The following is a 72,089-nucleotide window of genomic DNA, read 5'->3' as shown; positions in this document are numbered from 1 at the left end:
CGGTCGTGCTTTTGCAGCGCGGCCGAGAGTGAGTCCCATCGACTTCGGGATTCTTCAATGAAAGGGTCGATCTTCCCATCCAGCTTGGAGATGATTCCCATAAGGCTTGCCACTGTAGGTCAGTCCCCTGGGGCGGCTGTGGACGCCTCTGCTGCAGCTGGAGAGGGTGGGGGAGGGGTTCCTGCTTGTTGAGAGGTGTGGGCTCCCTTCCCTTTAGTCATTTTTACTAAAGATTAGATTGTTTAAATTTAATACTAAACAACTAATTACATTAAATAAAAGCTATTATAAATGAGTTGGTGAGTGTGGTGGGGGTGGGTGACCCACTTTGCCCAGGTCTTGGGAGGAGCACTGTAGACTCAGACTTGCTGGGTCACCGCCATCTTGGATCCCCGATTGAGTTTTTTGAAGAAGTAACAAAGCGGTTCCCCATGGGAGACTGATTAGCAAGGTTAGATCTCATGGAATACAGGGAGAACTAGCCATTTGGATACAGAACTGGCTCAAAGGTAGAAGGCAGAGGCTTCCGTTATAAATTTAAAGGGGTGTGCCGGAGGGCAGTACAAATTTAAAATCCCATATTGCTCTGGGATTTTAAGAGGGTGGTGGTGGAGGGTTGTTTTTCAGACTGGAGACCTGCCACAAGGATCAGTGCTGGGTCCTCTATTTTTTTGTCATTTACATAAACAATTTGGATGCGAGCATAAGAGGTACAGTTAGTAAGTTTGCAGATGACGCCAAAATTGGAGGTGTAGTGGACAGCGAAGAGGGTTACCTCAGATTACAGCAGGACCTTGACCAGATGGGCCAATGGACTGAGAAGTGGCAGATGGAGTTTAATTCAGATAAATGCGAAGTGCTGTATTTTGGGAAAGCAAATCTTAGCAGGACTTATACACTTAATGGTAAAGTTCTAGGGAGTGTTGCTGAACAAAGAGATCTTGGAGTGCAGATTCATAGCTCCTTGAAAGTAGAGTTGCAGGTAGATGGGATAGTGAAGAAGGCGTTTGGTATGCTTTCCTTTATTGGTCAGTGTATTGAGTACAGGAGTTGGGAGGTCATGTTGCGGCTGTACAGGACATAGGTTAGGCCACTGTTGGAATATTACATGCAATTCTGGTCTCCTTCCTATGGGAAAAATGTTGTGAAACTTGAAAGGGTTCAGAAAAGATTTACAAGGATGTTGCCAGGGTTGGAGGATCTGAGCTATAGAGAGAGGCTGAACAGGCTGGGGCTGTTTTCCCTGGAGCGTCTGAGGCTATGAGGTGACCTTATAGAGGTTTACAAAATTATGAGAGGCATGGATAGGGTAAATAGACAAAGTCTTTTCCCTGGGGTTGGGGAGTCCAGAACTAGAGGGCATAGGTTTAGAGTGAGAAGGGAAATATATAAAAGAGACCTAAGGGGCAACTTTTTCACACAGAGGGTGGTACGTGTGTGGAATGAGCTGCCAGAGGAAATGGTGGAGGCTGGTACAATTGCAACATTTAAGAGGCATCTGGATGGGTATATGAATAGGAAGGATTTGGAGGGATATGGGCCGGGTGCTGGCAGGTGGAACTAGATTGGGTTGGGATATCTGGTCGGCATGGATGGGTTGGACCGAAGGGTCTGTTTCCATGCTGTACATCTCGATGACTATATTCCCTTGAAATATACAACAGCATTCCACTACTTCACATGTACCAGGAAACCCAAATCCCCTGTATTGCAGAATTCTGCAGTCTGTCTCTATCTAAATATAAATGTTGTTTTTCTGTTCTTCCAATTAAAATGGATGACCCCTGGAACATCAGAGGCTGAGGTGTGACTTTACAGAGGTTTATAAAATCATAAGGGACATGGATAGGATAAATAGGCAAGGTCTTTTCCCTGGGATGGGGGGAGTCTAAAACTAGACGGCAGATGGGGTTGAGTAAGATGGGAAAGAGCATAGATTTAAAATGAGAGTGGAAAGATATAAAAGGGACCTAAGGAGCAACTTTTTCATGCAGAGGGTAGTGTGTGTATGGAATGAAGTGCCAGAGGAAGGGGTGGAGACAAAAAAACTGCAAATGCTGCAATCCAAAACAGACAGGCAGGAGGCTGGAAAAACACAGCTAACCAGGCAACATGAAGAGGTGGAGAAGTCAACATTTCGGATGTAACCGTTCTTCAGGAAGTGATGGAGGTTGGTACAATTCCAATAGTTAAAAGGCATTTGAATGGGTACATGAATAGGAAGGGTTTAAAGGGATATGGGCCAAATGCTGGCAATTGGGACTAGATTAATTTAGTATATCTGGTCAGCATGGACAAGTTGGACTGAAGGGTCTGTTTCTGTGCTGCATATCCCTATGACTATGACATTTTTCTAAATCATTCTGCAATTGTCAATATTTTGCCCTCTTATATATCCTACCTAACTCTGTTTGTAACCACCTTATGTCTCCGCCACACGTATGTTCTTACCTATTTTGTGTTATCAATAAATTTAATAATTATATATTTGGTACCTTCATCCAAATAATACATTGTAAGTAGCGAGATCCCAGAGCTGAGATTTTTCTTGATAAAGGAGGTTGCAAATAGCCTTTACTGGTTCAGCCAAATCCTCTGCCTCCATTTGGAGACTTACTTTTGGTCACTACTCAGCCTCACTCTGGTGACAAAGCAGAATTAACATTTCAGATTCAGTCACCCATCTTCAGAACGGATTGTAATTAAGAAAACATTGGTATATTGTAAATGCTAAAGCTGGGGTGGGAGAAGGGGAGAGAAGTAAATGATAGATGGAGAAGGAGCCCAGAGAGAGAGAAAAGCAGTTGGGCAGACAAAGGAAGGTAAGTCTGTTAATGGGGACCATTCGTGGGTGACTGTGGTTTGGTTTGTGGTGGTAGACCATGTGATGACAGGGCCTGGTGTGTGGGTGTTGAGCAAAAAACATGGGAGAGATGCTGAAGCCCTAAAATTCTTCAACTCAATATTGAGTCTCACTTTTACCGTGCCTTTATTTGTTTTTTGCAGACTGAAGCAATCTGGATTCCCTTTTATGTTTTCTGCCGTTTTCTTCACACATGTCCTTTTGCGTCTCTTGTTTCTCATTTCCCCTCCAAGTTTTGTATTTTCAGCCTGGATCAGAATTGTGTTCTCCACTTGATATCTGTTATGTGAGTGCCTTTATTTTTGGTTTCCATTTACTCACTCTACCTTTTCTTAGACCTCTTGATTCTTCTCCTGAACTTCACCCTTCTGAAAGTCGAGGTAACCTATTGTCCTGGAACAGTTTTACTGGAACAGCTAATCTATGATAAAAGCAAATTACTGCGGATGCTGGAATCTGACACCAAAAGAGAAAATGCTGGAAAATCTCAGCAGATCTGGCAGCATCTGTAAGGAGAGAAATGAGCTGACGTTTCAAGTCAAAGCTTTGACAAAGGGTCAGTTAGACTCAAAATGTCAGCTAATCTGTGATTTGGGTTAGACCACTCTCACCTCATTGAAGTTGGCTAACCAGTAAGTAATTATCATTCTTTTGGAATGTTCCTTGTTCTTTTCTATAGTATTACGACAATTTAATGATGGGTTGGCACAGGTAGGTTCAATTCAGGCATTCAAGAGGGTGTTCATCCCGTTCTCTCAGGGATCTGGGGTGGAAGGTGCTGCACGCAGCAGTCCCCTGCAACCGCAGATTGCAGTGGTTCATGGACTCCCAGCCCAACTGCTTGTTCTGTGGCGCTGTGGAGTCCGTGGACCATGTGTATATTGGGTGTGGGTGTTTGCACTTGCTCTTTGATTTTCTAAAAAACCTCCTCCTCTGCTTTTGGTTGCACTTCAGGCCCACGCTCCTGATCTTCGGGCACCCGGTACGGAGGAGGGAGGGCAGGTCTGAAGACCTCCTCGTGGGTCTGCTCCTGGGCCTGGCCAAACTGGCCATAAACAGGTCCAGGCAGTGGGCCGTGGAGGGGGTCGTGAGGGCCGACTGCCTGCCCCTCTTCCACGTTAGAGCCCGGGTGTCTCTGGAGAAGGAGCACATGGTGTCCACCAACACCCTGGGGTTGTTCAGGGAGAGGTGGGCGCCGCAGGGAGTGGAGTGCATCATTTCCCCCTCCAACTCTATTTTGATTTAGTCTCTGCCCTCCCCTTCACTGTTTGATCACACAGCATTGCCCTTTGATGTGACGGGCACTGCTCGTCACTGGACCACTCGCGTGTTTCCCTTCTTCCTGGTGGTGGAAATTAAATAAAGATTCGTGCATTTTGTGTCTCTCACTGCGTCTCACACCCGCACACACACACCGTGTCTCACACCCGCACACACACACCGTGTCTCACACCCGCACACACACCCCGTGTCACACACACACACCGTGTCTCACACACACACACGTGTCTCACACCCGCACACACACCCCGTGTCACACACACACACCGTGTCTCACACCCGCACACACACACCGTGTCACACACCCGCACATACACACGTGTCTCTCACACACACACACCGTGTCACACACACACGTGTCTCACACACACAACCGTGTCACACACAGTGTCTCACACCCGCACATACACACGTGTCTCACACACACACACCGTGTCACACACACACACGTGTCTCACACACACACGTGTCTCTCACACACACACCGTGTCTCACACACACACGTGTCTCACACACACACCGTGTCACACACACACACGTGTCTCACACACACACGTGTCTCACACACACACGTGTCTCACACACACACCGTGGGGGCTGGGGGAAGAGCTAGCACTACCGCAGTTAGGCGGTAGGTAATGTGTGTGGGAAAAAAGTATGAAAACAAAAGAAAGAGGAATAAAAATAATAAACAGAAGTTTGACATTCGGGCCCGTGTCCTTGGAATAAATAAAAGAGGGAGTTTGTTTATGATTTAAATAGGAGCAGGGTGTGTGTGGGGTAACAGGGAGGGCCTGACAATGGCGCCATGTGCACACACTGATCTCACACTCCCCGCTCCACCTCCACAGGGGGCGGGGCATGTGTTGCCATGGCCAACGGAGGGGCGGGGCATGTGTTGCCATGGCCTCTCGGGGGCGGGGCCTGTGTTGCCATGGCCTCTCGGGGGCGGGGCCAGTGTTGCCATGGTCAATGGGGGGCGGGGCCAGTGTTACCATGGCCTCTCGGGGGCGGGGCCAGTGTTGCCGTGGCCTCTCGGGGGCGGGGCCAGTGTTGCCATGGTCAATGGGGGGCGGGGCCAGTGTTACCATGGCCTCTCGGGGGCGGGGCCAGTGTTGCCATGGTCTCTCGGGGGCGGGGACAGTGTTGCCATGGTCTCTCGGGGGGCGGGGCCCGTGTTGCCATGGCCTCTCGGGGGCGGGGCCAGTGTTGCCATGGTCTCTCGGGGGGCGGCCTGAGGAATGAGCGGGGCCGGGGCCGGGGCCGGGGCCTCCCGCGGGCGGACTGTGCTGGCCGAGAAGGCCGTGTCTGAAGGCTACGCCCGGCTCCGGTACCGAGACACCGCGCTCCTGATCTGGAGGCAGCAGCAGCTGGAGCTGGAGCGGCGGACGCTGGGCTCAGGCCCGGGCCCCGGACCCGACAGTTTCCTGGGCCGCAGCCACAGCGTGTGGTACCGACAATTCGGTAATCAGCCCATCCTGGTCCGGGACAGGAGCAAACTGAGCCCGGGGACCTTCACCGGCACAGGCCTGACTCCAGACTCACGCCGCTCCCGCATTTGCTCATTGATGTAAACCGGGTCAGAGAGCGGCGACCCCGGGACAGGGACCCGGGACCGACCCCGGGACACGGACACACGGACCCAGAACAACCCCGGGACAGGGACCCGGGACCGACCCCGGGACAGGGACCCGGGACCGACCCCGGGACACGGACACACGGACCCAGAACAACCCCGGGACAGGGACCCGGGACCGACCCCGGGACAGGGACCCGGGACCGACCCCGGGACACGGACACACGGACCCAGAACAACCCCGGGACCGACCCCGGGACAGGGACCCGGGACTGACCCCGGGACAGGGACCCGGGACCGACCCCGGGACACGGACACACGGACCCAGAACAACCCCGGGACAGGGACCCGGGACCGACCCCGGGACAGGGACCCGGGACCGACCCCGGGACACGGACACACGGACCCAGAACAACCCCGGGACACGGACCCGGGAACAACCCCGGGACCGACCCCGGGACAGGGACACGGACCCGGGACCGACCCCGGGACACGGACACACGGACCCGGTAACAACACCGGGACACGGACCCGGTAACGACCCCGGGACAGGGACCCGGGACAGGGACACACGGACCCAGAACAACCCCGGGACACGGACCCGGTAACGACCCCGGGACAGGGACCCGGTAACAACACCGGGACACGGACACACGGACCCAGAACAACCCCGGGACAGGGACCCGGTAACGACCCCGGGACAGGGACCCGGTAACAACACCGGGACAGGGACCCGGTAACAACACCGGGACAGGGACCCGGGACACGGACCCGGGACAGGGACCCGGTAACGACCCCGGGACAGGGACCCGGTAACGACCCTGGGACACGGACCCGGTAACAACACCGGGACACGGACCCGGGACAGGGACCCGGTAACGATCCCGGGACACGGACCCGGTAACAACCCCGGGACAGGGACCCGGTAACGATCCCGGGACACGGACCCGGTAACAACCCCGGGACACGGACCCGGTAACAACCCCGGGACACGGACCCAGGACATGGACCCGGTAACGACCCCGGGACACGGACACACGGACCCAGTAACAACCGGAGGGACACGGACACACGGTCACAGGAACAACCGGAGGGACACGGACACACGGTCACAGGAACAACCGGAGGGACACGGACACACGGTCCCGGTAACAACCGGAGGGACACGGACACACGGTCCCGGGAACAACCGGAGGGACACGGACACACGGTCCCGGGAACAACCGGAGGGACACGGACACACGGTCCCGGGAACAACCGGAGGGACACGGACACACGGTCCGGGAACAACCGGAGGGACACGGACACACGGTCCCAGGAACAACCGGAGGGACACGGACACACGGTCCCGGTAACAACCGGAGGGACTCATGGTCCCAGTAACAACCGGAGGGACACACGGACACGGTCCCGGTAACAACCGGAGGGTGGTGGGAGAGGAAGATCGTCATCCAAATACATTTCCAGGGAAAGTGCTTAGTGGTGCCACTCTCTATGCTTTTTTCATAAAAGTAAAAATCCTCTGTTAGCGAAAACTAATGTAGGTCTATCGTTAAAGCAAATTGGCCTAAAGCAAATGTTCGAAAAATGAGGGCAATCTATAACAACCTGAGCAACTCCCAGAGTAACACATGGATAGACAGTTCCAGTGACAACCGGAGCTATACCAGATCAAATGCAAACAGCAAATGCTGGAGATCACTGGATCAGGCAGCATCTGTGGAGAGACAGCAAGTTAACGTTTCAAGTCTAAATGACTTTTCACACCAGGAGTAATACCAACATTCATTATAGTTGGAGTATTTATGACTTAGTGCAGCTCTGCAACCAGATGAGCACCAAAAAGACACATCTGGATCAATATTGCAAATCACAAGGCACATCCACAGTATTTACAAAGTGACTCTCCTGGATTAATAGCTGGCATAAATCTGCTTGGAGACCAGGCCTATGCAGAGATCATCACTCTCTCTGTACTCATCCTGCCTGGAATAGTCATTGGTCGATGCATTTATTTAATTTATTTATTTATTAACTGATTTTATTTATTGATCAATGCCTGAGCTGGAATGCATGAGTGTTTTGGACTGAGCAGAAGAACAAATCTGTAATAGAACCCTTCTGGGAGAATCAGGCCAGGATTATGAGATTGTCTCCTATCTTTCAGGAGTCTGCTGGCCACACAGGCAATGAGACTGTATTGAGCCATACAGGACAAACTCTCTTCTGTGTAAAAAGTGACAGAAGTTATGTGTTAGAGTAGAATTACCATATTTAAAGCATTGAATTGTGCTAGCATTACTCCTTACTGAGCAAGGCTTGCTTTTAATTGACAATTTTACTCATACAGCAATTTTCACATTGACAAAACTGCCACAGATAATCCACAGCGAATGATTTCCAGCTTCTTCAGCATTTGTGATTTTTAATAATTCCACCAAATACCTTCAGTTGCTTGTGCTGTTTGATTCCCTCATGAAGCTCTCTCCCTCCTTTAAGGATTGTATAACCTAATAACTTAGTGTTTAATATTAAATTTATTTGATTAATTATTGTCATATGTACCTAAGTACAGTGAAATGTTTTGTTTTCCATGCCTATTATAAAAAAGACAAATTTGAAAGGATTCGGACAAGATTGACAAGGATGTTGCCAAGGCTGGAGGGTTTGAGCTATAGCAAGAGGCTGAATGGGATGGGGCTATTTTCTCCAGAGAATTGGAGGTTGAGGAGTGACCTTATGGAAGTTTATAAAATCAAGAAGTGCATGGATAGGGTAAATAGATAAGGTCTTTTCTCCAACCTAGGGGAATCCAAAACTAGAGGACATAGGTCCCAGGTGAGGGGAAAGATTTAAAAGGGACCTAAGGGGCAACTTTACCACACACAGATTGGTGTGTGTATGTAATGAACTGCCAGACGAAGTGGTGGAGGATTATACAATTACGACATTTAAAGGCATCTGGAGTATATGAATAGGAAGCTTTTAAAGGGATATGGGCCAAATGCTAGCAAATGGAACTAGATGAATAGAGGATATCTGGTTAGTATGGATAAGTTGGACCAAAGGATCTGTTTCCATGCTCTGCAGCTCTATGAGTACAAGCAGAAAATACATAGGAAGTTCATAAGGTGATAGAACAGAATAAGGAATACAATGTTGCGGCTGCAGAGAAGGAGCACAAAAAGTGAGATCAACATAAATTTGAAAGTTGCGAGGCCCATTTAGAAGTCTGATAACAGTGGGGAAGAAGCTCTTCTTGAACGGGGTGGTACCTATTTTTAAGCTTTTGTATCTTCTGCCTGACCGAAGAGATTATAACCAGGGTGGAGCGGTCTTTGATGATGGCTGCCTTTCTGAAGCAGCAAGAAGTGTAAGTAGTGAAGATAATGCTCCTATTGAAGCACTTGATTTTTTTTTAACTATGAAAAGGTACTGTACAAATGCATATTGGAGTTGTTGGAATGCAGTTCCTATTGTGACAGCCTTTTTCTTCCAGCAATATCATAAACCCAGGATTGTGTCAGATAATATTTAGCTGATACTGGGAGCCTAACGTCAGCAGATAGTATTCAATAAGCTTTTAATCTTAACGTGAGGCCATTGTTTATTTATAGCATAGATTTAAGTCGTCTGGTTCACACCAATGTTTCTGCTCCACATATGCTTCCTTGAATCCCTCTTCATCTCACGATATTAGATTATCCTTTTATTTACCTTCCCTTGTTTACATCTTATTAATCACAACCATTCCCTGTAATAGTGAACCACATTTTTTCTGGGTAGAGGGATTTCTCCTAAATTCCAAATTGGAATTATTAATGATAATCATATGGATGTAGTTTGCTCGCTGAGCTGGAAGTTCCGTTTTCAGATGTTTTGTCACCGTCATGGGTAACATTTTCAGTGAGTCTCTGAATAATTCTTGTGTGTGTGTCTCTGTTTGGCTTGTCTGAGGATGGGTGTGTTGTCCCAGTCGAAGTGGTGTTCTTCTCATCCGTATGCAAGGATACTAGTGAGAGTGGGTCATGTCATTTTGTGGCTAGTTTTCTGCCTGTCCAATGTAGTGTTTGTTACAGTCCTTTGTAAATGACATTAGTTTTGCTTGTTGTCTGTATAGGGTCCTTCAAGTTCATTAGCTGCTGTTTTAGTGTGTTGGTGGGTTTGTGGGCTACCATGATGCCAAAAGGTCTGAGTAGTCTGGCAGTCATTTCCAAGATGTCTTTGATGTAAGGGAGGGTGGTTAGGATTTCTGGACGTGTTTTGTCTGCGCGTTTGGATTTTTGCTGAGAAATTGGCAGACTGTGTTCATTGGGTACCCATTCTTTTTGAATACATGGTATAATAGGTGATTTTCCTTTGCTCTCTGTAGTTCCTTGGCGCTGCAGTGTGTGTTGGCTCATTGAAATAATGTTCTGATGCAGCTTCATTTGTGGAAGTTGGGACGATTGCTTCTGTAGTTCAATATTTGGTCAGTATGTGTTGTTTTCCTGCAGACACTGGTTTGAAGTTCCCCATTGGCTGTTCATTCCACTGTGACATCTAGGAATGGCAGGTTGTTGTTGTTTTCCTCCTCTTTAGACAATTTTATGCCAGTAAGGGTATTATTGATGGTGGATTGATAATGTAATTTACAAAATACCTTGCAAGAACTTGGAGTTTGCACATTCTCAGCGTCTGCGTGGGTTTCCTCCCACAGTCCAAAGATGTGCAGGTTAGGTGAATTTGCCATGCTAAATTGTCTGTGGTGTTAGGGGCATTAGTCAGGGATAAACGTAGGGGATGGGGTCTGGGTGGCTTGCTCTTCGGAGGGTCAGTGTGGACTTGTTGAGCTGAAGGGCCTGTTTCCACACTGTAGGTATTCTAATCTTAAAAACTATAATAAACACTACATTGGACAAGCAGGCAGAACACTAGCCCCGTAAAAGCGTTAGACTTTACTCCCAATTCCTCTGCCACATCTGCTCCTAAGAGAAGCAATTCCACTCTAGGCAAACCCAAATGGCCTCCTACTTCAAGGACCACAATTTCCCCTCCTCTATAGTCAATGATGCTCTCCAATGCAACTCCTCCACTTCCCACACCTTCGTCCTTGACCCACACCCCTCCAACTGCAAACAAGGACAGAATCCCCCTTGTCCTCATCTTCCACGCCACCAATCTCCGGCTACACTGCATCATCCTCCACAATTTCGACCACCAACAAACCACACTACTAGAGATATATTTCCCTGTCAGCATTCTGCAGAGTCCATTCCCTCCACAACACTCTTGTTAGGTCCACACCTCCCATCCTCTCCTCCCTGCACCTTCCCTTGCCACTGCAAGAGGTGTAAAACCTGCACCGACACCTCCGTCCAAGGCCCCATAGGATCCTTCACATCTGGCAGAGATTTTCCTGCACATCCAATACCTCATCTACTGTGTCCGTTGCTCTTGATGCGATCTCCTCTACATCAAGGAGACGGGATACCAACTTGAAGAACGTTTCAGAGAACATCTCTGGGACATGACCAAACAACCATCTCCCTGTGGCCGACCGTTTTAGCTCCCCTCCCATTCCACCAAGGACATGCAAGCCCTGGCCACCTCTACCACCTAATCCTAGCCACCCGATGCCTGAAGGAACACCACCTTATGTCCCACCTTGGGACCCTCCAACCACATGGCATCGACATCGATTTCACCAGTTTTCTCAACTTCCACCCCACCCCCCTACCCCCAAAACATCTTCCAAACCTCTGTAAGTGTGCCATTTTCAGAAACTTTAGAGTGCTCAGGAATTGATCTAAGAGGGTACATTGTGCAGGAGGGGCTCCGCCTCCTATTGTTCCTCAGGTGCCCCACACCCAATCTGTGCTGGAGAGATTGCCAATTGGAGGGGCTCTCCCACCATACTCCTATGGAGGGGGTCTCTCACCTCCTCTTCCCACCCTGTCCTATAAGAGGGCTCTCACCTCCTCCCACAAAATGGATCTGAAAACTTCAAACAATTTTTCTTTCTATCTTTATGTATTTTGATTTGGACATTTTCTGCAAATATCTAAGAGACAAAAGTGAAAATTTAAAGGAAGAAAAGTAAATTTGATATTTAGCCATCTGTAATGTAACAAGATCAAGTGTTTGACCAAAACATTACCTAAAAGATTCAACTCAGAGCAACCCACAGTATCAGACGCCAATTCTACTTATGACTCCTGACAATAAAGAGAGTCAGGGTGCTGACTGTGCAGAGAAGGGGTTAGGCTGAAGGATAAGATAAAGGTGCTGGGGAAGGGGGGGGGGGGGGAGGGCTGAGGGATCAAAGTGAGCGAGAGGCAACTGAGGGAGCAAAGGAAGGGCTGAGGGAAGAGAGAGAGGCAGAAAGATGGGGGCTGAGGGAGGACAGAGAAGTAGAGATCTGTGCCGAGGAACTGGAGAGAGAAGGTTTGCTGAAGCAGCTGAGAGATAGACAGAGGAGGTGAGGGAGACAGTGGGCTGGGTGAGAGTCCAGAAGTTGAGAGTAAAGTGGGAGGGAATGAAGGAGAAGGAAATGGGAGGAGCAAAATGTAAAGGTGAGGAGGGGGAAGCAGCCAGAAAATTACATTTGTAAATAACATTTTGAATTTTATTACGAAACCTGCAATTCCCACAATGCTAACCTCAGATTCTTCGCTTTGCAATATCAATCGAAAAAAAGATTAATAAACATTCACTTGATATTAAGTAAATTTCTTGTTTCAGGCATCCAGTGCCAACACAAAGCTTTGTACAGTAAACATCACGCATATCAACTTATACTTAATGTATCCAACAAACAGAATTTAAAATTATAAAGAGCAGTCAAATTTATTCAGAATTACTGTAAAGCTCCAAGTGGAATTTGTTGAAGATAAGTTTCAGAGAAGGACAAGGTTCAGAACTCAGGAAAACCTGCAATGATCCATCAGTTTGGGTCCAAATCCAAGAATATCTGAACCGCTGCAACTCAAAATTCAGCAACGCTGGCCATTGTTGTGGGTATGTTTGCTAAGCTGGGAAGTTGGTTAGCAATGCTTCTTTCAATCCACCTATATTCAACCTTTTTTTTTCAAAAATCATTAATTCAAGGGATGTTGGTATTGTGCCTGGCCCAACATTTATTGCCAATCCCTCTGAACTACTGCAATTGTTGTGTCCAGAGACACCCACAATTCTGTTAGGGAAAGAATTCTAAGCTTTCGATTTGGTGACACTGAAGGAATGGCAATATAGTTACAAGTCAGAATAGTGGTTTGGAAGGAAACTTGCAGGGGGTAGTGTTCCCATCTACTGCCCTTGTTGTTCAAGGTGGACATGGTCATGGGTTTGGTAGGGACTGTCCAAGGATTTTTGGTGAATTTCTGCAGTGCATTTGGTAGATAGTACACACTGCTGCTACTGAGCCGTGGTGGTGGATGAAGTGCCAATCAAGTGGGAATCCTGTCCTGGGTGATGTTAAGATGCTTGAGTGTTGTTGGAGATGCACCATTCAGGCAAATCAGGAATATTCCATAACCCTCCTGATTTGTGCCTTGCAAATGGTGGATGAACTTTGGGAGGTCAAGAGGTGAGTTATTTGCTGCAGTCCAACCTTTGACCTGCTCTTGTAGCCACAGTATTTATATGGCTGGTCCAATTCAGCTTTTGGAGAATAGTAACTACACACCTCGATGTTGATAGTGTGAGATTCAGTGATGATAATATCATTAAATATCAAATGGTGATGGTTAGATTCTCTCTTGTTGGAGATGGCTATTGTGTGGTATTTGTGTGGCACAAATGTTACTTGTCATTAGCAGCCCAACCCTGGATAATGTCCAGGTCATGCTGCATTTGAATATAGACTGCATCAGTATCTGAGTCATCACAAATGGTCCCCAATGTTGTTGAAGGGGATTGCACATCCTCACTTCTGATTTATGATGTAGTGCAAGTCATGATAAAGCTGTTTGAGTATCAAGAAACAGCTAAAGAAAGAAACCAGAAATAGATTCATGAATTGAGTAACTATTGAACAAGGAAGGTTGCAGCAATTATTAAATGAACAACAGGCCATGGTCAATGAGCGTGGAAGATCAGAAACACTGGGGGAAAAGACAGTGAGAGACTGAGTGTTTGCCACATATGAGAGAGAGAGAGAGAGAGAGAGAATGAGTGAGTTTGCAATGACAGAGAGATGAGTTAGCTTACCCTCAGGGAAGGAAAGAATGAGTTTACAGTGAGTGACAGAAGGAGTGTGAGTGACAGAATAATTACTTTGATTAGATTACTTACTTACAGTGTAGAACAGGCCCTTCGGCCCAACAAGTCCACACCCACTCGCCAAAGCGCAACCCACCCATTCCCCTACATTTACCCCTTCACCTAACACTACGGGCAATTTAGCATGGCCAATTCACCTGACCCGCACATCTTTGGACTGTGGGAGGAAACCGGAGCACCCAGAGATGGGAAGTGTGTGCAAACTCCTCACAGTCGCCTGAGGCAGGAATTGAACCCGGGTCTCTGGCGCTGTGAGGCAGCAGTGCTAACCACTGCCACCATGCCGCCAGTGTGTGAGAGAGAGAAACATGCTTACAGCAAGAGAATGGACTGACAGTGAGAGAGGGGGACAGTCCGCTGAGTGTTTTTGCAGCGAGGGGGCTGAGCAGCCGATAGCCACCAGTATGTCGCTGTCTCAAAGATGTCTGAACTTCACTCCTCATCTCTGATTAGAATACAAACATCAGAAGGCTAACAATGGAAAAGCTCAAGATGTTCTATCTAACTTAGAGTACTAAGTCTTCCACAAATGATCCGACAATAAACAACCAGAATTCCAAGTCTCTTTTAGTACTAAGGCCAAGTGGGACTCCCCAAATCCCATCGTTTATTTCAGAGCGGCCTTTGTAGAAATCGGAAACTGACTTATTCAAATCCTATAATCTAAAGTTTCAACACTTTTGTCTGTACAATTGACTCCTACTCATCCCATTCCTCCCTTCACCCTATATAGAATGTTAAAAATGTTTAAGAAACACAACAAATTGAATCTGTAAATCTCAGCACCCACAGTAACATGAGCAGTACAAACACCAAGAATCTAGCATAAGCCAGGCTACACACATGATCGGAATCCTGCCTGGCAGCTTCCTCATTGGTCCCGAGTTGATTTATTTGTCCAGGTTGTTAATAAATTAGGTATATACACATGGGTTAACATGCTCTTTCACTTGCACTCAGCCAGTCCCTGTGTGCTCGACACTGGCTATTTCCTTCAGCTTTTAGCTGAGTGAATGATCAGCAATGGAATGTGCTTGTCAGGGTCTCTCCCATTGGGTTCATTCCTCAAATCAAATCACAGCACAACTTTCAAATCTGGTGAGGTAAGGAAATTTGAACATGTGGGCCAGCAGCCGGAAGAACTCTGTGCCAAAACTATACTCTTTAAGAGCCCAGATTCAAAGGTCTATTCAGATTCACTGGTGTCTGAGGAACTGGAGACACTGGAGCTGGTGCTGCCCGAGTCAGAAGACGAACTGCTGCTGCCACTGAGACGGGAGGGACCCCTTCCCTGCCTGAGGTTTGTCTTCTCCCCTGTAAGTTTTAGAGAAGAAAAAACAACAGTTAGAGTAAAAATCATGAACAGGATTTGACTTTAACTTAAGGATTTCTGTGTCACTGTCAATGTCAGCCCATCCCCGGATGCTCTTAGTCACCTTGTCCTTCAACCCATATGGTGAAGGGGCTGTGCTGATGCAGTAATATTAAAAGTTCCTGGATTTTTACCTAATGACGTACAACACAAAACAAGTTAATTCAGTCACCGTGCCACAGCAGGCTCTGTGAAACAGTTAGAAACTCATTTGAGATTGTCCTCTAACCTGCCAATGATCAAAATTCCTTTTGAATGTCCCATTTCACTGCCCTTTCAGGTAGTGCATTCCAAATTATAGAAAAAATTCTTGTCATCTCCACTCTTTAGTTCTTTTGTCAATTGCTTAAATCTGTTTTTTCAGATTATCAACCTTCTAACACAACTTCTGAAATTAAGGTCTTAAATCTAAACTTGGGAAAGTGTGAAAGTGTGAAGGGCAGGTTGGCTATGGTCGAATGGGAAAATACACAAAACAATTCAATGGTATACGGACAGTGACTACGATCTGAATGGTCTACACTAGACATATACCTCTTGAATGCACAAATACTCATCGAGAAAGGTGCGTCAACCTTAGCTAACAAAAGTTCAAACTTGCACAAGATCAAAAGTGGCTCATAGGAATCAGAGTCATAAGCTCAGAGGATAAAAATATGCCCTTTAGCCCACCTCATCAATGCCAAGAACAAACCATAAACCACACACATCCCATTTGCCTACATCCCTCACCTTAAACCTATGCTCTCTGCTCTTAAACACGTCTGCCATGCAGAAGACAATGTACATAACCTAACCCTCATAATTTGTTTCCCTCAATTAGGTCCCTCTTCTACTTCAAGGAAAACAAATTCAGCAAATCCAGTCTCTCCTCATAACTGAGACTTTGCATCCCAGGTTAAATCCTGGTGAATTTCCTCTGTATCCTCAGCAATGTAATCTCATCCTTCCAATAGTGCAGCTATCAGCACTGCATACAATATTCCATCTGTGGCCTAATCAATGTTTTATAAAGTTGTGATTGACTTCCTTGCACCTATATTCCAAGCCATGGCTAATGAAGGCAATCAACCTGTATGCCTTCTTCATCATCCTATCTACCTGTACTGAAGACCTTTAGGGATCCCTGGACTTGGACACTCCGATCCCTTTGTTCCTCAGTGCTCCTTACACACTAACCATTCAGTGTGTGTATATGCTTTCTTTCGTATGATGTGGAAATGCCAATGTGGGACTGGGCTAGATAAAATTAAAAATCACAACACCAGGTTATAGTCCAACAGGTTTATTTGGAAGTACAAGTTTCTGGAGTGCTGCTCCTTTGTCAGGTAGCTAGTCCCTCATAATGAAGGAGCAGCACTCTGAACGTTTGGACTTACCTGCAAGTAGCTGCTCCCAGTCTATGTTTGCCAGATCCTGTCTAATGATATTGAAATCCACTTTCCCCAAATTCAGACACTTAACTTCTGCATTATCCTTTTCCCTTTCCATAAGGACTTTGAAACTTAGAGAGTTACGGTCAGTATCCCCAAAAATGCTTACCCACTGATACTTCAACCACAGGACGAGCTTCACTCCCTCGGATTAAAGACTAGCACTGCCCATCTCTAGGACTATCTACATAATGACACAGAAAGCTCGCCTGGGTGTACTTTAAAAATTCCAACCTGCCTTAATCCTTTCACACTAAGACAATTGCTGTTGACATTGGCAAAGTTGAAATCCCCTACAACTGTAATCCTGTTCCTCTGATATCTCTCTGTGATTTGCATTTCAGTTCCTCTAACTGCTGGGAGACCTGGAATACAATCCCAGCAAAATAGTCGCCCTTTATAATTCAAAAGTTCTACCCAGATAGCTTGATTCGAAGACCCTTTTAGGACACTCTCTATCATGATTGTACTGATCATTTCCTTTCTCTACAGTGCAATGTGCCCCCGCTCTTAATGACGTTCACCTCCATCCCTGCCTCCCCCATCCTGCCTGAAACTTCAAAAATGTGGAATGCTGAGCTGCTTTTTCTTCACCCATGTCTCAGTGATTGCAACAATATCATATTCCCACATGCTGATCGATGCTCGAACTTCATCTGCCTTACCATTCAGGCTTCTTGCATTCAAATAGATACAATTTGGCTTTCTAGTCCTCCCATGTGCCTTACCCCACCCACGTCTTCTCCATCTACTGGAATGTCCCAATACTCCTTCTATGTCTGACTGAATTTTGCTCCTGATTTTCCATCTACTGGGCCTCTCCCTCTGCCAGATCAATTTAAAACCTCCCAGCAAGTATATTGGACCTATCCTCATTCAGGTGCAATCCATTCAGCCTGCACAGGTCCCACATACACTGGAAGCTGTCCCAAGGATCCAAACATCTAAAGCCACTATCCCTTAGCTCCATGTTCTTTCTAACCCTATACTCATTAATACACGGCAGTGAAGTAATCCAGAGATTATAACCTTCCTCTTTAATTTACTACCTAACTCTCGAAATTCTTATTTCTCTTTTTACCCAAAAAAAAGAAATGTGCTCGGCCCAATAACGGAAGCAAATTGGGAAGGCAATGGCCTTGGGGCGAGACTATTAATCCAGAAACTCAGTTTATGTTCTGGGGATTCAGGTTCGAATCTTGCCACGGTAAGTGGTAGAATTTGAATTCAATTTAAATAAAATCTGGAATTAAGAATCTACTAATGACCTCAAAACCATTGTTGAGTATTGGAAAATCCCATCTGCTTCATTTATGTCCATCAGGGAAGGAAATTTGCCATCCTGGCCTAGATGTGACTCCAGATCCATAGCAAGACGATTGACTCTCAACTGCCCTCTGAAATGACCAAGCTAGTCAGTCAGTTGTATAAACTGCAATGAAATCTCAACAAAGAAATTAAACTAGATAGATCATCTGGCATGACTTTGAAGGGTTGATAGGGCTTCCAGTGCCAAAGTCCTCTTCATTAACAACCGGGGCTAGTGGCAAAACTGGGCGAGGTACGTCTCACAGCTTAGTCAAGAATAGCCGGACATAGTCATATTCACAGAACCATACCTGATGTGTCTGAAACACAACCTTCACTATCCCTGGATAGTCCTGTACCATCAGCAGGCCAGACCCAACAGAGGTGGTGACACAGTCAAAAGGCAGATGTCTGTGAGACCCCAACACTGAATTCAGACCCCATAAAGTCCCATGGCTCCAGCTGAAGCATGGGTGAGGAAATCTCCTGCTCAAAGGCATTACTGTCCATCCTCAGCTGTGAATCAGTACTCCTCAACATTGAACACATGGAGGAAACACTGAAGGTGATAAGGGCGCAAAATGTACTCTGGGTGGGAGATTTCAATCCCCATCACAAAGGGTGGCTCAGCAACAGCACAACTGATTGAGCTGGTCAGGTCCTAGAGGACACAGCTGATCGACTAAACCTGTAACAGGTGGGGAGGGAACCAAGAGGGAAATACATACTTCTATCGTCACCAATCCACTGACTGGAAATGTATCTGTCCATGACAGTATAAGTAAAAGTGATGACCACAAAGTCCTTGTAGAGAAAGTCCTGCCTTCACATTGTGCATAACTTCCAACGATGTTATTCGTTGAAATAATATCAACAAAAGGCACTTTTTATGGCGTTACAGCTAAACAGGACAGAATTCCAAAAGATTTAGCAACTCAAGACTGGACATTTATTGAGACACTGTGGGCCAACAACAGCAGCAGAACTGTACTCCAGCTTAATCTGTACCCTCCTGCACGCCAGGAGCAGCACCAGGCATACCTGAAGGCGAGGTGTCAACCTGGTGAAACCACCAAACAGGACTACTACAGGCCGAACAGTGTAAGCAGCAAGTGATAGACAGAGCAAAGCGATGGATCAGATCTAAGCTTGCAGTCCTGCCATATCCAGTTGTAAATAGTGATGGACAGTTAAACAATTCATTGGAGGCAGCTCCCAATATCCCCATCCTCAATAAAGGAAGAAACCAGCACATCAAACAATAAGGCTTAAGAATTCACAGGAATCTTCAGCCAGACATGTCGAGTGGATGATCCATCTTGGCCTCCTCTAGCGGTCTCCACCATCACTGATACCAGTCTTCAGCCCAATTCAATTCGCTCCACGTGATATCAAGAAACAGTTGGAGACACCAGATATTCCAAAAGCTGTAGGGCCCTGACAACATTCTGGCAATAGTACTGAAGACTTGTGCTCCAGAATTTGTCACTCCCCTAGTCAGGCTCTTCCAATCCAGTTAGAACACTGGTATCTATGACAAAGTGGAAAATTGCCCAGGTATGTCCTCTATATTAAAAATCCATTCCGACCAATTACCATCCCATAGTCTACTTTCAATCATCAGTAAAGTGATGGAAGGGGTCACCAACAGTGCTAACAAATAGCATCTGCTCAGTGACACCCAGTTTGGGTTCTCCCAGGGCCACTCAGCTCCTGACCTTATTACAGCCTTGGTTCAAACATGACCAGAGCTGAATTCCAGAGGGATGGGGAGACTGAATCTTTGACATCAAGGCTAGATTTGACAGAGTGTAATATCAGAGAGCCCTAGCCAAACTGGAATCAATGAATATCAAGAGAAAACTCTCTGCTGGTTGGAGTCATACCTGGCACATAGGAAGATAGTTTTGGTTGTTGGATGTCAGTTATCTCAGCTCCAGGACATTGCTGCAGGAGTTTCTCAGGGTAGTGTCCTCGGCCCAACCATCTTTAGCTACTTCACCAATGACCTTTCCTCCATCATAAGGTCAGAAATGGAGATTCACAGAATCACAGAAGCCCTACAGTGTGGAAGCAGGCCATATGGCCCATCGAGTCCACGCCGACCCTCCGAAGAGCATCCCATGCAGACCCAGACCCAATCCCCTACACAATCCCTTGAGCCCTGCATTTTCCAAGGCTAATCCAACGAGTATGTCCATCTCTGAACATTATGGGCAATTTAGCATGGCCAGCTCACCTAACCTGCACATCTCTGTACTGTGGGAGGAAACTGGAGCACCCGGAGAAAACCCAAACTGACACGGAAAGAATGTGCAAACTCCACACAGACAGTCGCCCAAGGGTGGAATCAAACTCAGGTCCCTGACACTGGGGAGCATCAGTGCTAACCACTGAGCCACCGTGCAACCCTAAATTTTCGCTAATGACCACACAATGTTCAGCAACATTCATAACTTCTCTCATACTAAAACAGTCCATGTTCAGGTGGAACAAGATCTGGGCAATACCCAGGTTTCGACTGACAAGTGGCAAATAATATTTGCAGCATACAAATGTTAGGCAATGGCCAGCCCCAATAAAGACACAATCTAACCACCGTACCTTGACATTCAATCATGGTAAGTTACCCTCCAAGCCACTCAACTCCCGAAATTCCCTCCCGAGAGGCACTGGGGGTCAACGCACAGCAAGTGGATTGTAGTGTTTCAAGAAGGCAGCTCATTACCAGCGTCTCAAGGGCAACAAATTCATGCTGGCTAGCCAGTGACACCTAAGTCCCCCTCGTGAATAAAAAATAATTGTATTCTAGCAACAGAGAACAAAAAAACTGATAAAGAAAGAGAAGAGAGAATAAGCAAGCAAGCTATAAAGGAAAAAAAGTACAAAAACAGAAATTACTGAATTTGTTCAGGACTGTGAAGAGAAAGCGGAGTTAACATTTCGGGCCGAGTGACCAGCAGAGGCTGTATAGGTGATCAGATGACACAGGTGGGGAGAATGCAAATGGCAAACAGGAGCATGTTCTGCTTTAAATTTCTCCCCCAGCTTCTGCTCCATTTTTCTCCTGAGCTTCAGTAAGCTGCTCCCAACCCAGCGCTCGAGTCCGGCCACTAGAGGGTGTGCATGAGTTGTCTGGCAAGACACATTCTGACCCAATTGCCCCTCAGCCTCACCCCACAGCCTCTGCCCAAGAAACAGCAATTGGAGAACCCAATCCTCATGTCTCAAACTCAAAAATGTGAACACTCTTTGCCATGCTACTAGAATGATAACAAACAGAAGGTCATTCAGTCATTTAAGTTAGCTGAAAGGATTCATCCCATTCAACCACAGAATCATGGAGATGTACGACATTGAAATAAACCCTTCAGTCCAACTCGACCATGCCAACCAGACATCTTAAATTAATCCAATCCTGTTTGCCAGCACTTAGCCCATTACCATCGCCATCGTGTAGCATTTAAACATGATTGGATTTACTCCATCTTCACAGCTTTGTTCAATATCATGGCATTGCTTTTATGCCACAGATCCTAACCAAGGTTATGGGCGCAAGAGTCCGTCCACAACTGGAGGGGAGCATTTACCTTTCTTGTTGGGTTTCTTTCTATGATTAAGATGTCCACTCATGTCCTGTAAACGTTTCTCCAGCTCGGTCTTCTTCTCCAGAGTAAGATCGTCCTTCGCTTTCCCAGTCGGTTTCTTTGAAGGTGTAGCTAAGTCACACAGATAAATCACAAACCAATAACAATCCAAAATCAGATCAGTGCCACAAAATTGAACAATAGACAATAGGTGCAGGAGTAGGCCATTCTGCCCTTTTGAGCCTGCACCACCATTCAATATGATCATGGCTGATCATCCTTAATCAGTATCCTGTTCCTGCCTTATCTCCATAACCTTTGATTCCATTATCCTTGAGAATTCTATCCAACTCTTCCTTAAATGAATCCAGAGACTGGGCCTCCACTGCCCTCTGGGGCAGAGCATTCCACACAGCCACCACTCTCTGGGTGAAGAAGTTTCTCCTCATCTCTGTCCTAAATGGTCTATCCCGTATTTTTAAGCTGTGTCCTCTGGTTCGGCATTCACCCATCGGCGGAAACATGTTTCCTGCCTCCAGAGTGTCCAATCCTTTAATAATCTTGTACGTCTCAATCAGATCCCCTCTCAGTCTTCTAAACTCAAGGGTATACAAGCCCAGTCGCTCCAGTCTTTCAGTGTAAGGTAATCCCGCCATTCCAGGAATTGACGCCGTAAACCTACGCTGCACTCCGTCAATAGCCAGAACGTCTTTCCTCAAATTTGGAGACCAGAACTGCACACAGTACTCCAGGTCTGGTCTCACCAGGGCTCTGTACAGCTGCAGAAGAACCTCTTTGCTGCTATACTCAATCCCTCTTGTTATGAAGGCCAGCATGCTATTAGCCTTCTTCACTACCTGCTGTACCTGCATGCTTACCTTCAGCGATGGCAGAAGCTCATGTGCGAGAGTGCAGCACACAATCCACACTAACACACAGCTGCACTGCACTGTCGGAGAGAGAAACCTCTTCACCCAGAGAGTGGTGGGTGTTGGAATGCTGCACTGCCAGAAGTTCAGCGCTGAGGGAGCACCGTACTGCCTGAGGGTCAGCGTCGAGGGAGCGCCGCACTGCCGGAGGTGAGCGTCGAGGGAGTGCCGCACTGCCGGAGGTGAGCGTCGAGGGACCGCCGCACTGCCGGAGGTGAGCGTCGAGGGACCGCCGCACTGCCGGAGGTGAGCGTCGAGGGACCGCCGCACTGCCGGAGGTGAGCGTCGAGGGACCGCCGCACTGCCGGAGGTGAGCGTCGAGGGACCGCCGCACTGCCGGAGGTGAGCGTCGAGGGACCGCCGCATTGCCGGAGGTGAGCGTCGAGGGACCGCCGCACTGCCGGAGGTGAGCGTCGAGGGAGGGCCGTGGGAGCGCCGCATTGCCGGAGGGTCAGCGCTGAAGGTGCACCGCACTGTCTGATACAGAGGGCATAAGGATTGTGGTCATGGCTTGCAGCTTTTGAGATCGAATCACAGCATGGTAAATTTTTGAAAAGCAATTCTATTTTCAAGAGCCAAGAAAAAGTACAATCAAGTCACTCCACAATGCACATTCAGATGTGAAAATCACTGTCAAAGTACCTCATGGGATAACTGGGACCACAAGGCAACAACAAACATCCACATTTTATAATAAACAGAATCAGAAAGTGTATGAGTTATACACATAGAGGCCAATACTATGGAATAAGTGTTGCAACAAATGGACTGAAACGGAGGGGACAAATGAGAACAAGGTCTGGCCCAAATTGAAAACTAGTTATTCTCACTCCCACTTAGAACTTGCTCAGTGTATGTCAGACCCTGTACCTCAAATTACAGTCAGTGTGTGGGGGAGCCAAACCCCAGTGAGACTCTGTGTGCATAACCTATATCCTAGCAACAGTCACTATGTAATACAGGACAAAATATTTGATTTATATCAACGCTGGTGCATCTTTTTGATCAAGTGTGTAAAATAAACAAAATATTCTGAGAAACATGATGTCAGGTTGTTCATATTGTTTTACAGGCTGATGGAGTCAATGCACTGTAATATAGGAAGCACAGCAGCCAATTTGCACACATCAACATCTCAAACAGCACTGTGGAAAGGGCCACATTTGCAGGGCCATCCTTCAACAGATACTCAGAGACAGGGCCATGCTTCCTCGACGCTGACACTCAGGCAGCATGGCCTTCCCTCGGTGCTGACCATCAGACGGCGCGGCACTCCCTCAGCACTGACCCTCTGACGATGTGGTGCTCCCTCAGCGCTGACCCTCCAACAGTGTGGCGCTCCCTCGGCACTGACCGTCCTATGGTGCAGCACTCCCTCAGCACTGACCCTACGGTGGTCCCTCAGCGCTGACTCTCCAACAGTGCAGCACTCCCTCAGCGCCGACCCTCCAACAGTGCAGCGCTCCGTCAGCAATTCAACTAGTGTCAGCCTAGATTTTACACGGAGTTCTCTGGTTGGGGGCTTGAACCCAGCACTTGTTATCTCAGACAAAGATGTAACCCACTGCGCCTGGACCGACACCTGAACACTGGTCACCAGACATACAGCTTTTAATGACTTATCAGGATGGCATATACCCAAGAGTGCTCATTGTTTGCTTGGTTCTGGTCCCATTCCTTGACGTGGAGGGAACTCCATTGTGTGTCAACATTCATACTGGGATGGAAGTTAGATCAGCCCATCGGTTATTCAAAAGAATGGTTAACAACTCACCATCTGACCAGATGAACACAAAAGTAATTTTTTGAGGTTCATGAAAATGCTCAACATCAATCTGAGCAAACTGGTTGAATTATATTGGTGGGAAGTTATGAGGTGAATGGTAGGTAACCCAACTCTCATAACATACCTGGTAATGGGGGTCGGTTACTGCTGGAATCCCACAGAGTGTGCTGGTCTTCACCATCTCTACCGCTGAACATGTCGGGCGATGTGTCTGAAACAAAGATTACAAGCAGTTCCAGATGCAAAGGCGAATTGACCCACACCCCTCAGCTGCCAGATAGCATAACGTGACACACATACAACTGGTGCATGTTCCTATCATTTCCCTTCCGAGGTGTTTGTTGCAGACAGTTTTGTTAGATTCCAGAGACGTCTGAAGAAGGATACCCAGGTTCCTTTGGGTTATTGATACTTTCCAAACCTTCACCAGTTTAAACATAGCCTGCAGCTCCTTCATCCCACCAAAGTTGTTAACCCCACAAACGTATCCACATTACATACACGCTCCATGCTCTTTCCTACTTACTCAGAATTTAAATTCCTTAAAAGGCCTTTGTATCCTCCTCAAAACTCACATTCCCACCAAGGTTTGTATCCTCTACAAATTTGGAAATTTCACAACAGGCCCCCGTCCAGATCTCAGACACGGACCCCCCCCCCCCCCCCCCCCCACCTTCCAGATCTCAGACACGGACCCCCCAGGTCTCAGATACAGCTTGTGAACAGCTGGGTACCATGACCTCAGCCTCTCAGTACCACACAGCTCACAGTCTGCAAACCATTTTTCCCTGCTCGGTTTCCTGCAAGTTAACCAATCCTCAATCCGTGCCACCATATTACCCTCAATCTGAAACACTTTCATGTTGTTTATGAACCTCCTTCGTAGGACTTTGTCAAAATCCTTCAAAATCTAAATGCACCACATCTACTGTGACACCCTTATCATCTCTGCTGGAAACACCCTCTGAACATACCAATTTATCAAGAAGAGTCTCCTTCATGAACTCACGATGACCCTTCCCAATCAGCCAATTATTTTCTAAGTTTTAAATATCCGTAATCAACACTTATGTAATAGATCCTACTATTTTTCCTGCTCCTGACATCTGGCTAACTGTAGTTCCTGTTTTCTCTCTCTCCAATCTTAAACAGTGCGGTTCCATTTACAACATTCCAATCGCAGGCCGTGCTGCAGCATTAATTGATGGTCACCATTGTAACCACTAACTTCCGCCATCTCTTCCAACTCTCTCAGGTGATGGTCATTGGGGATTTGTCACCTTCCAGTCTCAAACATTTCTCCATTATGGAGATTAATTTCAGACACATTTCTTCCTCTATGGACAAAGAGGCAAAGCACTGTTTTAAAAACCAACCATACTGCTTTAGATCTGGATAGAAGATCAGGTGAGGACAGCAGCATTTCTTCCCTAAATGGTATGAATTTACAATGAGCAACGATAGCTTCATGGTCACCGTTACTGAGACGGAATTTCAATTCCAGATTTTATTAAATGGTATTTAAATCCCACCAGCTACCATGATGGATTTGAACCCATGTCCCAACTGTAGTCACCTAGGCTACTGGATTACCAGGCCAGTCACTTTATCATGACTCTACCATCTCTCCCAGTTTCCGTGTACTTGTCTTGTAACTACTGTGGGAGAGAAGAGGAAAACGAGCGCTGCCTGGCCTACAAGTGAACAGAATGTGATGTCCATCACTTATCAAGAATGGGTAGCACTTAGACAATGGTGATGAGTGAAGCTCAACAAGTTCCTTCTGGAAGTGTATCCCTTTCTGAAGAGATGACAGACTAAATGAAAGTCAGAACAAAGTAAGCTAAACACAGGGTAAAAACGATGACTGCAGATGCTGGAAACCAGAACACAGCAGTTCAGGCAGCATCCGAGGAGCAGGAAAATTGACGTTTCAGGCAAAAGCCCTTCATCAGGAATAAAGGCAGAGAGCGTGAGGCTCCTCGGATGCTGCCTGAACTGCTGAGCTCTTCCAGCACCACTAATCCAGAAGCTAAACGCACAGTAAACCATAACTTTACAAGTTTCAAACACAACATGTGGATTGCAAAGGAACGTATCCCCAATATGCATAACATTTGTGTTGTATTACAAGCCTCAAATATTACCACTTACTATATGATTTTCTTTGCTTTCTCTGTAGGCAGGATTTGACGTATCGTTCAAGCTCTCGGAGAGTTGTGGGTTTCAGTGTTTCAAAGTCTATTTCAATCTCATCAGGGTTGGAGTCCCTTAGGGAAGGCTCCCTCGACTGAATGATATGCACCACCCGACCCAGTTTTTCACCGGGAAGTTTGTTGATGTCGAGACTCAGCTGACGCTTCTCATCATATGACATTGGCTGAGCTTCCTCTTCCTCTTGGGAGTCGTAAAGCAGGGGTAGCTTTGTAACTTGCTTCAGAGATCTAATGAAAAAGGAAGTGACAGAAATATTCCATGCCAAAGGAAGAGGAGCATTCAAAGAGCAACACCTCATATCCTCAGGATGTTAGATTATCCCTATCAAAAAGGTTACTTTGGGAATACAGTCACTGCAAACTATTCATTACAGTTAAGGGGTAGAGCTAAAGGAATGGTAAGGGTTGGCAAATCAGGGAATGGATGGAACACGGAATTTTGGATGGGGCAAAAGAGTTGGAGTGATAGGAAGGACAAAAAATAAGCAAGCTAAGAGTAAAAGGTAAAGTCCCACTGGCTCCTGAGGTGTGTAATGACATCGCTGAACATGTTGATTAGAAAATGTTGAACAAAAAAGTTAAGTCAAGCATTTTATCCTTGGAGGGAGCAGCTGAATTATGTTTGAATGTCACAGGAAATGAGCTGATCAACCATGAGGGGTCTGGAGAATTTCTGATAGAACAGATGAAAGGTTACAGGTAGATGGCAGGATGGAGAGATGAGAGGTTGTTCTAATAAGGACAGATTTTCTGGGATTAATGAGCATCTTCTGTTTGAGTAAATATGTTGAAAATGCATCTGATGACTCAGTGGCCATGATCATAGAGAAACCTGCCCCTCTCCGGTTTGTTCCTGTCATCATTTGCCTCTCCCCTTCTTCAAAATCTGCTCCAGACCTTCCAACTCTCTTCCACACATCTCTTTTCCCAACAGCCCTGCCACATTTCCTCACTTCCCATGTATATTTAATTTCCCTTTGTAAATTCTGTTGAATCTTTTTCCCCATTCCAAATTACAACTTATTGCAATCTTTACACAGGTTCTTTGCCAGTTATTTTAAAAGGGTATTGAGGCTACTGAACAATCGATGATGGAAACAGCTTTTCCATATTGGGCTGACATAATTCTCTTATGATTCTGAACAATTCCATTAAATCTCTCCTTCATGTTCCAAGTCATGTGATCTAGGGAAAATTCCATGCTGGCTGCCCATATAGCAGTCCCATTTCCCTGAACAGTCATACTGGACTCCAAATGTCAACTCCATTTCTTTCTTCACTGATGCTGCCAGACTTGCTGAGTTCTCCCGCACTTTGTTTTTATTTCAGATTTCCAGCATCCACAGAATTTTGCTCTTTAGTCCCATTCTCCCCATAGCCATGAAAGTTTACTTCACTCAACTTTTTGTCACATTTCCTTTTGAAATTATTTATTGTCTCTACCTCTACCATTCTCATGGGCAGTGAATTCCAGGTCATGGGCAATCACTGAAAGTTCTACACATTCTCCAACAATGACCCCAGACCTTAATCCTGTATCCCCTCGCCCCGTACCATCAGCTAACATCTCTACCAACCTCATCTAAATCTGCCTTGATCTTGTACACATCTATCCAATCTCTTCCCAAGGAGAACACCACCAGATTCTCCACCTTAACCTGGTTGCTGAAACTCCTCATCCCTGGAACTATTCTGGTGAATCTCCTCGACATACTCACAAAGACTCTCATTTACGTCCTAAGGCTTGGTGACCAGAATCAGATGTAATGCTCTAATTGTGACTGAACTGGAAGTTTGTAAACGTTCAGCATCACTTCCCCACTTTTGCAGTCAATGTCAGTAATTATGAAGCTGACAAATGCTTTACTAAACACTCTCTCAAGATATCTGATCACCTTAAAAATCAATGCACATGCTCGCCCAGGTCCTCATATTCTTCACACTCTTCAACAATGTGCCATTAAATTCTATTTTGCCTCCTTCTTCTAATAAAATGCATCAGCTCACATTTCTTTCTAATAATTCCATCAGCTATTAGTCTACCCATTCTGCTAGTCAATCTACATCCAATTTAAGTCACGTGGTATCATCCTCACTGTTGCAACTTCACGTCTGGGTCCATCCGTAAATTTGAAATTTTACACTGAATTCCAATATCCAAAATATTTTATATACATCTTAAAAATGTTCCAATAAATTCCCTGTGTGCCACCTCCTGAAACTAGAGAGTCTTCCTAAACATGTGGTGTCCAGACTGAACACACAAGTCCAGGTGGGACGATGTCTTACCAAGATGTCTAAAGTGTTTAGTGCCTTGCTTTTGAAGTCTATGTTTCTGTGAACAGATCCACCACGCCTGCAATTCATATTACTATCTAGAGAATCACTGCTGCTCCAGCAGTTTCTGGGTGTCGCACCTGGTCAGTGAGTTTGCACTGCCGGGCTTCTTGCTGCTGTGTTTCTTGCACTGTGCTTGCTTGGTCGCCTGAGAGGTCTTGAATTTCTTGTCCTCCTCCTCCACTTTCACTTTGTGTTTTTCCTTCTTTTTTTTCTCCTTTTTCTCTTTCTTCTTCTTTGGTTTGCTGACAGGAGCCTGGGACAGAGCTGCCAGCTGCTCGTGAACAGCTTTCAGCTGAGGGGACAAGTACAATTAAAATCAAGATTCTCTTCAATGTTCAAGAAAATGTGGTAACTCTTATACTGGTGCTGATTTTCAGCCAGCCCGTGGTCTGGTGCCAAAATGTACAACTGCAACTCCAGGTGTAAGTGGTGTATGGTACACAAGCCTCAGAGCCAGACTGTGGTTCAAGTCCCACTCCAGTGTTCTGCCCAAGTGTCAGTGCAGAGGGAGAGCTGCCCTGCCCGAGGGTCAGCACAAGGAGCGACCCACCTGATGGTCAACATAGAGGGAATGCTGGACTATTGAAAATACCCACTTTCAGACTGTACATTATATAAGATCATATCTGTCTACTCCACTGGGCTGAAAGATTTCACAGGGCTAATATGCCTCGTACTATTTCACTGATGAACAGGGATTTCCTTTAAATTCAGTCATGGAATGTGGGCGTCACTGGTCAGGCCAGCAGTTTTTGCCCATCCCTAATTGTCCAGATGTCAGTTCTTAGTCAACTACACTGCAAAAGTCACATGAAGACCAGACTACATAACGTTGGGTTTTCTTCCGAGAGGACATGAGTGAATCAAATGGATAAACTCCATGGAATGTTGGGACCAGTATTTATCCCTTTATCAACTTCATCGGATTGTGGGCACTCTCTGCCATATTTCCTTGTTTACAGCAATGACTAACATTCACATGTAAGCTAGCTGCGAAGTATTTTGGGTATCTCTCACATCCTGAATAGGGAACTATAAAGATGGCAATGCCATTGCAAGATGCAGCAATATCTGTCGGACAGTGTCGCATTTTAAACAGTCTTCTCTTTAACGAAGCCAAGGGCACTCCTACTAGAATTGAGATTTCAAAAAGCTTATTTTCTCGTGAAAAGCACACTAACTCTGACTTTGGTGTTCTCCTCTGCTTTAATAATAGTCAGGAATGCCTTCCATTTCGATGGTTAAGATGCCATGAGCATACAAATGCTTTTGTCTCGGAAATCTCAGTCCACTTAAACCTAGAGAATCATGACCACAGATTATCATATTCTGTGCAATGAAATGGATGCAACAGCACATGCACAAAAAAATCACGACAGTGTTAGAAACATACACTCAAGTTCGAACACTCCCCAATATCCATTTCCATAGAGCGTCAATGTGTGTGGGAGCCGTACCCCAGTGAGAGTCCGTGTGTGTGAGAGCCGTACCCCAGTGAGGGTCAGTGTGTGTGGGAGCTGTACCCCAGTGAGGGTCAGTGTGTGTGGGAGCCGTACCCCAGTGAGAGTCTGTGTGTGTGGGAGCCGTACCCCAGTGAGGGTCAGTGTGTGTGGGAGCTATACCCCAGTGAGAGTCAGTGTGTGTGGGAGCTGTACCCCAGTGAGAGTCAGTGTGTGTGTGGGACCGTACCCCAGTGAGAGTCAGTGTGTTTGAGAGCCATAACCCAGTGAGAGCTTAAAAATGTGTTGCTTTATGCATACGTGAGAAACATGAGAATGACGAGAACGAGGGTAGGTCCGATCAAGGACAGTAGTGGGAGTCGGAAGAGATAGGAGAGGTATTGAATGAGTACTTTTCTTCAGTATTTACAAATGAGAGGGACCTTATTGTTGAAGAGGAGAGTATGAAACGGACCGGTAAGCTAAAGGAGATACTTGTTAGGAAGGAAGATGTGTTGGGTATTTCGAAAAACTTGAGGATAGACAAGTTCCCCGGGCTTGACGGGATATATCCTAGGATTATGTGGGAAGCAAGAGAGGAAATTGCAGAGCCGTTGGCAATGATCTTTTCATCTTCACTGTCCACGGGGGTGGTACCAGGTGACTGGAGAGTGGCGAATGTTGTGTCCCTGTTCAAAAAAGGGAATAGGGATAACCCCGGGAATTACAGGCCAGTTAGTCTTACTTAGGTGGTAGGCAAAGTAATGGAAAGGGTACTGAGGGATAGGATTTATGAGTATCTGGAAAGACACTGCTTGATTAGGGACAGCCAGCACAGATTTGTGAGGGGTAGGTCTTGCCTTACAAGTCTTATTGAATTCTTTGAGGAGGCGACCAAGCATGTGGATGAGGGTAGAGCAGTAGATGTAGTGGTACATGGATTTTAGTAAGGCATTTGATAAGGTTCCCCATGGTAGGCTTATGCGGAAAGTCAGGAGGCATGGGATAGTGGGAAATTTGGCCAGTTGGATAGAGAGCTGGCTAACTGGTTGAAGTCAGAGAGTTGTGGTAGATGGTAAATATTCAGCTTGGAGCCCAGCTACAAGTGGAGTTCTGCAGGGATCAGTTCTGGGTCCTCTGCTGTTTGTAATTTTTATTAATGACTTGGAAGAGGGAGTCAAAGGGTGGGTCAGTAAATTTGCAGACGATACGAAGATTGGTGGAGTTGTGGATAGTGAGGAGGGCTGTTGTCGGCTGCAAAGGGATCAGATATGATGCTATGATGCAGAGCTGGGCTGAGGAGTGGCAGATGGAATTCAATTGTTAAGTGTAAGGTTGTCCATTTTGGAAGGACAAATAAGAATGCGGAATACAGGGTTAATGGTAGGGTTCTTAGTAAGGTGGAGGAGCAGAGGGATCTTGGGGTCTATGGTCATAGCTCTTTGAAAGTTGTCACTCAGGAGCTTGTAAGAAGGCCAATGGTGTATTAATGTTCATTAGCAGAGGGATTGAATTCAAGAGTCATGAGGTGATGTTGCAGCTGTACAAGACCTTGGTAAGGCCACATTTGGAGTACTGTGTGCAGTTCTGGTCGCCTCACTTTAGGAAAGATGTGGAAGCTTTGGAGAGGGTGCAGAGGAGATTTACCAGGATGTTGCCTGGAATGGAGAATAGATCGTATGAGGATAGGTTGAGAGTGCTAGGCCTTTTCTCATTGGAACGGCGAAGGATGAGGGGTGACTTGATAGAGGTTTATAAGATGATCAGGGGAATAGATAGAGTAGACAGTCAGAAACTTTTTTCTTGGGTACAACAGAGTGTTACAAGGGGACATAAATTTAAGGTGAAGGGTGGAAGGTATAGGGGGGGATGTCAGGGGTAGGTTCTTTACCCAGAGAGTGGTGGGGGTATGGAATGCGCTGCCTGTGGGAGTGGCAGAGTCAGAATCATTGGTGACCTTTAAGTGGAAATTGGATAAGTACATGGATAGGTGCTTAATCTAGGATAAATGTTCGGCACAACATCGTGGGCCGAAGGGCCTGTTCTGTGCTGTATTATTCTATGTTCTAAAAGTGCAGCAGGTCAGGTAGCATCAAAGGAGAAGGAGAATCGACGTTTCGGGCATGAGCCCTTCTTCAGGAATGAGGAGGGTGTGCCAAGCAGACTAAGATAAAAGGTAGGGAGGAGGGGCTTTGGGAATACGATAGGTGGAAGGAAGTTAAGGTGAGGGTGATAGGCCAGAGAGGGTGTGGGGGCGGAGAGGTTGGGAAGAAGATTGCAGGTCAAGAAGGCGGTGCTGAGTCTGAGGGTTGGGACTGAGAAAAGGTGGGGAGAGGGGAAATGAGGAAGCTGGAGAAATCTGCATTAGTCCCTTGTGGTTGGAGGGTTCCCAGGCGGAAGATGAGGTGCTCTTCCTCCAGGCGTTGTGTTGCCACGGTCTGCCGGTGGAGGAGGCCAAGGACCTGCATGTCCTTGGTGGAGTGGGAGGGAGAGTTAAAGTGTTGAGCCACGGGGTGGTTGGGTTGGTTGGTCCGGGTGTCCCAGAGGTGTTCTCTGAAACATTCCGCAAGTAGGCAGCCTGTCTCCCCAGTGTATAGGAGGCCACATCGGGTGCAGCGGATGCAGTAAATGATGTGAGTGGAGGTGCAGGTGAATTTGTGACGGATATGGAAGGATCCCTTGGGGCCTTGGAGAGAAGTAAGGGGGGAGGTGTGGGCGCAAGTTTTGCATTTTTTGCAGTTGCAGGGGAAGGGGCCAGGAGTGGAGGTTGGGTTGGTGGGGGGGTGTGGAACTGACAAGGGAGTCGCGGAGGGAATGGTCTTTCTGGAATGCAGATAGGGGAGGGGAGGGAAATATATCCTCGGTGGCGGGGTCTGTTTGGAGGTGGCGGAAATGACAAAGGATGATCCGATGTATCTGGAGGTTGGTGGAGTGGTAGGTGAGGACTAGTGGGGTTCTGTCCTGGTGGTGACTGGAGGGGCAGGAAGTGGAGGAGATGCGTTGGAGAGCATTGTCAACCACATCTGAGGGGAAATTGCGGTCTTTGAAGAAGGAGGCCATCTGGGTTGTTCGGTATTGGAACTGGTCCTACTGGGAGCAGATGCGGCGAAGGTGAAGGAACAGGGAATATGGGATGGCGTTTTTACAGCGGGCAGGGTGGGTGAAGGTGTAATCTAGGTATTTGTGGGAGTCGGTCGGTTTATAGTAAAAGTCCACGTTGAGTCGGTTGTCCGAGATCGAGATGGAAAGGTCTAGGAGAGAGGGGGATGAGTCTGAGACGGTCCAGGTTAATTTGAGGTTAGGGTGGAGGGTGTTAGTAAATTCGATGAACTGTTCAACCTCCTCGTGGGAGCACGCGGTAGCGCCGATACAGTCATCAACATAGCGGAGGAAAAGGTGGGGGTGGTGCCAGTGTAGTTGTGGAAGATGGACTGTTCTACATATCCAGCGAAGAGGCAGGCATAGCTGGGGCCCATGCGGGTGCCCATGGCTACTCCTTTGGTTTGGAGGAAGTGGGAGGATTAGAAGGAGAAGTTGTTAAGAATGAGGACCAGTTCAGTCAGTCGAAGGAGGGTGTCAGTGGAAGGGTACTGGTTGGTTCGGCGGGAAAGGAAGAGGCGGAGGGCTTTGAGGCCTTCGTGATGGTGGATGGAGGTGTATAGGGACTGGATGTCCATGGTGAAAATAAGGCGTTGGGGGCCAGGGAAGCGAAAATCATGGAGGAGGTGGAGGGCGTGGGTGGTGTCCCGAACGTAGGTGTGGAGTTCTTGGACTAAAGGGGACAGGACCATGTCGAGGTATGCAGAAATGAGTTCGGTGGAGCAGGAGCAGGCTGAGACAAGGGGTCGGCCGGGGCAGTCAGGTTTGTGGATTTTGGGCAGGAGGAAGAAACGGGCGGTGCGGGGTTGTGGGACTATGAGGTTGGAGGCGGTGGATGGGAGATCCCCTGAGGTGATGAGGTTATGGATGGTCTGGGAGATGATGGTTTGGTGGTGGAAGGTGGGGTCATGGTCAAGGGGGCAGTGGGAGGAGGTGTCCACGAGCTGGTGTTTAGCCTCAGCAATGTAAAGATCGGTGCGCCAAACTACTACCACACCTCCCTTGTCTGCAGGTTTGATAGTGAGGTAGGGGTTGGAGCGGAGGGAGTGGAAGGCTGCACGTTCCGAGGGTGAGAGGTTGGTGTGGGTGAGAGGGGTGGAGAGGTTGAGGCGGTCAATGTCACGGTCAGTTGGCTATGAAGAGATCGAAGGCAGGTAAGAGGCCAGCACGGGGCGTCCAGGTGGATGGGGTGTGTTGGAGGCGGGAGAAGGGGCCGTCAGGGGGTGGGCGGGAGTCCTGGTTGAAGGAGTCGGCGCGGAGGCGAAGGCGGCAGAAGAAATGCTCGATGTCGCCGGGTGTTGAACTCGTTAATCTGGGAACTTAGGGGGATGAAGGTGAGGCCTCTGCCAAGGACTGATCTTTCATCCTCAGAGAGGGAGAGGTCTGGAGGGATGGTGAAAATACGGCAGGGCTGGGAGCAAGGACCTGGTGTGGGGCTGGAGCTGGGAGTGGGTGCGGGGTTAAGCACGGGGGCGGGGCATCAGTGCAGGGGCGGGGATCAGCACGGGGGCGGGGTTAAGCTCTGATCCCCAGCATCTGCAGTCCTCAGTTTCCCCTTTGTACCCCAGTGAGAGTCAGTGTGTGTGGGAGCCGTACCCCAGTGAGAGTCAGTGTGTGTGGGAGCCGTACCCCAGTGAGGGTCAGTGTGTGTGGGAGCCGTACCCCAGTGAGAGTCAGTGTGTGTGGGAGCCGTACCCCAGTGAGAGTCAGTGTGTGTGGGAGCCGTACCCCAGTGAGGGTCAGTGTGTGTGGGAGCCGTACCCCAGTGAGGGTCAGTGCGTGTGGAACTGTACCCCAGTGAGAGTCAGTGTGTGTGGGAGCCGTACCCCAGTGAGAGTCAGTGTGTGTGGGAGCCGTACCCCAGTGAGAGTCAGTGTGTGTGGGACTGTACCCCAGTGAGGGTCAGTGCGTGTGGAACTGTACCCCAGTGAGAGTCAGTGTGTGTGGGAGCCGTACCCCAGTGAGAGTCAGTGTGTGTGGGAGCCGTACCCCAGTGAGAGTCAGTGTGTGTGGGAGCCGTACCCCAGTGAGAGTCAGTGTGTGTGGGAGCCGTACCCCAGTGAGAGTCAGTGTGTGTGGGAGCCGTACCCCAGTGAGAGTCAGTGTGTGTGGGAGCCGTACCCCAGTGAGAGTCAGTGTGTGTGGGAGCTGTACCCCAGTGAGAGTCAGTGTGTGTGGGAGCCGTACCCCAGTGAGAGTCAGTGTGTGTGGGAGCCGTACCCCAGTGAGAGTCAGTGTGTGTGGGACTGTACCCCAGTGAGAGTCAGTAAGTGTTTGCGAACACTGGAGTGCCTTTCATCAAAGGTCCAAAGTCGCCTATTTCACCTAAGAATGCTGCCTATCGCTACAGTTAGTATAAAAAACCCTTGTGATAACCATCCAATCAGTATGAAAATATAATAACATTAATCTAAAGAATAATATTCAGTCATTCTATTGTTTAGTGGAGTCAAGACATAGAATGCGGCCAAGACCGTCATTTATTATCCTTCTGTGCTTGTTGAGCTTCAGTCGATGATGAGTTTTGCTGTTTTGTTGGATCCGTTCAGAAGGTTGTGAAAACTCACATCTACATTGAAGAGGGAGCATTTGGACTCACACCCAAGACAGACTATGGAACAATGGCAGATTTCAATCCTCAAAGGACAAGAGTGAACCAGACAGATTACACGGTTATCTCAGTGGAACACTGTCACCGTTATTGATACCAGCTTTTTATTCCCAATTTAGTTAATTAACAAAATTTAAATTCCTCAGATGCGGAAACAGGATCTGAACTAATATTACTTGATCATTAGTCCAGTCCTCTTCATTACCCATCCACTAAACCACTATCCAGACTACAAACACACTTGCTGAGACACTCTTGTGCTACCGATGAGACTCTGAACCTGATAATCCTTGGAGGTCAAAACATGTTGTGTTGGAAAAGCACAGCTAGACAGGCAGCATCTGAGGAGCAGGAGAATCGACATTTCGAGCATAAGACACTCATCAGGATAGAGGGCTTACGCTCGAAACGTCGATTCTCCTGCTCCTCAGATGCTGCCTGACTGAATGTACATAAAGTGAACAGGACAGTGACCAATGCAGCTACAACAATGGTTAAAAGCAAGCATAATGTAAAGGTACAGTACTGATATCTACCATGGTCCTCTGAGAGGAGGGGTTGCCAAAACCCACCTGCTCCTGCAATTCCGCCAATCGATTCGCTCGCTCCTCTTCTGAATCCGAGCTATTGGAATTGGATGAGGATTCGTGGCTGCTGTCACTCGACGACACTTTGGGCTTGGAGACGGTTGGGAGAGGCAGGGAGATGTCAGCAGGCTCATCCGGCATCTTTGCAAACCGCATTTCAAAAACATCCTAACGTGGAATAAAACAAGTCAGTGTTAGGCCACGGTGAAGACCAGGATCCCAGAGAGGGGCCGGGGTCCCGGGGACAATCAGAGACCAGGGCCGGGGTCCCGGGGACAATCACAGACCAGGGCCGGGGTCCTGGGGACAATCACAGACCAGGGCCGGGGTCCCGGGGACAATCACAGACCGGGAGCGGGGTCATGGCGCAGTCGATGTACAATGTAGTTGCATGCCTCCTTACCTGCAGTTTCCTGGCCATTGCCACCACTTCATGATCCGGAGGGTTGTACTTGTAACAGTTGGAAAACATTAAACGGATATCTGCAGCAAATCCCTGGGGGTCCTGATAATCACGACTGTCCATCTTTTTCTGCAAAAGCAGAGGACAATCAGGATCACATACTGCCAACAGTTTATTCCAGAACCAAGGCACAAACACCCTGCCACAATGCATATCAAACACACACACTCACATGTATGGCAGCTCCCCATCAAATCAAGTAAAGGAAAAATAAAAAGTAACAAACTCAAATCAATAGCTATCAACCTCAGTTTTGGAATTTTCAACAGACGACATAACTCAGCAGAGTTCTGAGGGAAGAGTTCCCGCTGGGATTTGTGAAATGCGAGTGCTTCCTCAGAATTCTCCAGCAGTACTACCAGTGAGAGACAGCCTGGAGTTTTTTGGCCACATCCTTCAAGTGTGACTTTGATGTTTCGACTCTCACTCATGGTTATGCACTGACCTTGCAGCCAAGCTATTTCATAGGGCGAGATCAAGCAGATGGAGAGAAGCTGTTCTTGCATCCCAGATTTCTGGGGGGCTTGTAGTAGGTGAGCTCTCAAGGCTGGTTCATTCAATATATTCACATTTGACAGAAACAGTTTTTCGATCAGTCAGGGAACGTGTTTTCTTGGAAAAAGCAGGAAAGTGAAGTTGAGGATGATCAGATTAGCGATGATCATGGTCTGGTGGAGCAGACTCAATGGGTTTAATGACATACTTCTGCTCCTACAGTCTCATGTTTACTTGAAAATCCAGTGTAAGCATGGATGGGTCAAACAGCCTCCTCCTGAATTATAAGTCTTGAGATTCTACAATTTCTTCACCCCAGTGCTATGTGCGCGCACGCGCACACACACACACACATATACACACACACACACACACACACACACGGGTGTAGGGGTGGGCATGCAGGTGAGCTTGTTCTGTGCCTCATTTTGTACAGGACAGTGACTACACTTCACACTGTCTTTGTATAAAGTACTCTCAGCAAAGTCCCAGGACCGTGAGAGAAACAGTCACAACACACATTCTTCCTTATTAACTCCTCCCACCCTAGGGCACGGGAGCGTATTGCTGCTCTTGAAATACATTTCAACCTGAAGGTTGATGGGCAATGGAGCTAATAACTTACAATTGGATTTGATTTGCCTTCCTATCTTTCCAGACCAAAGCAAACCCAGAACCAATCCTCAAAACCCCACAAAGCAACAGTACAAAAATCTGAAAATAAACACAACACAGTGATGGAGACCGGAGCCTGAATCCCAAATTCTAGACTGCCTCTGTTCAACAACGATCACAGTTGTCTCTCTGTTAGGGCACAGGAGAAGCTAACGTACTTTAACACTGCTGAGATCCATTGGGTGCCTAATGATTTCATGATAATCGTGCAGTTCCAAGGCCTCAGCATCGACAGGTTTGTAGAAAGGCCATGCATAGGCTGCATGTTTCTTGGATAGCAGCTCCTTCAGGATGCTGTCACAGTGCCTGAGGTGCTCCGTCAGTTTCCCCTTCTTCCCCACGGATGGCTGGAGTTCCACCTCCTCCACTTCCTTCCTTGTTTGTTTGGTGAGACACCCACTCTCCCGTCGGGATGCCAGCTTGCAAGGTTTGGGTTCTGCTGAGGCTGCAGGAGGGGACTCACTCGCAGTCATGGCACACGTGCTGGGAGTTGTAGTGTCTGCTTTCCGTTTCACACCCTTTTTCTAAAACAAGGGAACAAAAGGTTTTTAGAAATTTAGAACAAACAGGAGGAAGGCATTCTCTTGAACTCACTCCATCATTCAATGATATCCAGGACCAATACTCTACTTCAATATTACTTTCCTGAGATAGATCAGAGTTCATTCCCCAACACTTCCGGTATACCTTGATGTTTTTAATATGTAGAAATTTATAATATCAAACTTCAACATTCCCAATGACCGATGTGCTTACCACCCTCTGTGGCAGCAAAATCCAAATACTCACCTGATCCTCACTCCTCTGACTTCAGAGATTACCCCTCATTGCAATTAGATTACTTACAGTGTGGAAACAGGCCCTTCGGCCCAACAAGTCCACACCGACCCGCCGAAGCGCAACCCACCCATACCCCTACATTTACCCCTTACCTAACACTATGGGCAATTTAGCATGGCCAATTCACCTGACCCGCACATCTTTGGACTGTGGGAGGAAACCGGAGCACCCGGAGGAAACCCACGCAGACACGGGGAGAACGTGCAAACTCCACACAGTCAGTCGCCTGAGTCGGGAATTGAACCCGGGTCTCAGGCGCTGTGAGGCAGCAGTGCTAACCACTGTGCCACCGTGCCACTCATCTCAACCCTACATTGCGTGTCGCTAATTCTGAGATCATGTACCCTATTCTTGAACTCCCCCCACATACCCTCTCTCCCACCTAAAATAAATGCCGGGAGACACCCTTCCTGGGTGTACCCTGACAGGCCCAGTAATAATATAACCCAGAACAGTACAGTGCAGCACTGGAACAGGCCCTTCAGCCCACCACATCTGTGCCAACCATGATTCAACCTGTGTGTACATGGTCCATATCTCTCTATTCCTTGTCCATTCTTGTGTCTGTTCAAACATGTCTGAAATGTTACTCTCGCATCCTCCTCTGCCACCTTCCCTGACAGCACATTCCAGGCACTTCCCTGCTGAACAACTAGTGTATTTCTCTGGGGCAGCTCTCTCTTTCTGGAGGGATGGAGACCAAAACTGCACGCAATGTTCCAGTTGTGATCTCACAAAACTTCATTTCATTGAAGAAAGACATCTTTATTCTTGTCTCAAACCCCCTTGTACTGAAGGCCAACACACCATTTGTCTTAATTGTTTGCTGTATCTGCATGTTAATGCTCAGCGACTTGTGTACAAGGACCCTCTCCATCACAGCTTTGAAGTCCCAACCTATCACCACTTAAGAGATACTCTGTATTTCTGTTTATTCTACCACTGGGGAAAACCTCGCAACTCCTTCATATTGTATTCCATCTGCCACATTTCGGACCATTCAGTTAGCCAAATCCCCTTGAAGCACTGTTCCACCTTCTGCACAATTCATGCTTCCACTTGTTTTTGCAAACTTGGAAATTCTCACTGGATTTGAAACTTAACTTAATTTTTCTCTCCAAAGATGCTGCTCAGACCGACTGATTTTCTCTCACATTCTGTTTTTGTGTCCACACGCTCCATTGCCTTAGTTTTCACTTCAATACCATGCTGAACCTGAACACTCACCAGCTCGATATGTTCAACACTTGATGCTATTTAGTGTACTACTTGATTCTTTCAAAGAATTCGATCTAATTACCAGATGACCATTCCCCTCCAATGTCTCTGACAGGCTTGTGTGCCAAGGTGCCATGGGCCACTCTTGATAGGACTATAAATGGTCTTTATCATTATTCTTATATGTAGTAAGTACGCTGCTCCAATTGAATGGGATCAGTTTGTGGTTCAACATTTTCCCTCTCGTTTGGTTTCCCCTTACTTGGTACAGCCAATACTAGCCACCTTCCTGGGTCCAGGACTTTTTGCCCAGTTCCAAAGATGAACAATTGAAGCTGAGACTTTTTCATTTGCCTGGAAACCACTCACTGCACAAAAACAGGCCAATGGCATCACAGAAATAACTCCTGCTTTCAAACCTGGACTGCCTGCCCCATAGAAGGTTGGTGACAGCCATGTGCTGTATGTGGACTAACCAGCCAATAAATGGAGCCAAATGTGGAGTGGGTTGTTACCTTGGTGATTAGTTGTGTGGCTGGAGCAGTTACTGGCATCATTGAGCTGGAGGATTGAGCAGGAGCTGCTGTGACCTGGCTGAGCAAAACTGTTGGCACTGCCGTGGAGACGATGATGGGAGAAGGATAGGCTGTGGTCGAGGCTCCTGAGAAGGCAGTTGGTTCACTGGCTGAAGACACTGCTGCTACCTGCTGCACTCCTACAGAGAAAGAGAAGGAGCAGTGTAACTCCCAAGCCAAACTAGACAGCACTGAAGCATGGGGAGTATACAGGTAAATGAAGCCTTTTGGTTCTAGGTTGAAGTCACAAACAGTACAATCAACTCCTCAGTAACACTGTCTCTCTCTGCTGTAAGTAGGTACTTTGTACGGCCTTTGGGAAAGTTCTGCTGCAAACACTGAAAGGCAGGATCTCAATGTGGCCAATCCAACACCGGAAACAGGAATCAAGAGTTAGATCCATTCCTTGGATAAGAACACAATAAACACACTGCTGTAACCCCAGTGACACAGCCATTACCTAGAGCCTTAGAAAATCCATTCTGAAAGCTCTTGTGGCGTTCCTAATACTGGGCCAGGAGACTCAGGTTCACGTCCTACTTATTCTAGAGCTGCGTAATAACATCTCTGAACAGGTTGATAAGGAAATATCGAGGAGATTCATCCTGCTGTGACCAGAAAGAAACAAAAGAGACAGAAACAAACAGTCTGGATTCAGCTTTAAAAACCTTCCCTTTCCGAGGAACAGTTCTGGTCCTGTTTCTGTTTAATGCTGAGGTGTGGGATGAGTGCTCAGCAATCATCACAATCTCCCTCCTCAGAGGGTATCACAGCCCAAACTCAACCCTGGGCAGCTGAGTCATGCTCATGAAGAGCTGGCTGATCTTAGTCTTGCTGTAGAGGAGAAGAGCAAGGAGGCAAAGTTGGAGTTGTACAGAGTATTGGTCAGGTCACAACTGGATGACAGTGTGCAGTTCTGGTCACCTCACTTGAGGATGTGATGGCTTTGGAGGGGATACAGAGGAGATTCACCAAAATGTTGTCTGGGATGAAGAAATTGAGCTATAAGGAGAGACTAGATAAATTTATATTGTTTTCTTTCCAGCAGACAGAAGGGGGAAATGACTGAGGTGTATAAGATTATGAGGGTTATGGACTGGGTGAATAAAGAGCAGTTGATTCCCTTGGTTGAATCATACAATCCCTACAGTGTGGAAACTGGCCATTAGGCTAACAAGTCAACACCCACCCTCTAAACAGTAAGCCACCCAGACCATTCCCATACCCTATTACTCTACATTTACCCCAACTAATGCATCAAACCTCAAGATCCCTGAACACTACAGGCAGTTTAGCATGACCAGTTCAGCTCATCTGCACATCTTTGGATTGTGGGAGGAAACTGGAGCACCTGGAGGAAACCCACACAGACACAGGAACACTGTGTAAACTCCACACAGACAATTGCTCGAGGCTGGAATTGAACTTGTGTCCCTGGCACTGTGAGGCAGCAGTGCTAACCACTGAGCCACCATGCTGCCCTGAGGGATCAATCATAAGGCAGCATGGTTTTAGGAGAGATGAATCAAATGGGTTATACCCAAGGTTATTACAGGAAGCAAGGGAAGAGATTGCTGCGCCTTTGGTGATGTCCTTTGTGTCCTCACTGTCCACTGGAATAATGCCAGGTGGCAAATGCTATTTCCTTGTTCAAGAAAGGGAATAGGAATAATCCTGGGAATTACATACCAATCAGTCTTATGTCTGTGGTGGGCAATATTTTGGAAAAGATTCTGAGACAGGGTTTATGATTACTTGGAAAACCATAGTTTGATGAGAGACAGTCAGCAAGGCTTTGTAAGGGACAGGTCATGCCTCAGAAGCCTTAGTGAATTCTTTGAGGATGTGACAAAACAGATTGATGAAGGTGGAGCAGTGGATGTGGTGTACATGGATTTTAGAAAAGCTTTTGATGAGGTTCCCCACAGTAGGCTCATTTCCAAAGTAAGGAGGCATAGGATACAGGGAAATTTGGCTGCCTGGATACAGAATTGGTTGGCTCATAGAAGACGGAGGGTGGTAGGAGATGGAAAGTATTCAGTTTTGAGCTCGGTGACCAGCGGTGTTCCTCAGGGATCTTTCTGGGACTCTACTCTTTGTGATTTTTATAAAGGACTTGGATGAGGAAATGGAGGGGTGGGTTAGTAGGTTTGCCATTGACAAGAAGGTTGGAGGAGTAGTGGATAGTGTGGAGGGCTGTTGGAGGTTGCAACGGGACATTTACAGAATGCAGAGCTGAGCTGAGAAGTGGCAGACAGAGTTCAACCTGGAAAAGTGTGAAGTGATTCATTTTGGAAGGTCAAATTTGAATGCAGAACACAGGGTTGAAAGCAGGATTCTTAGCGTGGGGAGGAACAGAGGGATCTTGGAGTCCATGTACATAGATCCCTCAAAGTTGCCACCCAGGTTGATAGGGTTATTAAGGTGTATGGTGTGTTGGCTTTCATGAGCAGGGGGATTGAATTTTACAGCCGCGAGATTATGCTGCAGCTCTATAGAACCCTGGTTAGACAACACTTGGAATATTGCGTTCAGTTCTGGTTGCCTTGTTATAGGAACCGCATGGAAGCTTGAGACAGGGTGCGGAGGAGTTTTTAACCAAGATGCTGCCTGGACTGGGAGGGCATGTCTTATGAAGAAAGGTGGAGGGAGCTAGGGCTTATCTCATTGGAGTAAAGAGGAGTGAGCGACGATATGATGAAGATGTACAAGATGATAAATGGCACAGATACAGTTGATAGCCAGAGACATTTTCCCAGGGCAGAAATGGCTATCACAAGGGGGCATAATTTTAGGGTGACTGGAGGAAGATTTAGGGGTGATGTCAGAGGTGGGTTCTTTACACAGAGTTGCGAGTGCGTGGAATGCCCTGTTGGCGGTGGTGGTAAAGTCAGAGACATTTAAGCAATTCTTGGATAGGCACATGGATGACAGTAACATGAAGGGTATATAGGTTAGTTGCTCTTACTGAAGGATAAACTTTCGGCACAACATCAAGGGCCGAAGGGTCTGTACTGTTCTATGTTGGAAAAGGAAGTCGTTTCAGAGGGGATTTGGGAAAGAAAACTTTTTCACTCAGAGGGTGATGGGAATCTGGAAAGCACTGCCTGGGGAGATAGTGGAGGCTGGAAACCTTTCAATCTTCAAAAAGAAAAATTTGGATGAATACTTCAAATATTATAACATTCAAGCATGTGGGACCCGTGCAGGAAATTGGGATTGGCGTGCCCTTTCGTGATAGTTATGTCAGTGCAGACTTGATGGGCCAAAGGGCCTTCTGTGTGGTGTGTGAATCTATGAATCTCCTCTCCCTGAAGCTGTTGGGAGTCTCTGCCCCGACAGCTACCTTGAGTTTTACTGGTTCAGCAAAGACCGGTGCTGGAACCTGGGATCAGTGGTCTGGCCAAGTGGTGGCCTTTTTTCTGGGGTGGCAGGGATTCGCTAATGTAGACTCCAGTTTATAAACAAAATTTAAATCATTACCTTGCACCTGAATAACTTTAGTTACCTGTCTGCTTTCGACTTTTGCCCCTTGGCAATGAAGCCATCAGCTCCACCTCCTCCTGAGGCATCTGAGCAACCTTCTGCAGGAAGATCTTCTCCAGAGTCTGCGCCATCAACACAATGTCATCGCCAGGCTGAGAGACAGAAAGAGGTTCAAAAAGATGTGCACACAGGGACTGGTGACAGGTTGGTGCTACATAATAACACAAGTCATGACACATGTGCCACAAAATCTCTCTCACATCTGCTGCAACGAGAGAGATTGGAAGACAATTTACAGAACCTTACAGTGCTGTAGTGTAGCAAAATGCATTGCTACATATATGGCACCACTGAGAAATGGCATTCATATTATGTACAACGAAACAATATTACCCTCATGTTCCATTACAGGATTTCTTAAAGTAGTGTCCCACTGCCACCAGACATTTACTTCTTATTTATTCCAGCAAAATTCCAGCTTTTTAAAAACTTATTCAATCTCGCCTTAACCTACTCTCCTGCAAGAAGAATGTTCCATTTTTGTCTGGACTGTTTCTTTCCAGATGAGATAAAAATATACAGCTCAACTGAGACTGAAATAAGGAAGAAATGCTCCGGAAACAAGCCATGCATCTGTCAACACCAGAGAAAGAAGAGTAGGTTCTCAGAGGAGGGGACCCCCCTTTCCCTGTTAGCTATTAATGCACTTGGTAAATGTTCCCAGCATGCTGGTATCTATCCTTTCCGACTACAGGGGTATATTGTCTCAGATGCTCAAGGGGTTGATATGGTTAAAGTATTCATGCAGTCATTCTCTTTCCAGCCATGACGTGGCTATTTCAAGGAGAAGTGATCTAAAGGCCAATTAGAAACTAGGTTTTGAACAAGATTTCAATAAACCAAAGGTCTGGAAACTGTCAGTTCCATTTGTTTTTTTTCAATTATAGGATATTTGCAAGGCCAGCATTTCGTACCATTCTTATTATCTTTGAGAAGGTGGTACTAAACTCCCAAATATGTGGCTCATTTGGCCATTTCACGAGGCAATTCAATTCAAGGTGACATTATTCTGGAATCATGTATGGATTCAGGCCAGATAAAGACAGCAAGATTTCTTTTGTAACAGGACATAAGCTAACCAGACGGGTTTTAAAGACAATCTGTTGTCTCACACGCACTATTTCTGAGTCTAGTATTTTGTTCCAGACTTAATTAATTAACATTTAGATTTCCCAGATGATTCATCACGAGCAATATATGAGAGGACTAATTGCATAGGATAACCAATATCTTTCCTTACCTGCTCTTAAGGAAAGGCAGATTTAAAATGCAGATCAGTCATGGGCATAGAGTAATTCATGAGGGAGTAGGGGGCATTAATGACTAACAAGTCACAGGAGCTTACAGCAAGAGTCAACATTTATTTGTTCATTTCGAATTAGACAGACAGACTGATATGGTCCACATATTACCTTGTTATAGATGTAGCAGTTGGTGAACATGGTGTTGAAATCCTGCATGCACTCACTTGCACTCCAGTAATAATTGCTCTCTAACCGTTTCTTTATTGTCCCCATATCCATAGGTTGCTTGATAATTTTATGATAATCCTGGAAGTGAGATTTTTCAGGAAATGACTTAAAATCCTGAAGGAAAAAGGAGTACATTTCTTGCATATTAATACATTAACATCACGCCCCCCACTCTCTCATGACTGGAAACAACAAATGCTGGAGATCACAGTGGGTCAGACAGCATCCATGGAGAGAGAGCAAGCTGATATTTTGAGTGTAGATGACTCTTCATCAGAGCTCAAGCAAATTGTGGAGGGGACAGCATTTATGCTACACTTGGCTGGTAATAAAAGATGTTGATAGTTCTGATTAAGTGACTGGAATGTGAGAATGGCAGAATAATGGCATGTCTCCTCCTGGAACTGAATGGACATTAAGTGGGATTGGCAGGGGCGTTGGTTTCAATTGATAACAAACTACAAGAAAAGGAATAAATTTTCACACTCTGAAGGTCTTGAACTCAATATTAAGTCCGGAAGACTGTGAAGTGCCTGGTCTGAAAATGAGATGCTGTTTCTCCAGTTTACTGGGTGATTCATTGGAACACTGCATCATGCCAAGGACAGACACATGGAGCATGTGAACAGGACTCTCTTCCAACCACTGCTAGCCTCAGCCCTCTCGCAACCATCATTTTGTCGGCCTCACGTTTATCCAAACATCACCACCTGCCCACTCTGTTACGTCCTGCCCGTTCACCCAATCAGAAACATTAACTTGTTATTCACAAAAGTTCAATCTGCCACAGTATCAGCCCAAACTTACTACTGGTTTAGTAATCTTACTTTCTTTTGGAAAACCAGCAGCAACAATGTAGGACAACAGAAGTCTGACCACACAGCACTCAACTTAAATCCATTGGTAACTAAATTAAGATTAGTTACATCGTAGCCCGAGCCCTGAATAATACGTATTCAGAATTAAATGCAGATCACATTTCCACTGATTTTTGCACGGCACAGGTAGTTCCAATTCTTAGCGCGTTTTGAGAAGATTTGTAGCTCAGGTTGAGGTTTTGGATGTAGGTTTGCTCGCTGAGCTGCGAGGTTCATTCTATTCGTCAGCTAAGGACCCCTTTCAAACACTTCCAGACAGATAATTAAAGGGAAGTGATAGGAACCACTTCAGGTACGGCTCTTGAGGTACAATGGTAGTGTCCCTACCTTTGAGTAAGGAGAGCCAGATTCAGGTCCCACTGCTCTAGAAGTCTGTCAGAGCATCTCTGAATAGGTTGATGAGAAAACGCAAAAATAAAAAAAAAGGACTACTTCAGAATGTTTGTGCCAGATATCTTGGAGAGGGAGAGCACTGTCCATCAATACCCTCAAAGGTTTGACAGTGAGTGAGTGAGTGAGTGAGTGAGTGAGTGAGTGAGAGAGAGAGAGAGAGAGAGAGAGAGAGAGAGAGAGAGAGAGAGAGAGAGAGAGAGAGAGAGAGAGAGACACACACACAGAAGTCCACTCACCTCCCTTCCTACCTCTCCCTCACCTTTAATAGCCTGCACTACCCTTAATAAACATTCGTGTGGAAATTGATCAATTGGAAATCATGGCTGATTTACTAGAATTGGTTCATAGATGAAAAAGAAAATTGCACAAGTGATTGGGGGAAAAAAGCCTTCCAGATGCAAGCAACAGCACTTAGAAATATTAAAAATGGAAAGGAAGAAACCACATCCATGGCTCTTGTGATGCAGTGATACTATCCCTACTGTCAGGTCAGGTGACCCAGATTCAAATCTTATCTGCTCCAGTGGCGTGTAACAACTTCTGAACAGGTTGATTTGGAATAAAAACAAACTTTTTCAGGTGGTCTCTTGTGGTGCTGTGGTAGCATCTCTACTTCAGGGCCAGGAAACCCAGTTTTAAGTCCCATCTGCTTCAGAGATGTGTAACGACGTGTCTGAATAGGTTGCTCCAGAAACCTCAATACCTCATAACATCAGAACCATCGAGTCATTTATTGCACAAAACTGACAGCTCCAGCTTACAAATCTCACACATTCCCTTCCCCTTCACGTAAATTTACATCTTGCTTTGAAACACCTCAAACATTTTTCAATTTATGGTCCTGTTATGTGAAGATGTTTTTCTGGGTTTGTTTTTCAGTGACTCAGTTAGACTTCCCAGATTTTATCCCTCATTCTGGACTCTGCAAATAGAGAAAAGGCTTGCCTCAATTTACTCTGTCAACCCTGAGTTGGATCTCCCTGTTGCCTTATTTTTCGCAGTTTACTCAAAATGAAAGCAGTTACTGATCCAAAGTCAGAGCCAACTGAATCACCACTTGCTTTTTCAATGATAAGTACACCCTATCACAAGATTGACATCACAGAATCTCAATTATTATGGGATAGAAACAGGCTATTTCGGTGCTATTAGTACCTGCACTTGTTCTACTCCTGTTTTTTCCTCCACCCAGCACCTCATTTCTAACCAAATAATCATCCAAAGCCTTTTCAATGCCTCAGCTGAACCTGCCTCCACCCATTTCCAGGCAGTGCATCCCAGATCCTAACTACTCAGTGTGAAAACATTTTTCTCACATCATCCTTGCTTCATTTGCATATCACTTTAAATCCATGTCCTCACATAGTTTTCTTTTACAAACTGGAATCACTGTTACAAGCTACTCAGTCCAACCTGCTCATGAAATTGAAAACCTCTATCAAATCTTTGTTCTGCATTCTTTTCTCTGAGGGTAACAGTCCCACAACTGAGATTTTTCACTGCTGGAACCAGTCTCACAAATCATGTCTGTACTCTTTCCAACGTAGTCATGCCTTTCCTATAATGTAGTAACCACATCTGTGTACAATAATCCATCTGAAGTCTTATACAAAGTTAGGAGAACCATCTATATTCACATCCATTTAATATCCCTATACTGCAAGGTAATGATCTTTCAACAGTGAAACTGCAGGAACCCTGCTGATCTCCACACTCTAGCCGACAGGTACTGAGTATAATTATCTTCCTCTGTACCTAAAATAAACAAGTGCAGACCAGAATTTGGGAGCCGAGGGGGTGGTGTTTGGAACAAGGTGTCACCAGTCAAACTCAATACAGCACAGTGTGCTTCACTTCTCAAGCATTTATCCGATAGAATACATAAAAATAAATAAAGTGTCACCATTAATCAATCCCCTCTGCACGGGAAATGCCTTAATCAAATAGCACACCCCAGAACCCAACTTACCGGCAAGTTAAGTTTCTTAGCATCAACTGGGACATGGAAGGGCCAAGCGAACTGGTGTTTCCACAGTGTTTTTACCACTCCTTTCAGCATGTACTGGAGCTGGTTAGTCACACGGCCACGCTTATTGGGTTTCATAGCCTCTGGGGATGAAGTGATGACTGTTCCAACAGAGGCCAGTAGCTGGGCTGTTGCTGCTGACATGTCGGGCTCCACCAAACATCACACATCAAAGGTGATCTCTGGACTGTGCTCAGCATTCAGTGTTCCCCAAACATGGCTGAAAACCCAATTCCAACCAGTAGTCCTCTCGTCTCTGTGCAACCTGTGGAAACAAAGGCTCATGTTAGAACAGGAGTGAATGAAACATACACCACCTTTAACAGCTTCACGTGGAGGCATCACGGTATACATATCATTGCACCACCAGGCCATTATGAAAACATAACAGGTACTGTGCTGTTTGGGAACATAAGAATCAGAAGTAGGAGTCGGTCATTTGGACCCTCAAAACTACTTCGACATTTAATACAGTCAGGGCTTGATTGTGGATTTAACTCACTTTCATGCCTACCCTCTCAATAATCCATGCCTTCCTTGTGGAAGGATTTCCAAATACAAGCCTCAGGATTATAGGGATTCCAGACTCTAAGCAATGGCAGATCCTGCCTTTTTTATACAAGAAAACACGTCACCAAACAGTTCTGGCACCAGGTGCAAAGAAGCAGTGTATCTAATGCACAAACCGAGCTGGGACCAAGGTAATGAAACAGGGAATTCAAAATACCCACCAGACCTCAATCACAGGATGAAAATTTCAAAACATTGACATCAGCTTTAAAACCGAACAACTGAAAACTTGCATAGGACAACTGCCACCAGATCCAAGGTTATCAAATAATACAATCTGCAACATGGATCATTTTACATTAACTAGCTCCTTTCTGATTCACTGACAGGTTCAGGCAATGACAAGATATGAAGTAGCAAATACAAGAAACAACCCAAAACCACTCACTGAAAGGGGAAGACTCAGAAACAGCCAAAGCAGCAACAGTGAACCAGTCTATGTTGGTCCTAAGTGTACTGAGCATTCATTAACTGCAAAATAAGAATCAGTCAGGATTCCTACTCATGATCAATGTCAGTGACACATGCTGGGAATGCTCACACTGTCCTTTTACACCACTTATCCAAAAGCATGACCAACTGAGAATTCCTGTTTCATGTGTGTCGAGTTCTGCACTTTTTGAGAAAAGTCTAGTGACTTTAGGAAGGATGCGAAGCTTTACAAGGTTTTGGAACGTTTATGTTAGTGATGCTATTTGATTGCAAGTTATTGTTGTTGACTTCATCGTGTCAGCAAAAACACTCAAACTCAACATCAAACACAACACAAGCCACAAAAATACATCAAATACCCCATAACACACCAAGATGCCCTCATTGTAAAACATGGTATGTGGCATACTGCAAAATAGCATGATTTTAATTTGTTACTTTACAAACTGGGATATCAGAGTACCCTATGGAACCTCAGGCTATACAGAACAATCTCGATTATCTGAACTAGACTGGCAGGGAGTATTTTGTTTGGGTAATGGGTCATTCAGATAACTGATCTGATCGTAAACAAGCAGCACGGTGGCACAGTGGTTAGCACTGCTGCCTCATAGCGCCACAAACCCGGGTTCATTTCCCGCCTCAAGCAATTGTCTGTGTGGAGTTTTCACATTCTCCCCATGTCTGCGTGGGTTTCCCCCAGGTGCTCTGGTTTCCTCCCACAGTCCAAAGATGTGCAGGTTAGGTGAACTGGGCATGCTAAATTGCCCGTAGTGTTAGGTGAAGGGGTAAATGTAGGGGAATGGGTCTGGGTGGGTTGCTCTTCCGAGGGTCGGTGTGGACTTGTTGGGCTGAAGGGCTTGTTTTCACACTGTAATGTAATGTAATCTAATGTAATCTAATCTAATCAGTAATTTGAGTGCTAGTTATCGGACGTGCCTTGGTTATTCGCCATTGCATGCCATGATGCTGTTTAACTGATAACTGAATGCTGAGTTGCCGGATGCCATTTTTAAGGGACCTTAAGATCTGGTTCAGATAACTGATGCTTGAATAATCAAGGTTGTACTGTACTCAATAACGACAGTCACCAATTAGTTGAATAATAGAATGAGATCTCAAAGCAGCAAATTCTAAAGATCATATAATTGGCATGGAATGCAATTTATTTTCATTGTAATCAGTGACCCTGCTTCTAGTCATGACCCCATTTTTGATCATGAGTCAAACAAGAAAAACTAAATCATTAATTGAGGTATTACCTACCGACTTATGGGATACATGTCAAATCCCACATCACGTCATTATAGCTGAGCCAAAACCAAGAACCAGCAGAACACAATATTTGTGTGAAAACTCAATGAGCAGCAGTGATGAACAATCAAAAAATATATGGCCACGAATTTTAATTAAAACCTACTTAGTTTAAAATGTATTTAAAAATACAAAGATGGACAATTATTGAAATCTGGATTGGTGGAGAGGAAGTACGCCTTTGGGTTGGAAGGGGAAATTTTGGGGAAAGAGATAGCTGCTTGAGGTGGGAAAAGTATGACAGATGAGAGGAAGGGGCTAAGTAACACACACACACACACAAGCACAGAGAGTTGGGGCAGTGGAGGACTGGCAGATCACGATTCCTTGGTAGAGTCTTCAGGCAATACAGGGATGGCTATAAAAGGAAGCAGTATAACAATGTTGATCAATTCCTACTATAAGAAAGGCTAGTATCTCACATTGTTCCTCAATTCAGACCATATGGTTAAAACTTAATATCAAAGAAGGAGCCATCAGCAGCAATTATATGTGAACACCACCAGCTTCAAGTTCCCCTCCAAGCCACACACCATCTTGATTTGGAAATATGTCATCACTACTGTTGGGTCAAAATTCAGGAACTTGCTCCCTTATAGCACTGTGGTCTATCGACACCAAATAGATTGCAGTAGCTCAAAGTGACAGCTCACCACCACATTCTCAAGGGCAACTAGGGATAAGCAATAACATTGGTCCAGAAGTGAGGCCCACATCCTATAAATGAATAAAAATAATTCAGGGACAAAGATGGCCAGAAATTCTACCAACGTCAGAGAATTGCAAGAATAGTTGGGTCGTAATATTAGCAGGTTTCAAGTGCCTCAAAATTAACAAGGGAAGACGAAGTGCTAAAAGCTACAGGGAGGGCAATTAGCTAGTTTTGAGAAGGGGTGCAATTCTTAAAATGTACCCAGAAGAGCTTTTTAAGCCCACATACAGAATCCAAAAAAAGGTGGTGCTGCTCATAATTTTAGAGAATTTGGTTAAGCAAATGTATTAAGAGATATGAAGTTAGACTACAGATCAGGCATAATCTCATTGAATACCTGCAAGTGCTCAAGGGGCTGAATGGTCATCTCCTGTTCCTATGAACGAAGCCAGGCCAACAGATAAAATAACAGTGGGGGAGCACTTTGGTGGCAGTAACAAGAACTCAGTAAGATACAAGGTAGGCATGGAAATTCACAGTAATACAAAGAAAGTGCAAGGGGCTGTTTTACGTTAGAAAACCAAAGGGGGGATTGAAAGAACACCAGCCGGTGAAATATTGGAAATTTCAAAGGCATTTTATAAGAATATTTGAGGCAAAGGATAAAGTAGAGCCCAAAACTACACATAAAATGCTGGACAAGTTTAGCAACTGTGGAGAGATAAACCTAGCAGTGACTTCTGTTCGAATTGGGACTTCTTCAGAATTAGCCAAACAGCAGAATGTAAAGACTGCTGTATGAAGGTTGTTTTTGTGACTTGGAGCCTGGGTTCAGGGCATACCACAAGGTTCAGTTCTGAGTGCCTTGTAGTTTGTTGTGGACATTAATGATCAAACCATAAATGTTGAAGGATTAATGAGCAAGTTCGTAGAAGACCATAAAACATAGGAGTGGAAGGCAGGCCATTCGGCCCATCGAGGCCACTCCGCCATTCAATCATGGCTGATGGGATTTCAACTCCACTTACCCGCAGTCTCCCCAAAGCCCTTAATTCCTTGTGACATCAAGAATCTATCAATCTCTGCCTTGAAGACATTCAGTGTCCCGGCCCTCCACTGCACTCTGCGGCAATGAATTCCACAAGCCCACCACTCTCTGGCTGAAGAAATGTCTCCGCATTTCTGTTCTGAATTTACCCCCTCTAATTCTAAGGCTGTGTCCACGGGTCCTTGTCTCCTCGCCTTACGGAAACAATTTTCTAGTGTCCACCCTTTCCAAGCCATGTATTATCTTGTAAGTTTCTATTAAATCTCCCCTTAATCTTCTAAACTGCAATGAATACAATCCCAGGATCCTCAGCCGTTCCTCATATGTTAGACAACCATTCCAGGGATCATCCGTGTGGATCTCCGCTGGACACGTTCCAGTGCCAGTATGTCCTTCCTGAGGTGTGGGAACCAAAACTGGACACAGTACTCCAAATGGGGCCTAACCAGAGCTTTATAAAGTCTCAGTAGCACAACAATGTTTTTATATTCTAACCTTCTTGAGATAAGTGACAACATTGCATTCGCTTTCTTAATCACGGACTCAACCTGCATGTTTACCTTTAGAGAATCCTCGACTAGCACTCCCAGATCCCTTTGTACTTTGGCTTCACGAATTTTCTCACCGTTTAGAAAGTAGTCTCTGCTTTTATTCTTTTTTCCAAAGTGAAAGACCTCGCATTTGCTCACATTGTATTCCATCAGCCATTTCCTGGACCACTCTCCCAAACTGTCTAGATCCTTCTGCAGCCTCCCTACTTCCTCAGTACTACCTGCCTGTCCACCTAACTTCGTATCATCGGCAAACTTCACTAGAATGCCCCCAGTCCCTTCATCCAGATCATTAATATTTAATGTGAACAGCTGCGGCTCCAACACTGAACCCTGCAGGACACCACTTGTCACCGGCTGCCATTCCGAAAAAGAACCTTTTATCCCAACTCTCTGCCTTCTGTCAGACAGCCAATCCTCAATCCATACCAGTAGCTCACCTCGAACACCATGGGCCCTCACCTTGCTCAGGAGGCTCCCGTGTGGCACCTTATCAAAGGCCTTTTGGAAGTCTAGATAGACCACTTCCACTGGGTTTCTCTGGTCTAACCTACTTGTCACCTCTTCAAAACAATTAATATTCAGATACAGGGTTGGAGGATTTGAGCTACAGGGAGAGGCTGAATAGGCTGGGGCTGTTTTCTCTGGAGCATCAAAGACGGTCAATATTCAGGGAGAAAGCCATTGTCTGCAAGAGATGTGGTTGGTCTGGTCAGACGGGCTGAACAATTGTAAATTGAATTTAAAAGTGAAAACTGTGAAGTGGTGCAATTCATGAGGACTGACAAGGCAAGGGGGCATATGGTGAATGGCTGGATACTAGGGAGTTCTGTGCTGGAGGCAGGGACGGTGGTCATAGAAATGGACAGTACGGAAACAGACAATTCAGTCCAACTCAACCATGCCATCCAGATATCTGAACCTGATCTAGTGCCATTTGTCAGCATTAAGCCCATTTCCCTCTAAACCCATCCAATTCATATACCTATCCAGATGCCTTTTAAATGTTGTAATGTTACCAGCCTCCACCACTTCCTCTGGCAGCTCATTCCACACATGCACCACCCTCTGCATGGAATCATTGCCCCTCAGGTCCCTTTTAGATTTCTCTCCTCTCACCCTAAACTTATGCTTTCTAGTTATGGATTTGACTACTCGAGGGAAAAGACCTTATCTATTCACCCTATCCACGCTCATGATTTTATAAGCCCCTATAACATCACCCCTCAGCCTCCGATGCTCGGGAGAAAACAGCCCCAGCCTGTTCAGCCTCTCCCTATAGCTCAAATCCTCCAACCCTGGCAACATCATTGTAAGTCTTTTCTGAACCCCTTCAAGTTTCACAACGTCCTTCCGATCTGAGGGAGACCAGAATTGCTCACAATATTCCAAAAGTGGCCTAACCAATGCCCTGTACAGCCGCAACATGACCTCCCAACTCCTGTACTCAATAATCTGACCAATAAAGGAAAACATACCAAACTCCTTTTTCACTATCCTACCTACCTGCAACTCCACTTTCAAGGAGCTATGAACCTGCAGTCCAAGGTCTCTTTGTTCAGCAACACTCCCTAGGACTTTACCATTAAGTGTATAAATCCTGCTAAGATTTGCTTTTCCAAAATGCAGCACCTGACATTTATCGAAATTAAATTCCATCTGCCACTCCTCAGCCCATTGGCCCATCTGTTCAAAATCCCGTTATACTCCGAGGTAACTTTCTTTCCTGTTCAGTACTCTTCCAATTTTGGTGTCATCTGCAAACTTACTAACTATATTTTATATGTTCAGAACCAAATATTTATTTAAACGACGAAAAGCAGTGGACCCACTGCCACAGGTCTCCAGTCTGGAAGATTACCCTCCACTACCACCCTGTCTTCTACTGTGAGCCTGTTTTGTATCCAAATGGTTAGTCCTACCTGTATTCCATGAGATCTAACCTTGCAAACCAGTCTCCCATGGGGAACGTTGTCAAACACCTTACTCAAGTCTATATAGATCACGTCCACTGCTCTGCCCTTATCCAATCCTCTTTGTTACTTCTTCAAAAATGATTTCCCAAGCACAAAGCTATGCTGACGATCTTTGATCAGTCTGTGCCTTTCCAAATATTCGTAAATCCTGTCCATCAAGATTCCATCAAACAACTTATCCACCTCCAGTGTCAGGCTCATTGGTCTATAGTTCCCTGGCTTTTCCTTACCACCTTTCTTAAACAGTGGCACAACGTTAGCCAACTTCCAGTATTCCAGCACCTCACCTGTGACTATCGATGATACAAATATCTCAGCAAGGGGCCCAGCATTCACTTCCCTAGCTTCCCAGAATTCTAGGGTACACCTGATCAGATCCTGGGGATTTATCCACCCTTGTGTGTTTTAAGACATCCAGCACTTCCTCCTCTGTAATCTGGACATTTTTCAACATGTCACCATCCATTTCCCCACATTCTATATCTTCCATGTCCTTTTCCACAGTTAACACTGATGCAAAATACTCATTTAGTATCTCCCCCATTGTTGATCTTTGAGGGGTCCTATTGTCTCCGACTTACCCTTTTGCCCTTAAAGTATTCACAGAATTCCTCTGGATTTTCCTTAACCCGATTTGCCAATGCTATCTCATGTCCCCTTTTGGTCCTCCTGATTTCCCTCTTAAGTATACTCCTATTGCCTTTATACTCTTCTAAGAATTCAGTTGATCTCTGCTGTCTATATCTCACATATGCTTCCTTCTTTTCCTTAACCAAACCCTCAATTTCTTTAGTCATCCAGCATCCCGTTTACCTCCCAGCATTCCCTTTCACCCTAACAGGAACATACTAGCTCTGGACTCTCGTTATCTCATTTAGAGTCATAGAGATGTACAGCATGGAAACAGACCCTTCGGTCCAACCCATCCATGCCGACCAGATATCCCAACCCAATCTAGTCCCACCTGCCAGCACCTGGCCCATATCCCTCTATTCATATACCTATCCAAATACCTCTTAAATGTTGCAATTGTACCAGCTTCCACCACATCCTCTGGCAGTTCATTCCATACACATACCACCCTCTGCGTGAAAAAGTTGCCCCTCAGGTCTCTTTTATATATTTCCCCTCTCACCCTAAACCTATGCCCTCTAATTCTGGACTCCCCAATCCCAGGGAAAAGACTTTGTCTATTTATCCTATCCATGCTCCTCATAATTTTGTAAACCTCTATAAGGTCACCCCTCAGCATCCGACGTTCCAGGGAAAACAGCCCCAGCCTGTTCAGCCTCTCCCTATAGCTCAGATCCTCCAACCCTGGCAACATCATTGTAAATCTTTTCTCAACCCTTTCAAGTTTCACAACATCTTCCCAATAGGAAGGAGACCAGAACTATACGCAATATTCCAACAGTGACCTAACCAAAGTCCTGTACAGCCGCAACATGACCTCCCAACTCCTGTGCTCAATACTCTGTCCAATAAAGGAAAGCATACCAAACGCCTTCTTCGCGATCCTACCTACCTGCGATTCCACTTTCAAGGAGCTATGTACTTGCACTCCAAGGTTCAGCAACACTTCCCAGAACCTTACCATGAAGTGAATAAGTCCTGCTAAGATTTGCTTTCCCAAAATGCAGCACCTTGAATTTATCTGAATTAAACTCCACCTGCCACTTCTTCTCAGCCCATTGGCCCATCTGGTCCAGATCCTGTTGTAATCTGAGGTAACCTTATTTGCTGTCCACTACACCTCCAATTTTGGTGTCATCTGCAAACTTACTAACTGTACCTCTTATGCTCGCAACCAAATCAATTGTGTAAATCACAAAAAGTAGAGGACCCAGCACCGTTCCTTGTGGCACTCCACTGGTCACAGACCTCCAGTCTGAAAAGCAACTCTCCACCACCACCCACTGTCTTCTATCTTTGAACCAGTTCTGTATCCAAATGGCTAGTTCTCCCTGTATTCCATGAGATCTAACCTTGCTAATCAGTATCCCATGGGGAACCTTGTCAAACGCCTTACTTGAAGTCCATATAGATCACATCTGCTGCTTTGCCCTCATCAATCCTCTTTGTTACTTCCTCAAAAAACTCAATCAAGTTTGTGAGACATGATTTCCAATGCACAAAGCCATGTTGATTATCCCTAAACAGTCCTTGCCTTTCCAAATACATGTACATCCTGTCCCTCAGGATTCCCTCCAACAACTTGCCCACCACCAAGGTCAGGCTCACTGGTCTATAGTTCCCTGGCTTGTCTTTACCACCATTCTTAAACAGTGGCACCACGTTTGCCAACCTCCAGTCTTCCGGCACCTCACCTGTGACTATCGATGATACAAATATCTCAGCAAGAGGCCCAGCAATCACTTCTCTAGCTTCCCACAGAGTTTTCGGATACACCTGATGGGGTCCTGGGGATTTATCCATTTTTAACCGTTTCAAGACATCTAGCCCTTCCTCCTCTGTAATCTGGACATTTTGCAAGATGTCACCGTCTATTTCCCTACAGTCTATATCTTCCATATCCTTTTCCACAGTAAATACTGATGCAAAATATTCATTTAGTATCTCCCCCAATTTCTGTAGCTCCACACAAAGGTCGCTTTGTTGATCTTTGAGAGGTCCTATTCTCTTAGTTGAAAAATGTCATGCTGGAAAAACACAGCAGGCCAGGCAGCATCCGAGGAGCAGGAGAATCGACGTTTCGGGCATAAGCCTCCCTGAAGGAGGGCTTATGTCCTAAACGTCCATTCTCCTGCTCCTCGGATTCTGCCTGGCCTGCTGTGTTTTTCCAGCACGACATTTTTCAACTCTGGTACTCCAGCATCTGCAGTCCTCACTTTCTCCTCAGGCCCTTTTCTCTCCCTAGTTACCCTTTTGTCCTTAATATATTTGTAAAAACCCTTTGGATTCTCCTTAATTCGATTTGCCAAAGCTATCTCATGTCCCCATTTTGCCCTCCTGATTTCCCTCTTAAGTATACTCCTACTTCCTTGATACTCTTCTAAGGATTCACTCGATCTATCCTGTCTATACCTGACATGTGCTTCCTTCTTTTTCTTAACCAAACCCTTGATTTCTTTGCTCATCCAGCATTCCCTATACCTTTCAGCCTTCCCTTTCACCCTGACAGAAATATATTTTCTCTGGATTTTTGTTATCTCATTTCTGAAGGCTTTCCATTTTCCAGCCGCCCCTTTACCTGCAAACATCTACCTCCTTCAACTTTCGAAAGTTCTTGTCTAATACAGTCAAAATTAGCCTTTCTCCAATTGTGAACTTCAACTTTTAGATCTGGTCTATGTTTTTCCATCACTATTTTAAAACTAATAGAATTATGATCACTGGCCCCAAGCACTCCCCCACGGAAACTTCAGTCACCTTCCCTGTTGAAGCAGTCTACCCTTCAGCAATACGCACAAATACATCACCATCACAAAGGTCCTTCACCCCTCACCAACTCTTCACAAAACCCACCCCATCCCCCCCACTCACCACTCCCTCACATTCCCCAAAACTACTGCCTCCATCCCTACCTGCCTCCCACCCCACTGTCGCAATCCCCACCTCGAAGACAACCCCCACACACCAGGGTTTCACTCCTCTGCCCTGACACCCTACCCTTCGGTGAATTCCACTCCATCCCCAAACACCAGCGCTCTATTCCTCTCTCACTCCTTCTCCGCCAACTCTCTCCATTGTGGCCCCACCGTGGGTCTCTCTGCCTCTCTGGTTTTCTATCTCCCCCTCCTGTCTTTAGCCTCCTACCACCCATCACCCCACCCCCCCCACTCCCCCCACTCCACCAACCTGAGCTCTCTCCCTCTCTCCACCATAACTCCCTGCTCTGTCTGGTACCCTCCCCCTCGCGCCCTCTCTCTGGTTCCTCTCTCCCATCCCCCTCCAATTGGGGCCCCCACCTACCTCTTGACCCACTCCCCCACTTTCCCCTTGTCTCTTACCCCCCCCACCAAGTTTTCCCTCTCTCTCCCCTCCCTCTCACAGTTTTCCCTCTCTTCCCCGCTCAGTTTTCCCCCTTTCTACCCCCTCCCGGTTTTCCCTCACTCCCTCCCTCCCCCTCACCCAACGGTTTTCCCTCTCTGCACCCCCTGCCCACCCACCCCCAGTTTTCCCTCTTCCCTCCCCCATCCCCCTCGGTTCTCCCTCTCCCCACACACCCCACCCCCCGGGTTTCCCTCTCTCTCCCCCACCCCCCGGGTTTCCCTCTCTCTCCCCCACCCCCCGGGTTTCCCTCTCTCTCTCCCCGTTACCTCTTTCCGTCGCTACCTTGACCGTCGTTCGGAGCGCGCTCAGAGAGTGCGGCTGCGCGGGGGTTGCGCAGTGGGCACCGGGAGTTGTAGTTCGGGCTGACCCTCTTGCAGCGCGCGGCGACCACCAGCCCGGACTACAGCTCCCGGCAAGCAAGGGACACGCAGGCGCAGTGAGGCAGTAAATACTGGGATGGAAATAACGGACTTGACCCGAGAGGGGGAGGCAGCGGTGGGTGTGCCGCACTGTTGGAGGGTCAGTGCTGAGGGAGTGCCGCACTGTCGGAGGGTCAGCGCTGAGGGGGTGCCGCACTGTCGGGGGGTCAGCGCTGAGGGAGTGCCGCACTGTCGGGGGGTCAGCGCTGAGGGAGTGCCGCACTGTCGGGGGGTCAGCGCTGAGGGGGTGCCGCACTGTCGGGGGGTCAGCGCTGAGGGAGTGCCGCACTGTCGGGGGGTCAGCGCTGAGGGAGTGCCGCACTGTCGGGGGGTCAGCGCTGAGGGAGTGCCGCACTGTCGGGGGGTCAGCGCTGAGGGAGTGCCGCACTGTCGGGGGGTCAGCGCTGAGGGTGTGCCGCACTGTCGGGGGGTCAGCGCTGAGGGGGTGCCGCACTGTCGGGGGGTCAGCGCTGAGGGGGTGCCGCACTGTCGGGGGGTCAGCGCTGAGGGGGTGCCGCACTGTCGGAGGGTCAGCGCTGAGGGGGTGCCGCACTGTCGGAGGGTCAGCGCTGAGGGGGTGCCGCACTGTCGGAGGGTCAGCGCTGAGGGAGTGCCGCACTGTCGGAGGGTCAGCGCTGAGGGAGTGCCGCACTGTCGGACGGTCAGTGCTGAGGGAGTGGGCACTGTCGGAGGGTCAGCGCTGAGGAGGTGCCGCACTGTCGGAGGGTCAGCGCTGAGGGAGTGCCGCGCTGTCGGAGGGTCAGCGCCGCACTGTCGGAGGGTCAGCGCTGAGGGAGTTCCACACTGTCGGAGAGTCAGTGCTGAGGGGGTGCCGCACTGTCGGAGGGTCAGCGCTGAGGGAGTTCCACACTGTCGGAGAGTCAGTGCTGAGGGGGTGCCGCACTGTCGGAGGGTCAGCGCTGAGGGAGTGCTGCACTGTCGGAGGGTCAGTGCTGAGGGGGCACCGCCCTGTCGGAGGGTCAGTGCTGAGGGGGCACCGCCCTGTCGGAGGGTCAGTGCTGAGGGGATGCCGCACTGTCAGAGGGTCAGTGCTGAGGGGGTGCCGCAATGTCGGAGGGTCAGTGCTGAGGGAGTGCTGCACTGTCGGAGGGTCAGCGCTGACGGAGTGGGTACTGTCAGAGGGTCAGTGCTGAAGGGGTGCCACACTGTCGGAGGGTCAGTGCTGAGGGGGTGCCGCACTGTCGGAGGGTCAGCACAGGGTGAGCAGTTTCTTTTCTCAGCTTCTGTGTTGCAGGTGCCATCGTTTCCAGAAACTGTGTAACCTTGCCAAACATTTCAATCCCTGAGGATCACAGCACTAATTGACCAAAATAATCCTGGAAAGAAATGGATTAAACAAAATAAAAATGAGAGTACTGACGATGATGGAAAGTAGCTAGAAAAACTTGGCAGGTTTTGTTGTTTCTAAGGAGGAAACACAAAGTTAACGTTTCAGGTCTTGTGGACCTTCAGAATGAATGGATTAACTTGTGAAGACAGATGCAGACTCAGCCTTGCATTTTCTTCGAAATTAGGTGTGTCTCAAGTAAAATATTTCATTGGATTAAAAACTTCAACACAATTGATACAGGATTATATTTCCTTTAATCATAGAATCTGTAAAGTGGAGAAGGAGCCCATCAAATTCACGTCACCCTCTGAAGGGCATCCCTCTAACCCTGCATTTCCCAGGTTTATTCACTTAGCCTGCACAACCCTGGTCACTCTATGGCTGTGCTGAATCACCATCTATCTAAACTGTATATTTTTGGACTGGGGATGGAAACCACAGCACCTGGAGGAAACTCATGCATACACAGGGAGAATGTGCACACTTCACACAGATGGTCAGCTGAGGCTGGAATCAAACCCAGGTCCTTGACATTGTGAAGTCCTAGTGCTAACCACTGTGCTACCATGCCTGCAATAAGAATGAGTCCTGAACAAGGAGCAGAACCTTAAAATTTGACGAATATTGTTGAAGGATAACCGGGAAATATTTTGCAAATCTGTGAAAGTCTGTCAATCTCTTCCAGAAAAATCCTGGTGCAGTTGGGTCTCAACCACACCTTTGGAGAAACAAAAAACCTAAATCACCAAGTTATGAAACTCTGTACTGATTTACTCTTCAGAAGGTGAAGCATTACCGAGTTTTGAGAAGATTTGTAGCTCAGGTTGAGGTTTTGGATGTAGGTTTGCTTGCTGAGTTGGAGGGTTCATTTTCAGACATTTCGTCACCATACTAGGTAACATCTTTCGTGAGCCTCCGATGAAGCACTGCTGATGATTCCTGTTTTCTATTTGTATGTTTGGGTTTCTTTGGGTTGGTGATGTCATTCCCTGTTTTCTCAGGGGGTGGTAAAGTATTATTTATTATGCTGAGACCTTTTAAAGACCTGTCCAAACACTCAACCATTTTGTGGACATCATAAATCTTGCTCTGTGATCATTGTTCCTGACAGTATGAGTTTATGCTCATAGCTCAGGAGGGTGTGAATGGTGTCGGTGGGTTAAACAAGCATTGCTACCCACAGGTATTTTGTTTAACATTATATGCAATAAAGTGAATAATACATGGAGAGGCCCTCACTCTTGCTTTGGGATTAGGAGGTCATTCAGCCTCTTGCATCTTGTCAATAGTTATCATTATTTATCTGAATTAAAAAAGAACACAGAACTGGAGCCAAGCACAATGTTCATCACCATTCACAACTCCTCAGATACTGAAGTAGTTCATGTCCAAATGCAGCAAGATCTCGGCAGTTACAGTTTAAATGATAAGTAGTGAGCAACTGAACTGGACCAGCTATGTACAAACTGTGCATCCAGAGGTCAGAGGACAGGAGTTGTGTGGTAAATTACTTTCAAAATTTACTCCCTCACCACCAACGCACAGTTACAGCAGTGTGTATAATTTACAAGATTCAATGCAGAAATTCACCAAGATTCCTCTGACAGCAGCTAACATACTCGTGACCTCTATCATGGGGAAAGACAAGGATGGAAGATACCAGGAAAGACAACCATCTGCAAGTTTCACTCCAAACCAAACACCATTCTTACATGAAAGTATATCACTGTTCCCTCACTGTTGCTGGATCAGAATCCTAGAACTGCTTCACTAACAGGGGGAGATGTTGGCTAATAATAATGTCTGTGTTGTCGTAATCCAGCTTGGATGACATGGGTTTGAATTTCACCGTTGACAGATGGTGAAATTGGAATTGAGTAAAAATCTTGATTAAAAAATGAAAACTGAATTACCATTGTCAATTGATGTAAAAACCCAACTGGCTCACTGTTGCCTTTTACAGAAGTAAATATGTCATCCTTAGCTTGTTTGGCATACATGTGACTCCAACTTTACATCTATGTTGTCAACTGTTACCGGGATGAGCAATAAATATTGGCCTAATCAGTGACACATCCTTTACTCAAATGACAGAGTACTGTCACCAAAATCAAGATCTACTCTGAGATGTGATGCCCAGAACTGTACGTAATATTCAAATATGGACTCTGTATCATCTGATGTTCAAACTGTTTTCTTTATTTTCTTCAAGTAGTACATCATATTTATTGTGAATGGACTTCCAAATGTATTTCAATTTTCACCTCTACTTTTGACTCTTTTAAAATAAAACAGTTTCAATATCCTCTGGTAAGGCACACTAACAAAATCAAAAATTCATGGTAACTTATCAATATTAAATCAAAATGTTATTTTCCGATTATGCGCCCCAGTCTCTGTGATGCCCACTGGTCTTGAAAGGCCTCCACTTTTTCTTGGACACTGCATGCTCCCTCTCAACAAACACCCATACACAGATATCTCTATTGTTTTTTTTTAAAACAAATTAAAATCAGCTTAAACAGCCCCTTGCTTCTACTTTCTGAACATAACTTGACTAAAGTAGACAGGCCGGAGTCTGGAAGGACATAGCAAGCCAGGCAGCATCATGAGATGGAGAAGTCAATGTTTCAGGTGTAACCCTTCTTCAGGACTTGTTGAGCTGGTGGATTCTCTAGTGGATGTCGAATAGTTGAGGTCCTCCACATGTTTGGGAAAGGGAGGTGGCTGTGGGCTGGGTGAGGGATGAGGCGAGGGAATGGAGGTGCCTCCACAAAGCTGAGACGATGGAGCAGAGATTCCAGAGAGAGAATTGTTTGTGGAGGTATTGCAAGTATGGAGCATCAAAGGTGGGTCCAACTTTGGAGGGTTTAAAATGTACTCGGAGGCCTTGAGGCATGGGATTGTTGCAAAGATAGCAGCTGAGGAATGTCACTGTGGCCAAAGAGCTGGAGGGCTAAGGAGGTCACAGTGTTATGGCAGTGAGAAAGGGACTCACTGAGTGCATCTCTCAGGGAGGCAGAGACCTTCTTCAATGTTGACATCCTTTGAAGAGACTTCCCAATATAAGGGGTCCTAAAGAAGATTTACACCTGCAGCGTCCACTTCTCCACCTCCTGATGCTGCCTGGCTTGCTGTTTTCTTCCAGCCTCCTGTCTGTCTACTTTGGATTCCAGCATTTGCAGGTTTTTTTTGTCTGATAACTGTTGACGAAGCAATCATAGCAACCATAGACTGGTTCTTCATTCCCCTGCTGCTCCCACCCACGCATTGGAAATGATGTGTAATTTACTCCTCAATTTGTTTCCATCATCTTTCCCCAGGTTTCCGCTGTCCCTCAGTGCTGTCCGTATTATTCTTTGGGATAATTTGGCAATGCTGGTGTTGGACTGGGGTGTACAAAGTTAAAAAATCACACAACACAGGTTATAGTCCAACAGGTTTAATTGGAAGCCCATTAGCTTTCGGAGCTTCGCTCTTTCATCAGGTGATAGTGGCGGGCTCAATACTAATCCACAGAATTTATAGCAAAAATTTAGTGTGATGTAACGTTGAAAAATTGATTGTCTGTTAAGCCTTTCATCTGTTAGAATACAGTGATAGTTTCACTTCTTTCGTGTGTAAATCACAAAACCTCTTTTAAAAAGTTACATTCTCAGGTTAGCTGTCAATAATAGTGATATCTAGACAATATGTTGAAGGTGTTAGCCCCCTGTGTTCTCAGTCTATGTCATGATGTTTAGGTTGATTCTAATCTAAAAAAAGTGAGATAACAGAGTTTTACATGAATTCATGCAATTTGATGAAGGAGTGTCACTCCGAAAGCTACTATCAACATCACTAACCGCCGACTTAAAGTGGAGAGGATCTCCAAGAAGATTGCACATATTGACACACACATCAAGTTTCTACAGGAGTGCAGGCAACAGGAAAGATCCCAAAAGGATTACGGATCACAAACCCACTATAGATCGACCTACAACACAGACTACGCAGAGAGACTTTGATACCGCACCTCTCGTAAACTTCTCAATCATCTCGTGCACCAACTCCACAGCAGGCGCCACAACCTTGAAATTCAGATGGAGTCCACACTCACAGCCTGCACCCAGGATACATCAGTACAATTACGTGGCATTGCCAAACAGACAAGGCGACAAAACTACACCACGTACATGCACACCAAGAACAAAACAACTGGAGAAGCTTGGTATTCTCACCAGTAATAGCAAAGCCTGCCCTAGAACCACAGTAGACAACATTATCACTGCGGGGAAGTCTATTGTCAACTTATCGGACCACACCCTTCGACCGGAAGAGATTGAAGTCCTGAGTAGGGGTCTCAACTTCTGCCCCACCACCAAAATGGACCCGTTGGTTCTGGCAGCAGACACAGAGGAGTTCATCAGACGAATGAGACACCGGGAATTCTTTCAAGGTGCCAGCAGTGATCCCACTGAGCCCACTGATGAACTGGAACATTCATCACAGGAATCTGTAGAGGAGCGACCAAAGGTGTCAACATGGACCCCACCAGAGGGCTGCTGTCTTGGGCTTGCCATTTATGCTCAAACTTGTCAGGAAATATATGTTAGATTAGATTAGATTACTTACAGTGTGGAAACAGGCCCTTCGGCCCAACAAGTCCACATCGACCCGCCGAAGCGCAACCCACCCATACCCCTACATTTACCCCTTACCTAACACTACAGGCAATTTAGCATGGCCAATTCACCTGACCCGCACATCTTTGGACTGTGGGAGGAAACCGGAGCACCCGGAGGAAACCCACGCTGACATGGGGAGAACGTGCAAACTCCACACAGTCAATTGCCTGAGGCGGGAATTGAACCCGGGTCTCAGGCGCTGTGAGACAGCAGTGCTAACCACTGTGCCACCGTGCCGCCCAAATATAAATGCCAGATTCATCAGCCGTACCCACAAGGTAGAGCAAAACATCACCCGTTCACAACGCAATGCCATCCAGGCTCTCAAAACCAATCACAACATTGTCATCAAACCAGCAGATAAAGGAGGAGCCATTGTCATTCAGAATAGAACAGATTACTGCAAGGAAGTGTACCGACAACTGAACAACCAGGAACACTACAGGCAACTACCAGCTGATCCGACCAAAGAACACACCCGAGAGTTAAACACACTGATCAGAACTTTGGATCCAGTCCTTCAGAGTTCCCTACGTGCCCCCATCCCACGTACTTCTCGTGTGGGTGACCTCTACTGCCTTCCAAAGGTACACAAAGCCAACACACCGGGACGTCCCATCGTGTCGGGCAATGGGACCCTTGTGAGAATCTTTCCGGCTATGTGGAAGGCATCTTGAAACCTATTGTACAGGGGATCTCCAGCTTCTGTCGCGACACTATGGATTTCTTACAGAAACTCAGCACCCATGCACCAGTCGAACCGGGAGCATTCCTCGTCACGGTGGACGTTTCTGCACTCTACACCAGCATCTCCCACCAGGATGGCATCGCAGCAACAGCCTCAGTACTCATCACCAACAACTGCCAGTCTCCAAACACCATCCTACAACTCATCCACTTTATCCTCGATCATAACGTCTTCATCTTTGACAACCAGTTCTTCATCCAGACACACGGAACAGCCATGGGGACCAAATTTGCACCCCAATATGCCAACATTTTCATGCACAGGTTCGAACAAGATTTCTTCTCTATGCAGGATCTCCAACCACAGCTGCAAATAACATTGTACACATGGCGAAGAGTCACTGATAAAACTACACAGTGACATCAACAAGTTTTATCCCACCATCAAACTTACCATGGACTACTCTCGACTGTCTGTCTCATTCTTAGACAGGTGCGTCTCCATCAAGGATGGACACCTCAGTACCACACTCTACCGCAAACCCACGGACAACCTCACAATGCTACACTTCTCCAGCTTCCACCCAAAACATACGAAAACAGCCATTCCCTATGCATATGGACAAGTCCTACGCATACACCGGATCTGCTCAGATGAGGAGGAACGTGACGGACACCTGGAAGTACTCAAGGATGCCCTCACGAGAACGGGGTACGATGCTCAACTCATTGACTGCCAGTTCCGACGTGCCACAGCAAGGAACCGTAATGACCTCCTCAGGAGACAGACACGTGCTGCAACTGACAGGGTACCCTTCGTTGTTCAGTACTTCCCAGGGGCTGAAAAATTACACCATGTTCTTCGTGACCTGCAACACATTATCAATGAGGATGAGCACCTCACCAAGACCTTCCCCACACCTCCACTACTTGCCTTTAAACAACCGCCAAACCTCAAACAGATCATTGTTCGTAGCAAACTGCCGGCTCTCAGGACAACTCCATACAACCCTGTCACGGTGGACGCTGCAGGATGTGTCAGATTGTGGACATAGATACCACTATTACGCGTGGGGACACCTCCCACCTTGTACATGGCAGGTACTCATGTGAGTCAGTCAACATTGTCTATCTTATATGTTGCAGGCAAGGATGTCCGGAGGCATGGTACATTGGGGAAACCGAGCAAAGGCTACGACAATGGATGAATGGGCACCGCACAACAATCAACAGACAGGAGGGTTCCCTCCCAGTTGGGGAACACTTCAGTGGTCCATGACATTCAGCCTTGGACCTTCGGGTGACCATCCTCCAAGGTGAACTTCGGGACAGGCAGCAGAGAAAAGTGGCCGAGCAGAGGCTAATAGCTAAGTTCGGTACCCATAGGGAGGGCCTCAACCGGGACCTTGGGTTCATGTCACATTACAGGTGATCACCATTGCACTACACAGACTCTCACATACACACGGACACAGGTACACACAGACGTGCACAGACACCCACACACACCCTTACAGACACACACACACATGCATTCCCTCACAGACTTAAGACACTCTGCACTCACTACACACACACACACTTTCTCACACTCACAACCCCCACCCCAGACAGACAAAGACCCACATGCACACATATATTTTGTGTGGTGAATTTGTACTTACAGGATTACATTGTACTTTGCTCAAAAACTGCATACATTCATGTAGAACTCTGAGCTCAAAAACTGCAGGAATTTATGTAAAACATTTATCTCACTTTTTAGATTAGAATCAATCTAAACATCAGGTCACAGACAGAGAACACAGGGGGCTAACACCTTCAACATATTGTCTAGCTATCACCATTATTAACAGCTAACCCAAGAATGCAACTTTTTAAAAAAGGGTTTTGTGATTTACACATGAAAGAAGTGAAACTATCACTGTATTCTAACAGATGAAAGGCTTAACAGACAATCAATTTTTCAATGTATAATTTCAGTTACATCACACTGTAAATTTTTGCTATAAATTCTGTGTTAGGATTGAGCCCTCCACTATCACTTGATGAAGGAGCGTTGTTCTGAAAGTTAGTGTGCTTCCAATTAAACCTGTTAGACTATAAGCTGGTGTTGTGTGATATGTAACGTTATTCTGTGGGAGGTCTACTCCCAGGGGGGCTCTGTGGCTGGAGGCTCTCACTTATTGTTCTCTCTTGGCCTTTTCGGCTCTTTGTCACATGCCAGGGGTTTGGAACGGCGCAAGCGCAGTGGGCGCTCCCGCCACATCGAGCAGAAGGAGCAGCAGCGGTGGCAGGCCGAGGCCCAGGCCCAGGCTGCACGGGGAGAGCGGCGGCACCAAGCTGAGGCCCAGGCTGCACGGGGAGAGCGGCGGCACCAAGCTGAGGCCCAGGCTGCACGGGGAGAGCGGCGGCAGGCCCAGGTAACAGCGGTGGTAGTGGAGGCTCAGGCCCGGCTTAACGTGGGTTCAGGGCTTTGAACGCAGGTTCCCCGGGGCCCAGACCCATCCCTACATCTCCTGCAGCATCAGCCTCCCCCTTCCCCTGACCACCCCAGCGGCTCCCGCAGCCGGAACGTGTATCGCCCCCCCCCCCCCCCCCCCCCCCCCCCCCCCCCCCCCCCATTCCCCACCCCCCCCCCCCATTCCCCACCCCCCCACATCACATTGGACCCCGAACCCAGCCTCAGACAGTCCCTGTCCTGGCAGGACATTGTGGGGTGGGTGACCCTGCAGCTCTCTCAATGGTCACTGTGCAGGGGGAGGTCATTCGGCCGATTGGATGTATGTTAACACATTGGTTGCACTTAGTGCTATCTCCCACCAGCTCTGCAACCTGCAGATTATTCATTTTCAGATACAGGCTAATTCTCTATAGAACTCCTTCATCGAACCGCTCCAGCACATTCTCAGGCAGTGCATTGAAGATCCTAATCACTCATGGTATGTAAAAGCTTTTTGTGCATCTATTTGAATCCATGCGTCCTCATTTTCAATCCACCCACAAATGGGATTAGTTTCTATCAGCACTGTTGTGACTTCTCATGAGTTTGAATGACTTCTAATTCTCCCCTCGGTTATGTTTTTGCCAAGGAAAAGAGCCCCAGTTTCTCCAGTCAAACTTTGTTAATGAAGTTCATCGTCCTTGTTGCCATTTCTCATAAAATCTTGCATGCACATTTTTCAACACTGTCACATTCTTCTTGAAGTCACGTTATGACTGTACAGGGCATTGGTTAGGCCACTTTTGGAATATTGTGTGCAAATCTGGTATCCCTCCTGTTGGAAGGCTGTTGTGAAACTTGAAAGGGTTCAGAAAAGATTTACAAGGATGTTGACCGTGTTGGAGGATTTGAGCTACAGGGAGAGGCTGAACAGGCTGAGGCTGTTTTCCTTGGAGTGTCAGAGGCTGAAGGGTGACCTTATAGAGGTTTATAAAAAGCATGAACATATATAAGTTAAATAGACAAGGTCTTTTACTTGGAGTAGGGGAGTCCAGAACTAGAGGGCGTAGGTTTAGGGTGAGAGGGGGAAAAAATTAAAAGGGATGTAAGAGGCAACGTTTTCACGCAGAGGGTGGTGCGTGTATGAACTGAGCTGCCAGAGGAAGTGGTGGAGGTTGGTACAATTAAAACATTTAAAAGGCATTTGGATGGGTATATGAATAGGAAGGATTTAGGCGGGTATGGGTCAAGTGCTGGCAAATGGGATCAGATTAATTTGGGATATCTGGTCAACGTGGACGAGTTGGACCAAAGGGTCTATTTCTGTGCTGTACATCTCTATGACTAAGTGTAGGGCCCAGAGCTGATGACACAAAATTGAGCTACTATTCTGTGCAAGTTCCACATGCAAATATATCAGGTCCTGCTTCTGCACCCCTTTTAGAATTGTGCTCGTTAGTTTATGTTGTCTCTATGTTCTTTGTGCTAAAATCAATCACTTCACCTTCCTCTTCATTGCACGTCATGAGTTTACTTCACCAACTGATCCATGTCCTCTTGAAATTCTGCAGTTTACAATCTTTCAAGTTTGATATCAGGAAGAGCTCAATTGGGCTGAAGGCTGTTGGCTTCTCTTGGGAGCTGACGAGCAAGGGGACAAACAGTTTGGAATTCTGATCCATTTTCTATTTGTATGTAAACCTTGGGGAAGGGCAGGATTAGCTGTGATGCTTTTCTGATAAATATCTCCCTTCTATTCGCGACCTTTCATTGAAAGAACTTTGAGACATGTTCTGGCTGCCTGGCACCTGTGGAACTGGAGCTGGCCAAGTCAAGCTGTTAAGGGGGTGATAGGAGGATGGTATTATTAAACAATGTATTGAAGAAGCTGGACTCAGTTTTGGGGTGGGTAGCATGACCCTCCCGCACACTCCCTCCTCCTCTTCCTCTCTCTCTCTCTCTCTCTCTTTTTCCGCCCCCAACTCCTGTACTGGTGTCTGCAAGATGGATGTTTGCAGTCTCCAGTATTAAATTATCTAATGTAGTTACTTAGTTATTCCTCAGCTGCTTGTTGTGGCATTGTTTTTGGGTTCATTCTGTAGAGAAGGCAGGTTCGAGAGAATCATCTGTAAGACTGATCTAACTGTCAAAGGAATTTCACCCTACAAGTTCTGTTTATATCATTGAGGTTCAGTACCTGCAAATTCTGGCAAGGCAGATATAATGTGATTGGCTTTTTGACTCAGTCACAGAGATGTACAGCACGGAAACAGATCCTTTGGTCCAACTCGTCTATGCCAACCAGATATCCTAATCGTCCCATTTGCCAGCACTTGGCCCAAATCACTTTAAACCCTTCCTATTCACTGACCATGTGCTGCCTATCATCTGTCCTCCCTTTTAAAAGTGCCGTTGTTTTGACTCCTTTCCTCTCCTAAAAACACAAACACTTGAAGCCATTTCATTCCTTTGTAAATTGAGGTACTTGGAGATAATGAGGACTGCAGATGCTGGAATATCAGGTCAATAAAGTGTAGAGCTAGAAAAAGCACAGGTCAAGCAGCATTAAAGGAACAGGGGAGTTGATGTTTAAGGTGATAATCTTCCACCAGTCCTGATGAAAGGTTCTGACCTGAAACATCAACTCCCCTGCTCCTCTGATGCTGCTTGATCTGCTGTGCTTTTTCCAGCTCCA

At 46.6% G+C, this 72,089-nt stretch overlaps 3 protein-coding genes across 8 annotated transcripts in view; 2 read left to right on the top strand and 1 right to left on the bottom strand.

Moving 5' to 3' along the window:
• Positions 1–5,358: 5,358 nt before the first annotated feature.
• On the top strand, positions 5,359–8,278 carry LOC132825978 (putative uncharacterized protein BRD3OS). Its single transcript, XM_060841685.1, has one exon. It carries the CDS (start codon positions 5,386–5,388, stop codon positions 5,716–5,718), a length of 333 nt encoding a protein of 110 aa, XP_060697668.1. The 5' UTR covers positions 5,359–5,385; the 3' UTR covers positions 5,719–8,278.
• A 3,677-nt stretch (positions 8,279–11,955) lies between these two features.
• LOC132825976 (bromodomain-containing protein 3-like) lies at positions 11,956–60,156 on the bottom strand. 5 transcript variants are annotated; one of them, XM_060841680.1, is made up of 13 exons: positions 60,094–60,156; positions 49,214–49,535; positions 45,914–46,087; positions 44,464–44,593; positions 40,896–41,095; positions 38,481–38,846; positions 37,093–37,221; positions 36,675–36,857; positions 29,031–29,245; positions 26,552–26,841; positions 24,522–24,608; positions 21,686–21,814; positions 11,956–15,296 (listed from the first exon to the last, which is right to left on the bottom strand). In XM_060841680.1, the coding sequence occupies exons 2-13, from the start codon at positions 49,412–49,414 to the stop codon at positions 15,169–15,171; spliced, it is 2,232 nt and encodes a 743-aa protein (XP_060697663.1). In that variant the 5' UTR covers positions 49,415–49,535; positions 60,094–60,156; the 3' UTR covers positions 11,956–15,168. The 5 variants fall into 5 exon arrangements, with proteins under 5 accessions (XP_060697663.1, XP_060697666.1, XP_060697665.1 ...); XM_060841683.1 differs by having other exon boundaries at positions 45,914–46,051; XM_060841682.1 differs by lacking the exon at positions 60,094–60,156 and adding an exon at positions 53,847–53,918.
• A 9,026-nt stretch (positions 60,157–69,182) lies between these two features.
• Positions 69,183–72,089, top strand: part of wdr5 (WD repeat domain 5) — a 65,174-nt gene continuing 62,267 nt past the window's right edge. Inside the window, exons 1-2 of one of the 2 annotated variants that reach the window (XM_060841678.1) lie at positions 69,183–69,374; positions 69,808–69,893. The gene's annotated coding sequence lies outside the window, so the exon portion shown is untranslated. The remainder of the gene's footprint in view (positions 69,375–69,807; positions 69,894–72,089) is intronic. The other variant, XM_060841677.1, reaches the window with a different exon arrangement.

Source organism: Hemiscyllium ocellatum, chromosome 21, assembly GCF_020745735.1.
Source record: "Hemiscyllium ocellatum isolate sHemOce1 chromosome 21, sHemOce1.pat.X.cur, whole genome shotgun sequence".
NCBI lineage: Eukaryota > Metazoa > Chordata > Chondrichthyes > Orectolobiformes > Hemiscylliidae > Hemiscyllium > Hemiscyllium ocellatum.
This window is presented reverse-complemented; position numbering and strand designations above follow the sequence as displayed.

Excerpts from the sequence above, each read along its gene's own strand:
- LOC132825978 (XM_060841685.1), top strand. The coding sequence starts at position 5,386 with ATGAGCGGGGCCGGGGCCGGGGCCGGGGCCTCCCGCGGGCGGACTGTG.
- LOC132825976 (XM_060841680.1), bottom strand. The coding sequence starts at position 49,414 with ATGTCAGCAGCAACAGCCCAGCTACTGGCCTCTGTTGGAACAGTCATC. Across the intron at positions 46,088-49,213 it reads CTAAGAAACTTAACTTGCCG|GATTTTAAGTCATTTCCTGA; the intron begins GTAAGTTGGGTT and ends TTTTTCCTTCAG. Across the intron at positions 21,815-24,521 it reads TAACCGACCCCCATTACCAG|CTACACCTTCAAAGAAACCG; the intron begins GTATGTTATGAG and ends TGTGTGACTTAG.